At 38.9% G+C, this 72089-nt stretch overlaps 2 protein-coding genes across 3 annotated transcripts in view; one reads left to right on the top strand and one right to left on the bottom strand.

Moving 5' to 3' along the window:
- Nucleotides 1-23145: 23145 nt before the first annotated feature.
- Nucleotides 23146-38941, top strand: TNMD (tenomodulin; the record flags this gene model as incomplete). Its single annotated transcript, XM_082864681.1, has 7 exons — nucleotides 23146-23193; nucleotides 23359-23490; nucleotides 32646-32786; nucleotides 32997-33098; nucleotides 36303-36456; nucleotides 38085-38251; nucleotides 38732-38941. The coding sequence occupies 7 exons, from the start codon at nucleotides 23146-23148 to the stop codon at nucleotides 38939-38941; spliced, it is 954 nt and encodes a 317-aa protein (XP_082720807.1).
- A 31446-nt stretch (nucleotides 38942-70387) lies between these two features.
- Nucleotides 70388-72089, bottom strand: part of TSPAN6 (tetraspanin 6) — a 5683-nt gene continuing 3981 nt past the window's right edge. Inside the window, exons 7-8 of one of the 2 annotated variants that reach the window (XM_082864729.1) lie at nucleotides 71851-71956; nucleotides 70388-71213 (exon numbers count right to left, since the gene is read on the bottom strand). In XM_082864729.1, the coding sequence (XP_082720855.1) occupies nucleotides 71888-71956 (69 nt within the window). In that variant the 3' untranslated portion in view covers nucleotides 70388-71213; nucleotides 71851-71887. The remainder of the gene's footprint in view (nucleotides 71214-71850; nucleotides 71957-72089) is intronic. The other variant, XM_082864728.1, reaches the window with a different exon arrangement.

Here is a 72089-nt window from a genome sequence, read left to right on the forward strand (position 1 = left end):
CAAATCAAAACCACAATGAGATACCACTGCATACCCATTAGGATGGCTATTATTTTAAAAAACCCATAAAGTATCAAATGTTGGGAAGGATGTGAAGAAATTGGAACCTTTGTGCACTATTGGTGAGAATTGTAAAATGGTGCAGCTGCTGCAGAAATCAGTATGGCAGTTACTCAAAAAAATATACATAGAATTACCACATGATCCAGAAATTCCACTATTGGGAATAAACCCAAAAGTATTGAAAACAGGGACTTGAACATACACCAGTGTCTATAGTAGCATAATTCACAATAGCCAAAAGATGGAAACAACCCAAATGTCCATCAGCAGATGAATGGATAAACAAAATGTGCTCTATACATATAATGCAATCTTATTCAGCCTTAAAAAGAGAGGAAATTCTGGCATATGCTATAACATGAATGAAACTTGAAGACATTATTTTAAGTGAAATAAACTAGACACTAAGGGACAAATGTTATATGATTCTACTTATATGAGGTGCCTAGAGCAGTCAAATTCAGAAACAGAAAATAGAATGATGGTTGCCAGAATCTGGGGGAAGGGGAAGATGGTGAGTTATTTTTTAATGGATACAGAGTTTCATTTTGTGGAGATGAAAAAGCTCTGGAGATGAATAGTGATGATGGTTGTGCAACAATGTGAATATACTTAAAATGCCACTGAGTTGTACACCTAAAAATGGTTTAAATGGTAAATTTTCTTATGTATATTTGCCACAAGGAGAAGGAGGAGGAGGAGGAGGAGGAGGAGGATGGAAATTATTCACCCTGAAGAACACTTACAGGACCAGGGCTTACAGCTTTCAAACATCTCAGAAAACTAAGGTGAGGTATGGGGCTAATACAGGGTAATTAGTTGAAAATCTATGTATGAAGTGATTGAATCACCACCTAAGCTTCCAGGCAATTACGCCCACAACCAAAGAATCATTCTATGGAAAAATTAAACCAAAGCAGACCTAGTGGAGGGCAGGAGTGGATGTGGAGCATCCATGTGGATGAAGTGAAAGTCTGCACACTAAATAAGGAACCCCTCAACTCCCTCTCCCCTGACCACAGGATGCCAGTAGCCAAGCATCTAGCTCCCAAGAAGATGAATTTTTCTCTCGAGAAATGAAAAGGCCTATAGAAAATACATTTCAGACTCTGGCATCTCGGGATCATTCAGTGATATAGCAGCATACCAAAAGTCCAAACAAGGAAACAGTAAAAGGAAACAGGAGGAAATTGAGATAATGCATATAAAAGATTATCCATCTTTATTATTTTTCAACTAACAATATATTTACATGATTTAAAGGTCAAAGCAATATAAATAGGGATTCTCTGAGAAGTCTCACTCTCAACCTTGCCTCCATCCACCTCCTTTCCATTCCTAGTCTCCAACAGGAAATCATTTTATTAGCTTCTTGTTTGCCTTTTTAATATTTCTTTAGGTAGATATAAGCAAATATGAATATTTTTATTTTCCCTATTTATTTCACAAAAGATAGTAGACTGTATGCTGGGTTTTGCCTTAAAAATCTTTTTCCACTAAAAATGTATCCTGGAGATCTCTCCATAGGAGTACATGATAATCTTCATTTTTGTTGTAGTATTGTTTTTGGTTTTTTTGCATTTGGGTTTTGCTTGTTTATTTGTGGGTGGGTTTTTTTTTTTTTTTTGCCTGAAAGGGTTTGTTTTGTACGCATTTTATTGTACATATGTATTTTTTACATATGTATCTATAGGATATCTATAAGATAGATTCCCAAAAGTGGGATTGTTAGGTCAAAGGAAAAATAGATCTGTAAGTATGGTATATATTCCCAGATTCTCCTCCAAGGATTTGTGCCCTTTCTCCTCAAAGCCTCATCAATAGACTAAACTGTGGATTGTTGCCGAACTGGTAGGTAAGATTTGGTATTTCAGAAAAGTTTTAATTTAAATTTCTCTGATGATGAATGAAATTGGGTGTATTTTTATATTTTTCAGGAATCTTTGCTTGGTTGACGGTTCTTTTCTTTCAGTATTCTGAATATGTCACCCCATCCTCTCCTGGCCTGAAAAGTTTCTCTTGAGAAATTGCCAATAGTCTATGGGCATTCCCTTGTAGGTAACTTCTCTTTTTTCTCTTGCTGCTCTTAAATTCTTTGTCTTTGACTTTTGACAATTTAATTATAATGTGCTTGGTGTAGTCTTATTCAGGTTCAAACTATTTGGGATACTTCAGGCCTCATGGATCTGGATGTCCATTTCTTTCCCTAGGTTTGGGAAGTTTTCAGCCATTATTGCTTTAAAGGCACTTTTTGTCCCTTTCTCTTTTTCTTCTTCTGAAACTCCCATAATAAAAATATTGTTCCTTTCATTGTGTTCCATAATTCCTGTAAACTTTCTTCACTCTTTTTCATTCTTTTTTCTTTTTGTTCCTCTGACTGGGTAATTTCCAATATCCTATCCTCCAGGTGGCTGATTCTTTCTTCTGCATGATTGAGTTTACTTTTGAAACTCTCTATCAATTTCTTCAGTTTGGTTTTTATATTTTTCAACTCTAGGATTTTTGTTTGTTTGTTTGTTTTTTGATGGTTACTATTTTCTTATTGTACTTCTTATTTTGTTCATGCATTGTTTTCCCAATTTCATTTGTTGTCTGTCTGTTTTCTTATAGTTCACTAAACTTCCTTAAGAGGATTATTTTGAATTCTTCATCTGACAGTACATAGATCTCCATTTCTTTAGGATCAGTTACTGGAGCTTTATTAGTTTCCTTTGGTGGTATTATATTTACCTGATTTTTCATGATTCTTAATTCCTAATATTGATATCATTACATTTGAGTAATCAAGCTCCTCTTCCAGACTTTGCAGGTTTACTTTGACAAAGACTATTCTTCACCAGTCAATTTAATTTAGGTTTCTGGGTGTGTCTGCTGGTAGTGTCCTTAGGCAGGTGGAGCCTGCTATTATGGTCTATATTGGGGTGAGGCAATTGTTCAAGCCCTGAGGATGGGCATTGGGGTGGCTACTGTCTGAGAGCAATTGGCTAGGACTGCTGGCTTGGTTCCTTACCCAATTGAAGGTGTAGGATAGGCTCTGAATTTGCTTAGACTCTCTGGTCAGGATTACTAGATGGTCAGGACTGGGTACTATATTCACTAGCAGATGGGGCTATGAATTAGCTTCCCTGCTTTGGCAGGGCAGCAGAATGTGACCTGGGGCCTGTATAGTACATTGTTTGGGGATACAAATCAGGCTAGAGTGTGCACTAAATTCCCTGTCAGTTGAGGCCACTGGTTTTGCTCTGCAGACAGGGGAAACCATGGGGTCTGCTCCGTGTACAACTGTCATTGTACATAGGGTTATTGAATGGGCTGTGCAGCTTCCCATGTGCTCTGGTCAGGTACCCTGGTCAGACATGCTAAAGGATATATTCAGCAATGAGTGGGGCTATGAATTAGTTTCCCTTCCTGGGCATAGTGAGAGAATCAGCTCTAAAGCCAGTAAAGCTCTTTGTTTGTTGTCTTAACTCAGCTGACCTGCACCCCAAGTTCTCTTACTGAACACGGCCACTGGCTTTGCTCTGAAAACTATTGGCTCTGCCTACCCACATCTAGACTCAAGTGCCAAAGGTTTGCACAACTTTCAAGATTTTTCACCAAGCCTTTCTGGTCAAATGGGGCTGGAAGACACTATCCACAGCAGATGGGGATGTGATTCAGTTCCTTGCCTGGTCATGGGTAAACCAGGCTCTAGAGCCAGCAAAATTCCTTGTTTGATGATTGAATTAGGTAGATCTGCACCCCATCAAGTTCTCTGGTCAGAATGCACCACGAACTTGGTTCTGCAGATGAGCAATGCTGCTGGTTGAGATTACTACTTGGCACTGCAGGTGTGAACTTGGTCTGCCAAGATCTGTGTGCTGGTTGTTGTAAGCCCCCCCACTTCTTCTCCATCACAATTAGATTCCTAGTCCCACAGATTCCCCTGCAATCCCCATGGTGTGAGATCAGAGTAGGAACTCCCACAAAATGACCCACATTGCTGCAGGAGAAGAGCTAGTTATCCCCCAAACTTTTTTTCCCACTGGAGGAACTGGAGGTCAGAAGACACCTCTCCACATGGTGTTGCTCTGGCTTGGGGGAGGGGCAATGCAGTAAATGTGTAGTTGCTTCTCTTATCCTAATGCGGTCTGTCTTGATCTCTGTGGTGCAGGGAGGTGCTTCAGTCTCACCTCAGTGTTCTATGATTCTCTCAATGGTGTTTTGTTCTTCAATAGTTGTTAGTTGTTCTTTTTGTGAGAAGAAATGAAGTCAAAAACAATTTATATTGCCATCTTGGTGACATCACTTTCCCCAGAATTCCACCTTTACCATATTGATTTGAGATGCCTTATACTATATTCCCATATCTATTTGGGTCTGTTTCTGAATTGTTTCTGTTTCATCGGGCTGTCTATCCATTCACCAACACTATACACTTTTAACACTTGAGGCTTTATAATATGTTTCAATATTTGATTTTTCTGTTTCATAGAGTCCCAGTTATTTTTGCTTGTTTATTCTCTTCACGAAAAACTGCCAACACTTTATTGGGATTGCATTAAGTTTATAAATTAACTTACAGAGAATCAGTATCTTTACAATGTGAATCTTCCCTATCCATGAATAGAGCATGTCTTTTCATTTCTTCAGGTATATTGTCTTTCAGTAGTGTTTTTCGCATATGTTTTGCACAATTTTTGCTAAGTGTTTTTTCTTTTTTGTTGCTGTTGTAAAAATGTTCTTCTATTCCATTGCATCTTCTAATGGATTGCTTGTATGTAGTAAAGATATTGATTGATTCCTATAGACTAACTTCATATTCTACCATTTTACTCAATTCTCATTCTCTCTCCCCATATTTTGACAATTTTCAAAGTGATTCCCTTCCATTAAAAAAGTCTTTTTAAAAGCTAATATTAATTTCCCCAGAAAATTAAGAAATTATTGTATCCATAGTACAAGAGCAGAATTCTATATAAAAAAGCATAAAGAACAAGAAGACACTTTTGAATTTAAGAAAACAAATAATAAGTTTAATCAAAATATTAGAAGATAAAGTAGAGGAAATCTTCCATTTATAAAACAAAACAGACACAATTACACAAGAAGAAATAGTCTATTTGAATAGGCATATATCTACTAAAGAAATTGAATCAATAATTAATAACCTTCCAAACCAAAGAGCACTAGGCCCAGAGGTCACTGTTGAATTCTACCAAACATTAAAGGAAGAAATTTTGCCAGTTCTCTATGATCTCTTTCAGAAGATAGAAGCAGAAGGAATACTTCTTAACTTATTCTATGAGACCAGCAACACCGTAATACAAAAATATTACAAGAAAAAAAAAACTACAGGCCAATATCTCTCATGAACATCAATGCAGAAATCCTCAACAAAATAACAGCAAATTGAATCCAACAGTGTATAGAAAGTATTTTACACAATGGCCAAGAGGGATTTATCCCAGGTATGCAAGACTGGTTCAACATTTGAAAATCAATTAATGTAATCCATCAACAGGCTAAAAAAGAAAAATCAAATCATATCAATAGATACAAAAAAAGTATTTGACAAAATCCAACAATCATTCATGATGAAAACTCTCAGCAAACTAGGACAAGAGGGTGACTCAATAAAGAACATCTATAAAAAACCTACAGCTAATATCATATTTAATGGTAAGAAACTAGAACATTTTCTGCTAAGGTGAGGAACAAGGCAAGAATATACCCTCACCACTCCTTTTCAACATTGTATTGGAAGTTCTAGTTAGTACAGTAAGACAAGAAAAGAATATAAAAGGTAAACTGATTGGGAAGAAAGAAGTAAAACTGTCATTGTTTGCAAATGACATGACTGTCTATGTAGAAAATCCAAAAAATTGACAAAAAATCCCTCCTGGAATTAATAAGCAATGATTGGAAGAATATAGGATACAAGATTCATATAGAAAAGTCAATCACTTTCCTATATACCATCAATGAACAAGTGGAATTTGAAATTAAAAACATAATACCATTTACATTACAGCCAAAAAATGAAATACTAAGATATAAATCTAACAGAATATGTACAAGGTATATATGAAGAAAACCACAAATCTTTCCGATGAAAGAAATCAATCAAGGACTAAATAAATGAAGAAATATTCCATGTTTATGGATAGGAAGACTCAAGATATCAGTTCTTCTCAGCTTGATCTATAAATTCACTGCAATCCCAATCAAAATCCCAGGACGTTATTTAGTGGATATTGACAAACTGACTCTAAAGTTTTTACAGAGGGGCAAAAGACTCAGCATGGCCAACACAATATTGAAGGAGAAGAACAAAGTTGGATGACTGACACTATCCAACTTCAAGACTTACTATAAAGCTGCAGTAATCAAGACAGCATGGCACTGGCAAAAGAATAGACAAACAGATCAATGGAACAAAATAGAGAGCCCATAAATAGACCCACACATAGTCAACTACTCTTTGACAAAGGAGGAAAGACAATACAATGGAGCAAAAATAATCTCTTCAAGAAAAGGTGCTAGAATAACTGGACATCCACATGCAAAATAATAATAATAATAAGACTAGGGACTTCCCTGGTGGTCCAGTGGTAAAGAATCCGCCTTACAATTCAGGGGATGCAGGTTCACTCCCTGGTCAGGGAACTAAAATCCCACATGCCATGGGACAACTAAGCCCACGTGCCACAACTACCAAGCTCACACAACTCAGCTAGAGACCGTGTGCTGCAAACTACAGAGCCCATGTGCTCTGGAGCCCATGCCATAACTACAGAGCCCATGTGCCCTGGAGCCTGTGCGCCACAACTAGAGAAGAGAAAACCCACATGCCACAACTAGAGAGAAGCCTGCACACCACAACAAAAGATCTCGCATGCCTCAACAAAGATCCTGCATGCTGCAACTAAGACCCGATGCAGCCAAAAATAAATAAAATAAATAATAAATACATAAATCTTAAATGATAATAACAATAAGTCTAGACAGATCTTACACTCTTCACAAAAAGTACAGCCAAATGTATCATAGACCTAAATGTAAAATACAAAACTGTAAAACTCTTAGAAGATAACACAGGAAGAAACTTAAATGACCTTTGGTATGGTAATGCCCTTTTAGATACAACCCCAAAGGCACAATTCATGACAGAAATAATTGGTAAACTGGACTTCATTAAAATGAAAAACTTCTGCTCTGTGAAAGACACTGTCAAGAGAATGAGAAGACAAACCATAGACTAAGACTAAATATTTGCAAAATGCGTATATGATAAAGTTCTGTTATCCAAAATACACGAAGACTCTTAAAACACAACAATAAGAAAACAACAAGATTTTAAAATGGGCCAAGGGGCTACCCTGGTGGTGCAGTGGTTAAGAATCCACCTGCCAATGCAGGGGACACGAGTTCGAGCCCTGGTCCGGGGTGATCCCACATGCCACGGAGCAACTAAGCCCGTGAACCACAACTACTGAGCCCACGTGCTACAACTACTGAAGCCTGCACACCTAGAGCCCATGCTCCACAACGAGAGAAGCTGCTGCAATGAGAAGCCAGCACACCGCAATGAAGAATAGCCCCTGCTCACCGCAACTAGAGAAAGCCCACACGCAGTAACGAAGATCCAAAGCAGCCAAAATAAATAAATAAAATAAATTAATTTTAAAAAATGGGCCAAGGACCTTAATAGACACCTTACCAAAAAAGATATACAGATGAGAATTAAGCATATGAAAAGATGCTCCACATCATATGTCACCAGGGAAATGCAAATTAAAACAACAATGAAATACCACTACACACCTATTAGAATGGCCAAAATCCAGAGCACTGACAACACCAAATGCTGACCAGGATGTACAGCAACAGGAGCTCTCATCCATCACTGGTAGGAATGCAAAATGGCACAGCCACTTTGGAAGACAGTTTTGTACTTTCTTACAAAAGTGAACATACTCTTACCATACAATCCAGCAATTGCACTCCTAGGTATTTACTCAAAGGAGTTGAAAACTTATGTCCACACAAAAACCTGCACACAGATGTTTATAGCAGCTTTATTCAAAATTGCCAAAACTTGGAAGCAATTAAGATGTCCTTAAGTAGGTGAATGTATAATAAACTGTGGTACATCCAAACAAAGGAATATTATTCAGCTCTAAATAGAAATGAGCCATGAAGCCATGAAACAACATGGAGGAATCTTAAATGCATATTATTAAGTGAAATAAGCCAATCTGAAAATGCTACATATTATATGATTCCAACTATATGACATTCTGGAAAAAGCAAAACTACAGGGACAGTGAAAGGTGGCTGCCAGGAGTTAGTGAAGAGGGAGGAATGAACAGGCACAGCAGAGAGAATTTTTAGGGTAGTGAAACTACTCTGTTCAATACTATAATGGTGGATACATGTCATTTACATTTGTCAAAACCCATAGTATATACAACACAAAGCGTGAAACCTAATGTAAAGTATGGACTTCAGGTGATTATGATGCGCCCATGCAGGTTCATCAATTGTAACAAATGTACCACTGTGGTGGGGGATTTTGAGAGTGGGAGAGTCTATGCATATGTGAAGGCAGGGGATACAAGGGTAATCTCTGTACTTTCCATTCACTTATGCTGTTACCCTAAAACTGCTCTAAAAATAAAGTGTAGTTTTTTAAAAAGCAAAACCAAAAGGTAAAGATATAAAAAAAGAAGAGAAGCGATAATAAAATTTGAGGGCAAATCTGGGGGTATAATAGCTACCTAATTAGAGTTCAGAAAGAGGGAAAATGAAGGAGATGAAATTATCTAATAGAGCAAGAAAATTTTCCAAAATTGAGGGGGTACAAGTCCCTAGAGTACTTGGTAAGTACTTGCTGAGCCCACCAAGTGCCCAGCAACATGCACGAAAAGAGCCTGACCACCCGGAAGTGATTTGCTTATCATCAATTGGAGCTGGTTTATAGTAAGTTTATATTATAAAATATATTGTTCTTTTTCAGTAGCTTTAATTTAAGGCTTGCGAATCCATTACAGCCACTTCAATGGAGTTTTCATTAGAATCAGTTGGCATGGGTCCAAACCCCGGGTGGGCCATTCAATATTTTCTGTTCTGTGGCCAGCCTCTTAGCATTGAATACGAGGGAGGCAGGGTGAGATAGTACGGATGCGTCAATTCTAAAACCACCCCCAGTATGAGAAAAAGCACTCCAAGTACCTGTCCTAGTGGAATTTCTGCATCTTCATGTATAAAAGGCAGACTCCTCATTTTGGATAACCGAAATTTACTAATTATTTTATATAGTCAATTACTATCCACACACTAGGCTGGATCTGGGCCTTGAAATGTTCTCTGGAGAAGGAAATAGTTGGGTTCTCTGTGTTTTTTGGTGGTTTCCCAGTTTTCTTTATTCACGTAAAAATTCAAGCAAGAGCCCAAAAGTAATTTTTCAGGCTAGTATTTCCAGGCACACGAATTTTATATGCCAGTCAGATTTATTGTAATAGGAATAGAATGAATTAAGTCAGCTGTTTCTAGATGATGTTTGTGATTGATTTTCCAGAGCACTTTGGAGACTGCCCGTTTATCTCCTACTGTTCTCAGTTTAAAAAAACATTAGCTCTTTGGTCAGGCACATGCTATTTTCCATCTATCCTCCCTGGCACCTACTACTGCACAGCACCACATGTTCTTTTCACCCAAATTACTTGACTTTACCACGTCTCTCTGAGGTCTTTTGTTCTCCCTACGGTCATTGCTCTTTTGTCATATTCTCTTTGAATGATCTCTTCCTTTTCCTGTCTCTCTACTTCATGCTCACTTTCTAATGACACTATTGGTAATATCCAAAAGGCTTATTTAGAAAGAAAAAAGATCAGTAAGAAGAAAAACATCTTCTATTACTCCAGATTTTTCTCCCATTTTAAAATGTGATATTCTATTTATCTTGGAGATTTTTTTAAGTTTTCAAAAGTGAATATTAATCAAGCTACAGTATGAGGCAGTGAGAAGTCCATTTACCTTTCTATGCCTCAATCTTATCCTTTGTAAAAGACAGTCACTAAGCTGCCCAGAGTTGATACCCCTTGAATATAAGTAACTTCTTTCTTTTTTTGTCACTGCTTTCTCATTGGTCTCTGTCTAAGTACTCTGAGTAGAGTCCGCCCTGTAAAATGAAGAAACTGAGGGACTTAGACTCACTGTGATTTGATGAGGGTCACATGGCTTGCCTGTGGCATTCAGAAATAGCTTGGTAAACCCAGTACCCCAGACAGTCTTCCCACTCAATTGTAAATCATTTAAACTCAGATTTAAGTATAATACCTTGCTTTGCTCTCAGTGCCACAGCAGTCATTTTATTGTTTCTGGCAGAGAAAGGGAGAAAAAATGAAAACTAATATAGTGGTTGAAAGCTAAATCTCTTTAACAGGCTAAGCTTAAAAAGAAATTCACTATTTTCCTTCAGTTCTTCCTTTTGCACCCCAGATTTGGTCCTGCTTGAAGAACATATGAAAAGTTATTCGTTTGTCTTCTGTGGAGATAACTATCCCTGCTACAATGAGAAGAGCCCTGGAAAAGGAATCAGGAGACCCAGGTGCTGGTTCTAGATGGATCACTAACTAGCTGTGTTACTTTGGGCAAGTTGTTTCATGACCGACCTTCAGTTTTCCTATCTTAAAAATAAGGATTGTAGCAGAAAATTGCTAAGGTCATTTTATTTTTTAAACTAATTAATTTTATTTTTGGCTGCATTGGGACTTCCTTGCTGCGCGCGGGCTTTCTCTAGTTGCAGTGAACGGGGGCTACTCTTCATTGTGGTGTGTGGGCTTCTCATTGTGGTAGCTTCTCTTTGTTGCAGACCATGGGCTCTAGGCATGTGCGATTCAGTAGTTGTGGCACATGGGCTCGGTAGTTGTGGCTCGCGGGCTCTAGAGCGCAGGCTCAGTAGTTGTTGCACACAGACTTAGCTGCTCTGTGGCATGTGGGATCTTCCCGGACCAGGGCTCAAACCCGTGTCCCCTGCATTGGCAGGCGGATTCTTAACCACTGCGCCACCAGGGAAGTCCTGCTAAGGTCATTTTAGTCCCAGCTTTCCTTGATGCTATAATCAATAAAAGAACACACTCTGAGTGATCACACGAAGTAAACAGGGAAGAAATAAGAGACTAACTGGTTGGTCAGGACAGAAGACAATGCTCAAAGAAAAATACAAAGAGGTATGAAGCTGAAAAGTATGAGAAGCTGTTAGCAACCTAAAAATTTAGATAACATTTGATATAGGCTCGTCATTTTACAGAGAACATGAAGACTTGGATTAGATGGTCAGTTTCCACCCCTAAGCTGTCCTTTTTGGTTGGTTGATGTAGTTACCAATCAAAGGGGATATAGGTTGGGCTGAAAGCAAGAACCTTAAGAGGTGAAGAGTATAGAAAGACAGAATCTGACCAGTGAAAGATTCAATAATCTGCAGAGAATGGACACCACTCTTTCAGCCAAACATCAATGACATCATTGGTAACATAACAGAATGTTTTAACACTTGGCAAACATTCTATGAGGCTGCACACCCATGTACACAAAGGCAACCAAATAAACTCATGTCTCTATAATCAGTGTCTCTTTTGGGTAGGTGGGTCTCTTCTCTGTTACACTGGAGTAAATGAGTCAGCTTAACTAACTGGAAGAAGCTGATTCTTCCAGAGCCATGCTTCTCCAATTTAGGTATGTATGAGAGTGATCTGAGGAAAGTTGTTAAAATACAGATTCCAGGGTACAACTTCTTGGTTTGTGATTCAGTAGGTCTGTAATTACACCCACCAATCCGTATCTTTAAAAAGTATTGCTGGGGCTTCCCTGGTGGCACAGTGGTTGAGAATCCACCTGCCAATGCAGGGGACACAGGTTCGTGCCCTGGTCTGGGAGGATCCCACATGCCACGAGGCGGCTGGTCCCGTGAGCCATGGCCGCTGAGCCTGCGCGTCTGGAGCCTGTACTCCGCCAACAGGAGAGGCCACAACAGTGAGAGGCCCGCGTACCGAAAAAGAAAAATCAACAACTGGATATCCATGTGCAAAAGAATAAATTTAGATCTCTACCTCACACCACATACACAAACTAACTCAAAATGAATCAAAGACCTAAACGTAAGAGCTAAAACTATAAAACTCCTAGGAAAAAAACATAGGGATAAATCTTCTTGACCTTGGATTTGGCAATGGAGTTTTAGACATGACACCAAAAGCACAAGCAACAAAAGAAAAAATACGTAAGTTGGAATTCATCAAAATTAAAACTTTTGTTCATCAAAGGACATTATCAATAAATAATAAAGTCAACCATAGAATGGGAGAAAACATTTGCAAATTATATGCCTAACGAAGGATTTGTATCTAGAATATATTTTTAAGTCTCTTATAACTCAATAATAAAAAGACAAATAACCCAATTTAAAAATGGGCATAGGATTTGAACAGACATTTAAAAGGATATACAAATGGCTAATAAACACATGAAAAAATGCTCAACATTATTAGTGATTAGGGAAATGCAAATCGAAATCACAATGAAATACCACTTCACACCCAGTAGGATAGCTGTAATTTTTTTTAAAAGACAAAAACAATTCTTGGTAAGGATGTGGAGATATTGGAAGCCTCAAATATTGTTTTTGGGAATGTAAATGGTGTAGCCACTGCCCACAAACGTTAGATAGTTCCTCAAAAAGTTAAACATAGAGTTACCAGATGACCCAGCAATTCTACTCCTAGGGATATACTCAAGAGAATTTAAAAACATATGTTCACACAAAAACTTGTACATGAATGTTCATAGCAACATTATTCATAATAACCAAAAAGTGGAAACAAGCCAAATTTCCATCTACTGATGAATGATTAAATAAAATGTAGTAAGTTTATGCAATGGAATATTGTTAGGCAATAAAGAAGAATGAAATGCTTCTACATGCAACAACATGGATAAACCTTGAAAACATTATGCTAAATGAAAGAAGTCAAACACAAAATGTCAGATACATATAATCCCATTTATATGAAACATCCAGAATAGACAGATCCATAGAGGCAAAAAGTAGATTAGTAGTTGTCAGGAGCTAGGGGAAGGGATAAACAGGAAGTGATTGGTAATGGATACAGGACTTCTTTTGGGGGTGATGAACATGTTCTGGAATTAGATAGTGATAATGGTTGCACAACTCTTGAATATACTAAAAACTACTGAATTGTACAATTTTTTTAACAACTTTATTGGAATATAATTGCTTTACAATGGTGTGTTAGTTTCTGCTTTACAACAAAGTGAAACAGTTATACATATACATATGTCCCCATATCTCTTTCCCTGCATCTCCCTCCCTCCCACCCTCCCTATCCCACCCCTCTAGGTGGCCACAAAGCACCGAGGTGATCTCCCTGTGCTATGCGGCTGCTTCCCACTAGCTATCTATTTTCCGTTTGGTAGTGTATATATGTCCATGCCACTCTCTCACTTTGTCCCAGTTTGCCCTTCCCCCTCCCCGTATCCTCAAGTCCATTCCCTAGTAGGTCTGTGTCTTTATTCCCGTCTTGCCCCTAGGTTCTTCATGACCATTTTTTTTTTTAGATTCCATATATATGTGTTAGCATACGCTATTTGTTTTTCTCTTTCGGACTTACTTCACTCTGTATGACAGTCTCTAGGTCCATCCACCTCACTACAAACAACTCAGTTTCGTTCCTTTTTATGGCTGAGTAATATTCCATTGGATATATGTGCCACATCTTCTTTATCCATTCATCTGTTGATGGACACTTAGTTTGCTTCCATGTCCTGGCTATTGTAAATAGAGCTGCAATGAACATTTTGGTACATGACTCTTTTTGAATTATGGTTTTCTCAGGGTATATGTCCAGTAGTGGGTTTGCTGGGTCGTATGGTAGTTCTATTTTTAGGTTTTTTTTAAGTTTTTTTTTTTTCTCCATAGTGGCTGTATCAATTTACATTCCCACCAGCAGTGCAAGAGGGTTCCCTTTTCTCCACACCCTCTCCAGAATTTATTGTTTGTAGATTTTTTTGATGATGGCCATTCTGACCGGTGTGAGATGATATCTCATTGTAGTTTTGATTTGCATTCCTCTAATGATTAATGATGTTGAGCATTCATTCATGTGTTTGTTGGCAATCTGTATATCTTCTTTGGATAAATGTCTATTTAGGTCTTCTGCCCATTTTTGGATTGGGTTCTTTGTTCCTTTGATGTTGAGCTGCATGAGTTGCTCATATGTTTTGGAGATTAATCCTTTGTCAATTGCTTCATTTGCAAATATTTTCTCCCATTCTGAGGGTTGTCTTTTCGTCTTGTTTATGGTTTCCTTTGCTGTGAAAAAGCTTTTAAGTTTCATTAGGTCCTATTTGTTTATTTTATTTTATTTTTTTTGCGGTACGTGGGCCTCTCACGGCTGTGGCCTCTCCCGCTGTGGAGCACAGGCTCCGGTCGCGCAGGCTCAGAGGCCATGGCCCATGGGCCCAGCCGCTCCATGGCACGTGGGATCCTCCCAGACTGGGGCACAAACCCATGTCCCCTGCAACGGCAGGCGGACTCTCAATCACTTCACCACCAGGGAAGCCCCCCATTTGTTCATTTTTGTTTTAATTTCCATTTCTCTAGGAGGTGGGTCAAAAAGGATCTTGCCGTGATTTATGTCGTAGAGTGTTCTGCCTATGTTTTCCTCTAAGAGTTTGATGGTGTCTGGCTTTACATTTAGGTCTTTAATCCATTTTGAGTTTATTTTTGTGTATGGTGTTAGGGAGTGTTCTAATTTCATTCTTTTACATGTAGCTGTCCAGTTTTCCCAGCACCACTCATTGAAGAGGCTGTCTTTTCTCCACTGTATATTCTTGCCTCCTTTATCAAAGATAAGGTGACCATATGTGCATGGGTTTATCTCTGGGCTTTCTATCCTGTTCCATTGATCTACATTTCTGTTTTTGTGCCAGTACCATACTGTCTTGATTACTGTAGCTTTGGTGAAAAACTGAAACCATTTCCACTAAGATCAGGAAAAAGACAAGGTTGCCCACTCTCACCACTATTGTTCAACATAGTTTTGGAAGTTTTAGCCACAGCAATCAGAGAAGAAAAGGAAATAAAAGGAATCCAAATTGGAAAAGAAGAAGTAAAGCTGTCACTGTTTGCAGATGATATGATACTATACATAGAGAATCCTAAAGATGCTACCAGAAAACTACTAGAGCTAGTCAATGAATTTGGTAAAGTATCAGGATACAAAATTAATGCACAGAACTCTCTTGCATTCCTAGACACTAATGATGAAATATCTGAAAGTGAAATTAAGAAAACGCTCCCATTTACCATTGCAACAAAAAGAATAAAATATCTAGGAATAAACCTACCTAAGGAGACAAAAGACCTGTATGCAGAAAATTATAAGACACTGTTGAAAGAAATTAAAGATGATACAAATAGATGGAGAGATATAACATGTTCTTGGATTGGAAGAATAAACATTGTGAAAATGACTCCACTACCCAATGAACTGTACAATTTTAAATGGTGCATTTTTATGTTATGTGAATTATATCTCAATAAAATGATCCAATTTTAAAAAAATAGAATTGGACAAGAGATATTAACAAGCAATCTACAGAAGAAATACTAACAGGACTACAATTAAAATGAGAGGTAAGGGCTTCCCTAGTGGCGCAGTGGTTGAAAGTCTGCCTGCCAATGCAGGGGACATGGGTTCGTGCCCCGGTCCGGGAAGATCCCACATGTCACGGAGCAGCTGGGCCCATGAGCCATGGCCTCTGAGCCTGCACGTCCAGAGCCTGTGCTCCACAACAGGAGAGGCCACAACAGTGAGAGGCCCGCGAACCACACACAAAAAAAATAAAAATAAAAAGAGTTAATATTTTCAGCCTAAATCCAATGACTGCCATCCTATAAGGAAAAGGAGATTTGGAGATATTCGGATCCACACACAGAAGGAAGAAGGTCATGTGAGGACAGAGGCAGAGATTGTAGTGATGTAGCCGCAAGCCAAGGAATGTCAAGGATTGCCCAGAGCCATGAGAAGCCAGGAAAAGGCAAAACTTGTGACAGAATAAATTTTTGTTGTTTTAATCCACCAAGTTTGTGGTTATTTACGGCAGCCCTAGGAAACTAAAACACCCTACTAAGAATCTATTCCACAGAAGTGCTTGTAGAAGTGGGCAAAGATATTTATAATGTACTAGTGGGCTTACTGCAGCATTCTTAATAATCTCAAAAAGCTAGAAGTAACCTAAATGTCCATCCATAGGTAACCATTAAATGAATTACAGTACATTTCTTTGTATATGGAATATTATTCAGCTATTAATAGAGTTCTTGTATTGACAAGGAAGGATATCTGTGATATATTTCTAAGTGGCAAAATCAAGTAGCAGACAAGCATGAATGTTTTTGTAAGATGATATATTTTTACAATTATTAATACTGTATACATACACACATACATGTATATGTGAGTGTGAATTTTCACTTGAAGAGTAGGGATATAAAATAATGCTTATTAAAGTGTTCATGGTTAATTCTGAGGACTTGCAGAGGTGGAGAAAAACTTTGATTTTTTTACTTCCTACTTTTGATAGATTATTTGCCAGTGAGGATGTACTTCTTTGTAATGGAAAAAATTTTAAACACTCCTTCCACACTACAATTCTTTCAGTTGCTCAAACATTCCACCCTCTTTCACATTTTCAAGGTTTTGTCCATGATTTCCCTCTGCCTGGAACACTGTCTCTGTCGACATCTTCGCCTGACTATTCATCTGGCAAGTCTTGATTTCTTTGTTACTTTCTCCTGGAAGCCTGCCCTGAGTACCCTCCCCCTCCCTGTAACCTTGCAAAGCTGGATTATACACCTATATGACTTTGCTCACGTTATTCTTGCAGCCCAAGATGCTCTTCCACACTCCCCCCACCCACCCAAACCCTATTTTTAACAGCCTTTTGACCTTGCAGAGGCTTTTTACAGAGTTCACCACTGCCATCTTTGTTAAACCTACAGTTCTCTTGGCTTTTCTGATACCTCAGTGTCCTCCTCCATCATTTAACTTCTAATACCGGAATTTCTACAATGAAATCCATCCAGATAAAGGATGAATGGAAGAGACCATGGTGAAAAGATCAGTGTAACCCACAATGCCATAGACAATGGAGCAATATCGACAAACTCCTGAGGGAACAAAAGTGTGCAAGAATTTTCTATCCTATCTGTTTGCCCTTCAACAGACAGATATTCTCAAACATGCCAAAATTCAAGAAATGCAACACTTATGAGGGCTGCTTAAAAAAAAAGAACTAGTAGCTGATAAAATCTAGACAACTAAGAGATATATCAAAACAAAGAACTCAGGAATAAAGTAGCTGTGATAAAAGGAGTAGTGGTAAGCACTGAATTCATTTACACAGAGAAGCAAGACCAAACAACTTAGAGAATTCTAGGTGGAGAACAGAATGTAAATGTTATAAACTATGAGAAGGTAAAACTAATAATATAGCTAACAAAAATCATGAGTTGTGAGGGGAAGTGCATTTCACCATATTTCATAATGATAACTCATTTCCTCATATTTATAATAATAGTTTATTATGTACCAGGCACTGTGCCAAGTATTTTATATATATTAACTCTTTTATTCCTCACAACCCAATGAAGTAGACACTTTTTAATCCCCATTCTAAAAATGAGGCACATAGAGATTAAATAATTTGCCCACCTTATAGCTAGTAAGTGGCAGAACTGATCTTAATCCAAGCAGGCTGTCTTCAGAACCCAGGTTCTTAACCAACTACCCACGGAATCAGTCTAACACTATCAAAAATTGAAACATGGAGATAAAAATATAATAACTATAACCTCTTTATATTTTCCAAATCTTTGATTTTAACTTTAAAATAGCCTTTCAGAGACTACTGTTTCTTGAGGGGGGGAGAAGCATTTATCTGAAGTTTATCAACTTCTTTACTTTCACTTTGATTTATTTTTCTTTTGTTCAATTTCATACTTTTTAAAAGAGCATGGGGCTTCCCTGGTGGCGCAGTGGTTGGGAGTCCGCCTGCCGATGCAGGGGACGCGGGTTCGTGCCCCGGTCTGGGAGGATCCCACGTGCCGCGGAGCGGCTGGGCCCGTGAGCCATGGCCGCTGAGCCTGCGCGTCTGGAGCCTGTGCTCCGCAACGGGAGAGGCCACAACAGTGAGAGGCCCGCGTACCGCAAAAAAAAAAAAAAAAAAAAAAAGAGCATGTATACTATTTCTATTAAAATTTTATATCTATCCATTTCTCAATCCTTTATATTAAAAGTGATGTCCAGAATAATGTTCATTAATCTTAGTAATTAATGTTTACGAACTGTTAATATCTGTAAGATTGCAAGTAAGCACTTTAAATGGATTATCTCAGTAAGTTATCACAGCAATCTTATAGTTAATATTTTTATCCTCCTTTATTCAGATAAGGAAATTAAGGCACAATAATGGTTATTTCTGGTTAGTACAGGTTTGGAGGTATTTTCTCCCTCTTTTTTTCACTTCACTATATTGCTTGCTTATTTTATAATGAGTATGTATTTTTTAATAAAAATGTGAAAACCATTCTAAAAGTATATTTTTAAATAAATAACTCTTGAAGATTCCCCAGTGGTCAGTCTTGAGCTTTTTTCTCCTTCTATTCTGCACTCATTCTCTAGACCATGTCATCAACTCCCATAGCTTTGAATACCATCCACAGGCAAATGGCTCCCAAATCTCTATATCCACTCCAGGGCCTGTCTTCTGAGTTCCAGACACATATGTTCAACTGCCAACAAGACATCTCCTCTTGCATGCTTCATAAACAGCTCAAATTCAACATGTCCATACTCATCACCCCAAACTGGTCTTCCATGTTTCCTAATCTCAGTGAACAGCACCACTCTCCACCCAAATGCACAAACCAGAAATACATGAATCATTTTTTTATTCCCCCCTTTCTCTCACCCTGTGTATCCAATTTATCACCAAGTACATGCTACCTCTAAAGTATACCTCTCAAATCTGTCTACTTCTCTCCATCTCCACTACCACTTCCTTAATCCAAGCCACCATAATCTCTTGCAATTACCTTCTAACTGGTCAACCTTTAAAAATTCTTGCTCCCTTACAATTCACCCTTCTCACAACAGCCAGAGAGATGTTAATAAACATAAAAGGAATTGTGTATCTCCCCTGCTTAAAACCCTTCAATGAATTCCCTCTGTTCTTAGAATAAACTAAGAAACCCCTCACCCGTTGTGGCAGAAACTGCAAACTGCCTACCCAATATGTTTCCCCTTCTATAATAAAACCAGGATTCTTTTAGGAGTAGTAATAGGCTGAGTTGAAAATAAAACCTCCTCATATTACATTATAGCTAGGGGCGGCCATACAACCCAGTTCTAACTAATAGATAAGCGGAAATCTGCAGGACAGGGCTTCCAGGAAAACTGTTACTTTCCTGATGGAAAGAGACAGACTTAGCTGTCACATGTCTTTTGCCCTTTTCATTCTCTCCTTTTGCTGCCTGGAGGTAAAACAGCCATCTTGGAAGCATGAAGATGGAAGCCATGCTCAAAGGATCATAGAACAAAAAGATGGATGCTTGGGTCCTGAAACTTGTATGAGTCCTGAACTGCTGACACTGAGGCTCCTTTATGTCAGAAAAATAAACCTCTTATTTTGTTAAATCACCATAACTTGGTTTCTGTTACATGCAGCCCAAAACAGTCCTAATAGATACAATCTTGTATGATATGGTCCCTGCCTACCTCTTCAGCCTTATCTCAAGCAACTCTCCTCTTCATTCACTGTATTATCGCCACACTGACTTTGCTTTTACTCTCCAAACACAACCTCTTTTCTGCTTCAGGGTATTTGCACGTGCTGGTCCCTCTGCCTGGAATAATCTTTTCCCACTCTACACCAGCTAACTTCTACTCATTATTTAGGTCTGAGCTTAAGGGACATCTCCTTAGCATGGACTGCCCTGACCACTCCCCCCACCAATCCAATTTAGGTGTTTTCATGACACCTTAAACATTTCCTTCTTACGATGTTTCATAATTTATATATTTTTATTTATTTACAGGATTTTTTCCTTTTAGTTTAACTTCTGTCTCCCCAACTAGACTCTGAGCTCTATAATATCAGGGACTGTGCTGGTCTTGTCCACTACTAAATACATATCTAGCCCCTATAAAAGTGCTTGCCACATAGATTGCTAATAAACGAACAATCTACTGAAATTTTGAGTGCTTTCTGCCATTTTCCCTGCTCTCCTGAAACAGATTTAATCACTCCTCCTTCTATGCTTCCATGGCACATTGATTTGACCTCTATTTTAATTCAATCTTTTTAACAAGTGAGGCATGTTTTAAAGGATCTCAAAGTCTTCTCAGAAGAAAAACACAGCAGAGATGAGATCAGGGAAGTCTTTCAGGAGCTGGTAATATCTAGGCAGTATTTTGAAGGCTAAATGAGAATTTTCAGGTAGACAAGGGGAGGAAGGGAAACAAAAGCAAAGAATATAGCATGTGAAAATGCCCTGTAGAGTAAAATAGCAGAGGGTGCTCAGAATCACTAAAGCATAAGGTGTAAGGAAGGCATTGGAAGTATAGTATGAGTAACATTGTTGAGGAGGTACCATCTAACACAATAAACATGGGTTTCTTCATAAGACTGCTCTCATAGCTTTCTTTTTCTTTTTTTAAGGTTGGCCAAAGAATTATAGAACAAATAGAATGATGATTTATATTTCATAACTTCCATAATCAACTTCATGCATGAACATGTCAGCAACAGTTAGAAAATTATGTTTCTTCAAGATATTAGGATGTGGATGAAGTCCCACATACATGCTCCATGACTCTGCCCAGCTAAGATACCCTGTTGGCTCCATCTATGGAGGAAATTTTCCAAAATCAAGGCTTGGAGGGATTAGGCAGAGTCAAGACCATGAAGTGCCTATGAAGTCACCATAAGTAGCTTTGATTTAATAGACAATGAATAGACACAGAGGATTTTAATCAGGGGAGAGATTATCCTCAGATTTGAGCCCTAGAAAAGATCATCTTGAAGGAAGTGGATTGGAGGCAAGAAAACCTGTTAGGACTCTATTGCAACACTAAAAGTAACTATGAGAACCTCAACTAAGACAGTGGAACTTGAGGATAGAGAGAATAAGATTGGGAAGATAATTCAGAGGCAAAATTGACTGGATTTAATAATTGATTAGGCATGGAGGCCTAAATAGGCAAGACAGGAAGAAATCAAAGATCATTTGGAGGTTTCTATTCTAGAAACTGATCATCATGCCATTTAGTGAGAGAGATAATGTAGAAAGAAGAGTATATTTGGAAGGAGAGATAATTAATTCCATTTGGAACATGTGGTATTTGAGGTACCTCTAGGATATCCAAACGGGGATGTCTAGCAGGTTAGATAGACCCATGGGTCTGGAGCCCTAAGAGCAGCCTGGGTTAGAGATATGGACTTGAGACTCATCAGAGAAGATGACGACCTAAACTAAGGCTTTAAAAGTCAATATAGGGAGAAAAGAATGGCTTTGATAGATGTAATAATTTAGAATCAAAAATACCTGGTCACTGATTGGATAAGGGAATGTGACAAAGAGAGGAGAGTCTAGGACAAACCACAGGTTTCTGGTTTTGGAGGCTGGGTGAGTAATGGTTCCACTGTTACGGACTGAATTGTGCCCTTCCCACCCACCCAAATTCATATGTTGAAGTCCTAATGCCCATTATTTTTTAATGTGACCGTATTTGGAGATAGGGCCATTGGAGGGGTAATTAAGGAAAAATAAAGTCGTACAGATAGGTCCTAATCCAATATGACTGGTGCCCTTATAAGAAGAGGAGATTAGGGCATATACCTGCATAGAAAGGGACATGAGGAACATGTGAACATGAGGAAAGCCATCTACAAGGCAAGGAGAGAGGCCTCAGAAGAAACCAACCCTGATCTTGGACTTCTAGCCTCCAGAGCTGTGAGAATATAAATTTCTGTTGTGTTATGGCAGCCCTAGCAAACTAATTCAGCCACCAAGCAAGATTAAGAACATGGGAAAGAAAGTAGGTTGGAGGCAGGGGTTGTGAAAAGAAGAAGGGTTTGATGTGGAACATGTTGAGTTTTGAGATTCCTGAGGTCCATCGAGGCAGAGATATTCAAATGGCTTTGAAATTCAAAAGACAGTGGAATTATAGATACAGATTTGGAAATCATTGATATATAGGTGATATTTTAAATTGTGAGAGTGGATGAGATCATCCAAGAAGTGTATATATAGAATGAGAAGATCATCAAAGATAGAACCATAAGGAATATCAACATTAAGGAACAGATTGAAGAAGAGAGCCTAGGAAAGGAAAATAATCAGAGAGAGAGAATGAAGAGAGAAAGAAAACGTATAATTAACCTTTTAAATCTTGTTTCTGATTATAATTAGTTGACTACCTATTGATCTCGGTCCTCAAAGAGCTTTAACATAGTGAAGAAGGCACTACCTTATTCATTCCTGAATCTCCTACACCAAGCACAGTGCCTGCAATAAATATTTGTTAGAGCAAATGGAATTGAAATTAGAACTTCATTCCTCTTTTTTTGTTTTGTTTGCTTATTTCTGGAGTGTGCAGTGTGTGTTGCCACTGATATTTTAAGTTCATAGTGAAAAATAATTTCAATGTGTCCTAGGCTTGGTCCCCTTCCAAACCAACCCCCAGGACAATAGTTTTCATTATAACCTTCTGTCTTTGCCATTCTGGATGGAATTCTGTGCACAGAAGTTATATACATATATGGGTATATCTATGTAACAAATTGCAGCACAGGAGCCCCCTGGGCTCCCTCAGGCTCTGGTATGACATATTTGAGCCATATAAATTCAGCTTCTCCTCTGGCATCTGTTAGCCGACTCACTTGCAACTCCACCTCAGCAGTGGTCTCTTAGTCCTCTCAAAGCAGGGAAAGAGTGCTGTGTGCTGAGAGACCATGGCAAAGAATCCTCCAGAGAACTGTGAGGACTGTCACATTCTAAATGTAAGTTGATTCATATTTTTATTCCCTTTTGAGCAGAAGCATGGCTTCACAGATTTATCATATTGCAATATGAACATTAAAAAGTGGAATCAAGTGACTTTGAATTATGGCTTGCAATTTTAAGGGCTATTGTGTATTGTTTTATTCTCTCTGTTCTTTGCTTAGGCAGAAGCTTCTAAATCCAAGAAGATATGTAAATCACTTAAGATTTGTGGACTGGTGTTTGGTATCCTCGCCCTAACTCTAATTGTCCTGTTTTGGGGGGGCAAGCACTTCTGGCCTGAGACACCCAAAAAAGTGAGTAAATGCACATTATTATCCAGTGTTTCTGTTTTGAGTTTGATTGAATTTAATTAGTGATTGACATGTATATTACTCTGAAAATGAAAGTCATTAAGTTCTTTTTGTGTATATTTTTTGGTGGTATGAAAAACTCAGTCAAGGTTTGCTCTCTCTTTTTTGCCTAATTATTTTGGTAAAGGAAAAATATGTTTTCTGCATTTTGGTTAGTAATGATAAGATGTAGAATTACCCATTCTTTTATTATGTTTTATAAGGAGTTAAGATTCCTCACAGAAGCAAAATTTTTACTGTAAGAAAAAATACTTTCCATCTTTCTTTCAATTATCTGGGCAGAAACTGATGGAAAAGTAATTATACTACCACATAAGAAGAAACCATGAGAAATGGGAGCAAAGGATTTTCAGGCATTATGTTTCTGACTTAATGAATCTGCTGTGAGGACAGGCAGCAAACTCCTTTTCAGAAGGAGCAATTCTCATACCTGAATTCATGTTTATTTGTGACTCAAAAAAGAAAACCAAAAAATCTAGAGCTTTTCAGCTTCTCACGAGCCACAGTCGTTGGTGTCCCACTGAAATAGTAATGCTACAAAGTAGAAAAGTGACACCAAGTCATTAATCACAGATATCACGCTTCTGATACTATGGTTATTTGGTGAAGCTTGGCTGCATTGTAGTTGATATTAGTGTACCTTAGTGTTATTGTTACTCCTGGGCTCACACACAGTGGCTAAGTTTAGATGTGACCCAAAGAAAATCATAGTCCCTTCATGCCAACAATTTCCATTTGAAAGAGAATTAATAAATGTACAAGCTATAAACGGTGAAGATGGTTTTCTGGCTTTGCTACATTTTTCTCTCTGCATGTGGGATGTTGTTGTTGCTACCATTATTATTAATTTGTTGTCATGGGATGCTCATTTCTATTTGATAACAGACGTAGGAAGGGAAAGGCAAAAATCCAGGAGGGAGGATAAAATACAAGAAGATAATTGGTATGAACCATTAGGAGTCAAAGGAGTGATAGGAGCAGAGAGGAAAGAATATGGATCAATGAGGAAGGAGAGGCAGGGGGTGAGGAAGTGTAGAAAATAGAAAATCAAGTGGACAAGTGTCCAAAAGAAAACGGAGAAGTAAGGCATAGCCACCTTTGGATTCTTCACCTCTGCTACCATACCCACTTTCATTTAGTACTAGAGGCTACCTTATCAAGTTTAAGTCAGAGGGAGAATGAATAGCAAACTTTGTTTACTTGCTTTTTTATTTATACCTTGTTCCAGAAAGGATTTCACGCATCATCCATTGCCTATAGTTAGCCCTTTCTCTTATCTCTCCCACTGCTCTCTGCTTCTGAACTGCTTACTGTTCACATGTCTTTCTAGAGAAGCCACCTATATTCAGACTAGCAAGGTGGGCAAAGTAATTGAGATCAGGAAAGAAACAGCAAATGACTAAGAGTGCCAAGATGCATACCAATCCAATTCTGCTATTACTTAGCTAATTCCCAAGGTAACATGCTGTCCCACAAATTGAATCTTGGATCCTCTTGACAATTACAGATGGGTTAGAGGAGAATAAACCCTTTCATGGCCATAATGTTCTTAGCTGGGTGTACTAGGTAGCTAGCCCTTCTAACCACCCATACGTGTTTGCCTGAACAAGGGGCCAGATGGTTTTTCTAGTTTTATTTTAGCCATTGGAATTGCAAATTCTATTTTGAAAAAGTTTATGTGTTTTTCTAAACTTACAATGCTATTTGTCTCCGTGCAACTATAAATGACTAGGTGGGGACCTTGCTTTTATCTAGTAAGGTGCCAAGCTCACTAACAGAGCCCGTGGTCACCTCTGCTTCTGTATTATATCGTCTTTGATTCTCACTCCAGTTCACTTTTTAATGCATTATAAGGAGCAATCCTGTGACTCCTCAAACCAAATGTAAAAATGAGTCACTGCATGCACAGAAGAGGTGAGGTATGCTACCAAATAAAGTTTATCAAGAACCAAATCTCTCAAGAAGTAATCCGTCTTAGGATGTGATTTTTAGCAAAGGGATTCTCAGAAATGAACAAAATCATTACAAAGTAATCTGGTAAAAGACGATAAATAGGTGTCTCCTGGGGCAAGTTTTTCCACCATAAACAAAGGTTTTTGTTCTCTGTTCCAATGGGGAGTTACAATTTACTGCCTTTGATATTTAAGTCCCCGGCCTTCCCCACAAGACCAGGCTGGGTCCATTGCAAACTGAGGAACCAGCTGGAGATGTGGATGCTCCACTAAGCCCACTACCTTTAGTTCCCAGACAAAAAGCCCCAGGGAACATCTGTTGTTTCCAATGGCTAGGGCTGCCAATAAGCCTGCCTCAGAGCTGACTTATGATTGCTGGGAAGTGAAGAGTAGTCAGATTGGTCTTGGAAGAAGATTTGCAGAGGAAAAGGATCCAGGCATCTTGCACAAATTAAAGAGGCTCCCCTAAAGAGTATGGCCTGGCAAGAAACAGCAGTTAGCAGATTAAAAACCAGGCTCTTCTGGACTTTCCTTTACAAGCCTGTGGGACCTGTGGGGACTCTTGGGGCCCTTGGTGGAGAGAACCAGTGATACTGCTGTGCTTATGGATGACAGTGATGTGTTTGGCATCCCGGGACTTTCTCCAAGTTCTTAGCATTTGCTCCTCTAGCCTCCGCCACACATCCTTTTTACTTTGCTTTTGACATCTGTTTATAATTAAGTGTTTATTTAACATTCCACATCTGGTGTTGACATTTCCATGCCAGTAATTTCCCCCCTCCTCCTTCTATTACCTCCCACCTTGGTGGGGACAAAATATCCAGATTCTTTTTTTTTTTTTTTTTTTTTGCGGTACGCAGGCCCCTCACTGTTGTGGCCTCCCCCATTGTGGAGCACAGTCTCCGGACGTGCAGGCTCAGCGGCCATGGCTCACTAGCCCAGCCGCTCTGCGGCATGTGGGATCTTCCCCGACCGGGTCACGAACCCATGTCCCCTGCATCGGCAGGCAGACTCTCAACCACTGCGCCACCAGGGAAGCCCTAAAATATCCATATTCTTGATCTAAAACGGGGAGAGAGATAGAGAGAGAGAGAGAGAGAGAGAGAGAGAGAGAGAGAGAGAGAGAGAGAGAGAGATGAAAATAAAATGAAACAAGGAAGACTAACTTTGGGAGAGCTGTTGCACTCCCTTACAGGCTACAGATCCCCAACCCACAGCCACATACAGAAGCCACTTGAGCTGAATGAAAGCCAGTCCATCGAGTTCTGTATTCAGCTTTCTCAACCAAGCAGAGGACCTATTCAGTCCCAGAGATTTTGAGAGAGCATCACAAGACTTCACTTTCAGGCAGTGACTGCCCAGACATCTTTGAAGCAGATTCCCAAGAGAAACATTCTTGCTTAAAGCTCCCTGTATTACACATTAAACCTGAAACAATCAGAAATCAACTCCCCAGCTAATCCATCCAACATAGAGAAAACAATTCAGAAAAATTCCAGCCTTTAAACCAATAGTTGATAGATGTAACACAGACCTTGTAGCCTATCCCTTCCAATCCTTTGTAGAATGAGGCAGAAGAATAATAAACTAAATTAATGAAATGCTGCCCTTCCTGCCATATATAGGAACCGCCTGGTGACTTTAGGGCTATTTTGAAAGGCTAAGTCCTAAAGCCCACACAGCAATCCACAGTTTCCTGGGGATGTCTCCTCAACTTCTGCATACTACCAGGATGAGATGAGAAGGGGTAGGATATGTGGGCATCCATCTGGCCTCCCCCTCACCTCAACTGCAGATGACCATTAAAAGAGTTTTATTCAAGACTGCAGGCCCAACAGCACTCTAGGCTGAAAATCTTTTGCTCAGAAAAAGCACTTTCCTGCTAAGTCTGGATCGGGCTTTCCTGTGCCTATTTCTTTAAGTTGGCCAGAGACCAACTTTCTTCACTTATCTTCACTTATCTTTTCACTTATCTTCACTTATCTTTCTTCACAAAGATACAACTTTCTTCCCCGAGTTCCCTGGGCTTTCCTACACAGCAGTTTGATAGGTAAAATGTGGGTCTGGAGAAGCATTTCATCCCCTCAAGGGAAGAGACGGAGATGGAGCTGAAACCTCTTTAGCAGGGGGACTGAGCTTCACCAGATGGTGCCACGTCAGCGTTTTTAAAAGACTTCATTTTATTTTCCTCTCAAACCATTTCAAGAGCAAAGTCCACCCTTGTCCAGCCACTGTCACGGGTTAGCTCTTGGTCTCGGCTGCCAAGGGGCAGCATCGATTATGTAGAGTAGGACTCCGGCTACTAGGGGCACATTCGTATTCCGTCTCTTCATTCTCCTAAGGCATTTGCTGGGCAACTTACTTGGTACCAGCCAGAAAAAACCTAGGTCTTCAAAGGGAGCTGTCCTTCAGTGGCTGAGAGTGGGATTGGGGCTACTGTAGGGAAAGCGGCCCAGGAAATCAACAGGTAGTAGCAGTCCAACGGTTCAACCTGACAGGTGTTAGCCAAATCGGAACAGAATTGATTTGGTCAAACTACTACATATAAAATAAATAAATAACAAGGACCTACCGTATAGCACAGGGAACTATATTCAATATCTTATAATAACTTATAAGGGAAAATAATCTGAAAAAGAATATATATATTATTATATATTTTATATATATGGATAACTGAATCACTTTGCTGTACACCAGAAACTAATACAACATTGTAAATCAACTACATTTCAATTTTTTAAAAAATTGATTTTCTCAACTATTCAACATTGCATTTGGCAATGGGTGAGAGATAAAGATGGGAACTGAGCCTCCAGAGACACTTGGTGACTTGTCCAAAGTCACACAGCTTGTAAGTGGCAGAGTTGAGGCTAAGACTAGAACCTGGTCTAGAGAGTCTTTTCACTATTCTTCAGCTGCATTTAAGAATAAGGAGTGGTGAGGGTAGTGGGTAGGGAGAAACTTCCAAGCCAGCTTGAGGATCTAGATCAGGGCTCCCCAATCCCCAGCAGGTACTGGTCTGCGGCACTGGGTGGCACAGCAGGAGTTGAATTACCGCCTGGACCATCCTCCCCCCACCCCCGGTCTGTGGAAAAATTGTCTTCCACGAAACCGGTCCCTGGTGCCAAAAAGGTTGGGGACCGCTGTTCGACATGAAAGAAATGGGTTTTTTTCTTTTTGAAAAAGAGGAATGTCTGTGCTGCCTATGCCAATTTTTTTTCAGGACTGAGAACTGGTGACTGAAGATGCAGGAGTCCAACTTTGCATAAGAAACAATGTGTCTGCTCTGTGTTGGTTAAAGAAATACCCAGAGGCCCTTTAATTCCCACAGGCTAGGTTGGTAATAATATAATACAATGCATTCCCTTCCTTTCCTTCCAGTCTAACACCTGCTAGCCAGCTCTTCTGAGCATGTATTTCACCTTTGGAGAGTGTACCTCATAAACAGACAGTAAGAAATGAAGGTGGAGAGAAGAACATCTAGATTAATCATAGGCTTCAAAAAACAAACCTAAGCCAAATGTCCTCAAATCCCTTTCAGGACAAGCTAAAGCTACCTGCCCCGAAACAGATCCATCACACTGAGGTCTGAGGCAGCTTTACTTTTTATAAAAATCTTTCTTTTCTGATCTCAGAGATGGTCACAAATTGAGGCCAGAAAACACAGCAAACTGTGAAAGGAGGATGTTAGGGCTCATTTGCTGCCTGAGTGGAGAATTTAACTGGACTGAGGAAAGAATTCCTGAGCAGGGAAGAGAAATGAGTTTGTGTTCTCTCCACGTTTTGTCAGTGTGGTCTTCTTACATCCCTAACTCCTTGGGGTTCACCACGTATCTATCTCGTTTTACTTCTGAGTCATATTCCACCCATTGGTTTACCTGTCCAACGCCAGTGTTCTGGACCTTCATAGTTGAGACCAGCCTTATGTGTGGATGGAGTGGGAACCCATTTGAGCGCTGCTGCAAAGATGCCCTTGCCCTTAATATATCTCTTATTCCTGGTGCTATTGTGCTTAAAAACCACCATTAGTAATTCATTCCTTTGAGTTAAGTAGTGCACTCATTTTTCTTAAGACAAACACCCATCACTAATACCTTAGTGTGTTTTTTTTTAACAGACAAACACCCATCACTAATACCTTAGTGTGAGATCAGTTGTCAGATTGATTTCTTCTTTGATATAAGGTACCTGAAGCACCATCAGATTCCTAGATGTCTAGATAGGAGACAGAGGAATAGAGGGAGATGGAAAGAGGAGGAAGGGCTACGAAGGTACAAAGAGGGCAGGATATAAAAAGAACAGAAAAGGGAAGCTAGAAGCACCAAAGATTAACTTGCCCTAATGTGCCGGTTTGGTGGAAGTGTACTTCTCATCATACTCTGTCCTTCCTGGAATAAAGCTGAGCTGGAGGCAGTCTGAGATGAACTACTGGGAGCCCACTCACACTTCTCACAGACCGGTCATTCTTCTCTGCTTTAGTTTGCACCTGGAGGGGACAAAACCATTTATCCCCTCATCTCCAGAAAGACCCTCAGCCCCTGAGCCAATGAGCTTAGTAGACAGAAAGGTACTTCTGAAGCCAAAGGCATGAGTTCAGTCTTCATATGGGCCAGTGAAGCTTGCATAGCCATTACCCAGGCAATGTGCTCCACAGGGACCCGGATGAGACAGTATGTCTGGATTTGCTCAAACCCATCCCTAAGCAGTCCAAAGTGGGCCACCAGCATCATCTTCCTAGACAAAGGACAGTCTGTTCCAAAAGGGCACCTTTGATAGTGAATTCCATCTGAGTGAATATATAGCTCCCTACCCCCCACCCAGATTTTACATATAAATGAAGTCATTCTGAGCCCACTACCATTACAAACAGAAAGGCAACATGCTAGTGAATGAATACAATCAGAATGGACCCCTCCTCCCCTACCAAAAAAAAAAAAGCGCCTCTTTGAAAGAATGCTGAAAATAATCAAGATCTGCTGAGCTTGGCAGTTTCCAATAGTTTTCATCTAGCAAGATGTCCAAGTGAAGTGCATTGCCAACAGTGCAGGAAAACTCATTCCACAGAAGTACACTGAAATCCTAAATGTCACCAGTATGGTTCCATAGTCTTCTACCAATGATTGAAAATACAGCCTGTATTTTCCCTTTTGCCCAGGTAGGCAGTGTTCCAACTTCCCCTAGTCTCCAACCTCATTTTTCCGTGCAATAATCCATCAGTTGTGCTACTGATGAAACAAACACCCCACCCCACCCCCAATGACTAGTGGTGTCGACATTTGTCTCAACAATGGATAGTATTTCTAAAGAAATTCCCCCCTGTTGGGAGATCTGACAAGGCTGGATCTGAAGTAGATGCCTCTCTCCTCTACTTAGGTCAGGCCCACTGAGAGCTCAATTTGTTGCCATAGGTAGAAGTTTCTCAAGCTGGCTGCAGAGCTGGAACTGAGGACAAATTTATAACTAGAAGCAAATAGCAAGTCTAAAGGAATTTTCTACCTGTCACAAAGCAGGCCAGACTAGCTGTGTTAACTCTGCAGTTGCTGGAAAGTTCTAAATACTGTTTTCCTTCCCCTTTTAAAATATGGTCTCTTAAAAGACCTTGCCAATGCTCAAAACCTCTCTTTAGGAAGATGAGAATTTGCCATTGGTGGGGAAAAGGTGTTCAATATATACTTCAGCTCTAACCATGTCCAAGGCACTGTAGGGCAGCAAAAAGGTAAATGACATTGTCTCTTGTTTTCCTATTCAGCGACTACATCAACTTTTCACACTTGAAGTAATATTGCTTCTACAAACCCTTCCAATTTGTTTTTCTACTTGAGGTGGGGAAAATTTGACCAGGTTATACTAACATTCAGTCACAGATACCGGCAGACATTAAAAAACAACCCAACCCAGCACAAGCAATACAAGACTGCCACTGGGAACAGTATCATTAGAAAGCAACAATGGCCCTGTAGATGACTTGCTTTTTCAGGTTTTTACTTTACCAAATGTTTTTCATAAGGAAAAATGAGAATGAAAAAACTCGATAGCCAAAGGCCTCCTAACAACAGGGATAAGATAGACTTCCACATGGCACCATCAAGTCTGGCCTGGTTTGTGACAGGTAACAAATTCCTTTAGGTTACTTATTTGCTTCTAGCTATAAACATGTCCTCAGTTATAAGTAATGGGCTTATTAATAGACTGGGATACTCTATGGGACTGGTCCTTTTGGCCCTTAGAAAAATTGTCTCTTTTAGAGGGTAGGAGAGAGTCTGGGGTTTTGTTTCAACCACTCAAGAGCAACCTGATATGCAGCTTTGCCAAGGCGATCTTCTTGGGAGACTCCATATTACATAGTGCATATTACAATTCACAGCTGTTGAATTCTATATGCAGGAGAATCTGGAGAACTTGAAGTCAGCTGAATCGGGTTTGGAAAAGAAAAATCAGGAATCAACTGAATGAATTTGGTTAGCCCATAACAGAAAAGGTTAGGGGAAGGCAGTAAACGTTTCCTGGAGCTTAAAGGACAAAAGGAAGCCATTGAGGTTAGGGTAAGACGATTATCTAATGTTCACCAAGGAGAATGGTCTTCAGAGTTTTCAGAGTCTAAAAAGTACAGATCTGAGACTGTTGAGACAATATTAAATGCCTGGATGGATAAGATAAAGAGTAATGCCTAAGCATTCTAAATCTGTTCAAATCTCTTTCTCAGCCCTAGTGAATTTCACAGCGAGTAAGTGGGTGACTACTGAGTACTTAGAAAGGGAAGTGGTAGCTTAAAGAAGCAGTATAGGTTTTTGGTGATTCCTCTGCTTACCACAAGTGGAAAACACCTTACAGGCTGCTTGCAAAATATCATTTGCTATTTAGTCAAGGCTGCCAAGAAAACTGTTGGAATTGTTAGTAATTAGTTCAGCAACTTGGCTTGAATACAAAATACTGGCTCTGAAGGGATCCCCATATCAGCTCCAGTGCCAAGAAACACCTCACTTTAATCTTGAGTCTCAGAGAATTCCCAACAGCAAGCTGCTGAGATGGCACCTCTCTGCAAAGGCTCTGGAAAAAGAAGGTGCCCCAGATATTACCCAATTAAAGTGTCTTATGAAGGGACATACTGAGTATCTTAGAGCTTGTTTTCCTCTGTTCTCCCAGACATATGACATGGAGCACACTTTCTACAGCAACGGAGAGAAGAAGAAGATTTACATGGAAATTGATCCCGTGACCAGAACTGAAATATTCAGAAGTGGAAATGGCACTGATGAAACATTGGAAGTACATGACTTTAAAAATGTAAGTTGGATATTTTCCCCCTAAAGCTTCCCACTTAAAATATTAGAACATTTGAGTCAAGTTAAAAATAGCCTGTAGCCTCCATTTAATTTATAAGACAAAGCTTTCCTTTTGAATTCAAATTTTGCCAGCCTGGGGCCCTGACAAACCATGAAACTCATTAATTGTGGCTATTTCAGGAAGTTTTGTTATTTTTTGTCTGTTTTATAGGGATACACTGGCATTTACTTTGTAGGTCTTCAAAAATGCTTCATCAAAACTCAGATTAAAGTGATTCCTGAATTTTCTGAACCAGAGGAAGAAATAGATGAGGTATGTAAGAAAAATAATAGTAATAGTAAAAGCCATAATTTATGGGGGCTAACTCTGTGTCAGACATTGTACTAAATGCTTTACCCTCATTTGATTCTCACAACAACCCTATAGATAGGTACTATTATCATCCCCATTTTCAGATGCAGACCAAAAAGTGACTTGTCCAAGGTTACACAGCTAGTGCAGAGCAGATTGGGATCTTGAACTCAGGCCTTTCAACAAACCTGAAGTTCATGCTTTTAAGTCCAACGCTGTACTTTTATACCCAGGTAACCATTATGTACATTTGCTTCCAAACCAAAGATTTCTGATAAGAGGAGTGAGCCGGAGGAACAAAACCAATCCTGCCAAAGATAAAGTCCTGAAAAAAAGTCCCAAGGCCACCTGGATCCTTGCCACTTTTGTCACACTGTGACATTCACCTATTCTAAAGATTTAAATTCAACACTACTATATATAAAATAGATGACCAACAAGGACCTACTGTATAGCACAGGGAACTCTACTCAATATCTTGTAATAACCTATAGGGAAAAAGAATCTGAAAAAGAAAAAATATATATGCATATATATATTTATATATAAAATATAACTGAATCACTTTGCTGTATACCTGAAGCGAACACAACATTGTAAATCAACTATACTTCAATAAAAAATTAAATTAAAAAAGATTTCAGTTCATTCACCTTACCATTTTATGCTGGGCTGCTAATAGAATAATCCACCTTTAACATATCACTAGGAAAGACAAAAGTAAAGAAGGTGAGAACTACAGTATAATACAAATTCTCTGAAAGCACACTCCCAGGCCATGGTGAGGTAACCTAGGGCAGCGGTCTGCAACATTTTTGGCACCAGGGACCGGTTTCATGGAAGACAATTTTTCCACGGACTGGGGACAGGGCATGGTTCAGGCGGTAATGCGAGCGATGGGGAGCCATGGGGAGCAGCAGATGAAGCTTCACTCGCTTGCCCGCTGCTCACCTCCTGCTGTGCAGCCAGGTTCCTAACAGGCCCAGGGGTTGGGGACCCCTGACCTAGGGCACCAATGCAATTGCTGAATGGCCGCTATAGGCCTTGTGGGAGATGGTGGATTATTGCCTAAAATACAGCCATCGGTAAGGCCTAGGAGACTTAATTTTTCCCTGAATATCCTGACTGTAATTATGGTATGCTACTATCTATGACAGCCTACCTCCACTGTAGCCAGAAGAAACAAATATTGGGTTGGGTTGATTTGTTTTAGTGTTTAACTGGCAAATCTAAACTGAGATTATGCCAATGGCACAGTGGCCACTCTATATACTGTAAATACCTCTTTCATTTTCTTCTGTCTCTCCCAGGTTCTTTTTCACTTTTCTCCTGCCCAACTCTCTCCATGTTAATTTTCATCTACCCATTTATCTTTTTCTTTTACTTTTCTTATTTTGGGGGGTGAGGTGGTGTGGGGATCACTTTTTTCTTTCCATTACCCAAGTCTCAGGGTTGTCACTGGCTCCCACAGACATGATATTAGTCTCCTCATGTCCAGAGAAGTTACAGACCCTGGTTCCTAGAATTTCTAAGAAAAAGAAGATTTCCCCCAAAGACGATGCTCTGCTCCCAAGGTCTATGGCAAGTGAAAAGTTTTGGAGATTTTCTTTTTAATAAGTCTAATTTGGATGCATCTGAGGAACAGAATAACTTCCAGGATATTAGGGGCAAAAGTAAGATGAAAGGAGAATCAAGAAGATAAAAAGCTATTATACCCAATATCATATGCTGCTTTTTACAGAAAATAATGTAAGCATTTGAGTAGGGCCAGCCAGCAATGACTTCCCAAACTGATACAACAAGATTTATTTTTCTGAAAAAGTTAAAGGCTGGGACTTCCGTGGTAGTCCAGTGGTTAAGACTCCGTGCTTCCACTGCAGGGGGACTAAGATCCCACATGCGGCATGGCAAAAAAAAAAACGTTAAACGCAAAGGCCCATAATGTCTCATTTTGGCCCAATTTATTCTTCAGTTAATATTGTCAGATTGTCTAAATACCACAAGTATTCATCTCATGATAGTGAAATTGCTTTATCTTCAAGAAAATCCTATTTTTTTTTATTCAGCTACAGATTTTTTTTATGAGACAAATTTGTGGTCCTGAATGACAAAAACCCTCTTATTCTGCACTTCCCTCACCACTGTATCCATACTTTGTACATGTTAAAGATGCAGAGCAGGTATATAAATATCCTTGATTTTGCTAACAAAGCTAGTCAACGTACCAACCTCATTTTATACAGTCCCTTTCAATGCATCCCAAGTCTTTACAGACTCAAGGGCAAAGGAGCTAAGATGAGACTTTTAAGTGACTAGGAGAAAAATTATACAAAGCCACATTTCAAAGAATAAAAACACTGAAATCATAAAGCTAGAAAGAAACAAAAGAGAAAAGGAAAAACCTTATTAAGAGTAGGGGAAAAAAATGTCAAAGCCCAGGAGACAAATGATTAAGAGCTAGGTACACAAGACAACTACTTCCAACACTAGAAACAGAAGAGAAGGGGGCATTCTTGACAATATAAGAGAGGCTGCCTAAACAAAAAACATCCTGTGAGACAAATTCTAAGCATCTAGAATGAAAGGAGTAAAATAGTAGTAAGGCCAGTGAAGTCACAAGTTAGACCTGACTTTGAAACAAAGTATCTTTGGTACTACAACTATACCATTAACACACAGTCTTGTAAAACCAAAATATTAGGTTCTGTTGCTACTTAAGTGATTTCACCAATTTGGATTATAGGAGTGTTTTTCAGCTTGAGATCAAATTCAGCTTGCAATCCTAGTCGTAAACCTAAAACAAGGCGGGCACTCACAACATCCATTTAAAAGAAAGAAAACAAATGTAAATCACTCAGGGTTCCAGAAGCCCAAATTAAAACATACATGGCCCAGTGGGAGGCCCAGAAAATGATGGAAAGCCTTCCTGACTTTAAGGGAAATGGTAGCCGTGAAGGCTTCTGTTTCAGTGAGCAGCCCTACTGTTAGATGGGAGAGGGAGGGACCAGTTGTTAACTCTCCCAAGGGCATCTACTTCACTGGGAGCTCTGGGACTGGAATTATTATTCAGACTCGAAATATGGTATTTTCTAGGATCCCATAATGTCTCACTCATTTTATTAATTTCTCTGCCTATCCCCACCCTGAACTACTTTCTTCTCTCAGAATGAAGAAATTACCACAACTTTCTTTGAACAGTCAGTGATTTGGGTCCCAGCAGAAAAGCCTATTGAAAACCGAGACTTTCTCAAAAATTCCAAAATTCTGGAGATTTGTGATAACGTGACCATGTATTGGATCAATCCCACTCTAATAGCAGGTATGGCCTCCTTCTCCTCCTCCTCCTCTGTTTTCCAAAGTCAGTAACATTTCCAGCATTCAGAGACTACACTTCTAGGAAAACAAATGATCTTCTTACATGAAATTGTATATGCTGACTGCCAGTGAGGAGGGAATTTTTCACAGCCAAGTTATAAATCAGATAAATTAATGCTGACAGGCTTTTAAATATCCCAGCAAAGGTAACGCCACCTTAATGTGAGTAGTGATAATGAAAAGCTAATCTGTCTCTCTTTGCACATCTATATTCATTGCAGTCGGGCTACCAGACTATGTCTCAAACCACTGTGTACCCAACCCAAGAACAGAGGAGAGAAGAGCCAAAACAATGCTCTGTTGTCTCAAGAAGGATTTTCTATGTCAAATGGTGGCATCCTCCCCGGATGATAGGACAGTCACTGCAATACAAATTTCTTTGTGGCTATTTTAGGAACCAGTATAAAAGTAATTGGGTGCTAAAGGTCCAGAGTAAAAGACTCCAGCTCTCAACTTCCAGTCAGCCCATAGAGAGGGCAAAGTCCCTGGACATCTTATTCTGCCCACCTAGTATAGAATTTGGCCTCCCTCATTCTGGACAGCATAGATTACTACATTTCCCAAGAGAGAATGCTCTAACCAATGCGGGCATCTATTTGTACTCTTTGGCCTTAAAAAAAGGCAACTAGGGACTTCACTGGTGGTGCAGTGGTTAAGAATCCTCCTGACAATGCAGGGGACACGGGTTCGATCCCTGGTCCGGGAAGATCCCACATGCCACGGAGCAACTAAGCCCGCGAGCCACAGCTACTGAGCCCTAGTGCTGCAACTACTGAATCTCATGCGCCTAGAGCCCGTGCTCCTCAACAAGAGAAGCCACCGCAATAAGAAGCCCACGCACTGCAAGGAAGAGTAGCCCCCGCTCCCCACAACTAGAGAAAGCCCACTCGCAGCAACAAAGACACAACCAGCAAAAATAAAGCAACTAAGTGCAATTACTACAACTTCTGCTTCAACATTCTTCTCCTAAAGGACGTTAGTGGAAATCATGATGAAATCTGAATAAAGTCTGTAGTTTAGTTAATTGTATTGTACCAATGCTAATTTCTTAGTTTTGATCATTGTACTGTGGTTATGTAAGATGCTAACATTAGGGGAAATTGGGTGAAAGGTATACAGAAACTCTGTACTATCTTTGCAACTCTTCTGTAAATCTAAGATAATTTCTAAATACCAAGTTTAAAAATTTTTAAGACAGGAAAGAGAAGGGATGAGGAAGGAGGACAGAGGGCACTGAATCAAACCAGGCAACCAAAAAAATATTTACTGAGCACCTGCCGTGGGTAAAATCATTGTAGGAGACACCAAAGTCCCCTGCCCTCAGTTTTTAATTTAATATGCTAATAAGGCAAAGCAGTAAGTGATGCCAAATGAGCAAAGAAGTCTATGTACATGGGAATGGTCAAATTTCTTTTGGAAGATCTCCATAAGATATCAGCTGCAGGAGCTTGGAAAAGTGGTTCATTCATGCCTAAATGATGGCAGTGAGAAGACACAATGAAAATCTCTATCCCCAAATGCTAGTTCCCCAAGCAAAGCAGTTGTGTCACAACTTTGTGTTTATTACCTTAGTTTCAGAGTTACAAGACTTTGAGGAGGATGGTGAAGACCTTCACTTTCCTACCAATGAAAAAAAAGGCATTGAACAAAATGAGCAGTGGGTGGTCCCTCAAGTGAAGGTGAAGACCCGTCACACCAGACAAGCAGCAAGCGAGGAAGAACTCCCAATCAATGACTATGTGAGTTCTGTTCACGTTTTTCTTGTTAGGGGAAAAACAAAGAGCCTTCACAAAACTCACTACCCCTCAGATCAAAGTCACTGAAAGGATAATGGTCATTGTTTTAAGAAAAAAATATTTAAGAAGCTTGGAATCCCTAGAAGACTCATTCAAAATCAATCTTGTCAATCTCCTGTAATATACAATAATGGAAACGAATATGAAAAAGAATATATGTATAACTGAATCACTTTGCTGTACAGCAAAACTTAACACAACATTGTAAATCAACTATACCTCAATAAAGTTGTTCTAAAATTTTGTTAATTAAAAAAAATAAAATCAATCTTGATCTAATCCATTGATGTATCTCCAAGATCAGGCTCAGGAACTTAATTGCTCACCAGTCCCCAACTCCTATAGTCTTATACTCCTCCCCTGCTTGTCAGACCTCTTCCTAGTGAACCTGCCCCCTCCAACACTGGCTTCTTCTTCTTTCAGACTGAAAATGGAATAGAATTCGACCCCATGCTGGATGAGAGAGGTTATTGTTGTATTTACTGCCGTCGAGGCAACCGCTACTGCCGCCGCGTCTGTGAACCTTTACTAGGTTACTACCCGTATCCATACTGCTACCAAGGAGGGCGGGTTATCTGTCGTGTCATCATGCCTTGCAACTGGTGGGTGGCCCGCATGCTGGGGAGGGTTTAATAGCAAGTCTGAGCTCAAGTGCTTAAACTTCTGGCAGCCAACATATAATAAATGCATGCTATTCAATGAATTTCTGCCTATGAGGCTTTTGGCTCCTGGTAGCCAGCACTCCGGAATTACTTGTAGGTAATTCTTCTCTTCATGTTCTAATAAACTTCTACATCATCATTAATGGCCTGATTGCTGCTGAACACACTGGGTGAGTGTTTGTTAAGAATATTCCCTACAACTGAAATGGAGCAGATCCGTCTCACATGGAAGACAACAATAAAAACTTGCATTTCATCAGGTTTGGGGAGTAGGAAAGGGCAAAGCATAAGGATTCTCAAATACTGTATTTTACTAGGCTGTATTGAGAAAGTGGAAATAGGGGCTGATGACAAAATGACCCCATAACTGATGCATAAAAAAAATGTGTCCTTTTGTGCATACCCCAGTGTCTAATTATGTGAGAGACATATTGTGGACTTGCTTAAGCATCTCTTAAGCCACTGGACAGGCAGTGAGTCACAGCAGGCCAACACTAAAATATTCCAAGTGCTCAGACTCAGCAAAGGAGAAAGCTAACCTAACAAAAAGTGTCCCAGGCTCTCCTCCTGTGAACAAGAACTCAACTTTGGACAAATTCAATACTTTATAAACTTCAGGTATGACTTCTCTTTTAGATCAGTGTCTGGTTACATAACTTTCCAAGGCAATAACCTGGAAAATGGGGACCCATAAATATCATTCACAGAAACAGGCATTATAGGACATTACTGAAGTGAGGAGTCAACGGGATTTTGTTTTTCCTCCAAAACCACAAGAAACTAGCAGTATGGCACTTTCTTAAAAGAAGGGTAAGGCCTAGCTTTTGATCACCTGGTACTTTGCTTGGGAATAGGAAAAGGGGCAAAGCAGAGAGGAGAAGAAGTGGTTAGAGGGTAATGTTAAACTTGGAGTCCCAGCCAGTTTTAGTTTCAAAATTCTTGTTATACCCATCTGTCACCCCTTCTAGTTTCATTGGAAGGTAGCCCCTTCATTGCTCAACTTCAAAGTCATTGTGTCATGAAAATATCTTTCTGGCACTTTCCATTTTCAAAGAGTAAAATCTTCAAGATGCCTGTGGTGCAGGAGTCATTTTCCTCCACTGAACAGTTGAGGAAGCAAATAGAAGCAGATTTGCCCAAGGCTGAGTTAAGATTAGCCAGTCATTAACTCATAATTAACATACATGCCATAGTTAGATTACCAATTTTCACAGGATGAGAGCACAATAAAATATATCTAACAATGCAACGTCACTGAAAATATTTTCTTTCTTTATTCATGATTTAGAAGACATGAAAATTTTGGAATACTTCATTTATCATAATGGGCATTAATTTGTAGTTGAGATAGAAAAATGTAAAAGATAGGAGATTAATTTGACGTTGTATGACTTTACAGTGTTCTCTATCATTTTTAAATAAATTTTTCATTTTTAACATTGGTTTTTAAGATTGACCAATAATTTTAAGTTCCTGAGACACTCAATTTGATGCAGTCTACATTGTACTATATATACTACGCTCTGTAGGGGATACAAATGAAGTAGAAGGCATACTCCTTATTGCCCAAGAAAAATAAGATGCCCAAGTATACAAGCCCATATACAGAAACTTATACACAACTAACTGCAGTTGTATATGGCATGCTATATACATGTGTGTGTGCACAAACACACACAAGAATTATAGAAGTTTTCATATCACATGTTAGGGCTAAAGGTTCCTACTCACAATAATTGAGGAAGCATTTCTTGTTCAAATGCGATACCTTGACCTCCACATAATCTCACACTGGGAAAATGTGGATCCCCTTAATGAAGCAGACCATGAATTTCAAAAGAAAATACAAGGACATGCTAAAAAAAAAATCACATCATCTCACACTTAGGGAAAAAGAAAACAAAACAGCAAACAAACCAACCCAAACACATGAGTCTGTCACTTCATATAGGCCTAGGCCAGGTTGGACAAGAAGTATGGTATCGCTCTCCCATCATAGACTTTTGCCCCTTATTCAAGGCATGCGCAGATAGACTCCTTATATCATGCCTTATACTTCCCTCAGACCAACCCCACTGAAGCTAGAGTTTCCTCTGTTCCTTCCACCACCCTTCCCTAAGGCCAGCCTCTCATCACAAGGAATGATGCCAAAGGAGCTCCAACTTCCCAGGCCAGAGACCTTGCAGTAGTTTTTTTTTTTTCCTCTGATCTTTTTTTTTTTTAACATCTTTATTGGAGTATAATTGCTTTACAATGGTGTGTTAGTTTCTGCTTTACAACAAAGTGAATCAGTTATACATATACATATGTTCCCATATCTCTTCCCTCTTGCGTCTCCCTCCCTCCCAGTTTTAATGTATCCCTGTCTTCCACTCCAGTCGCTCACCAAATACTGCCAGCTTGTCCTCTTAAACCACCCCTCAATTTATGCTCTGGTCCAGGCCACAGGTTATTTCTTTGCACAGCTGTTACAACCTCCTCCCTGCTGAAGTTCCCAGGCTACAGACTGAAACGAGAATAAATGCTTTTACACAAAGTTGATTTTTCACTTATAGATTTTATGAATGCCATTTCCTTCTCTGAAAGTCCATAATAGGTACTTACTACATTAAAGATCGGGCCTCACCTGCAATCAAATAGTCCTTCCTCAAACCACCCTTAACCACCATCCCACATCCCTTTTAACTTCCTACTACCCTCCCCTCCCCCTTTGTTATCTCAGGTACATTAACTTCATGCTCTATTTGTGCAGTCATCCCACCTTTACAGAGTTTTCTCTCACTAATTGGAAGAGATTTAAAAATCCCATTTTCCTTTTACCTAAACATGAAACCTCAGTCTTCTCTACTTTATTCTATGCCTATATAAGTTAATATATCACAATGCACATACCATTTACATATGAGTTTAACCTGCAAGTTCTTTTCTAAAAAGGGCCCATACTCTCTCCCATTTTGCTCTGTCCAGAACCCAGCACAGTATCAAAAGCATGTAAGTGGTCTTTAATTTTTTAGTTGAAAGCAAGAAATGATAAAGAAGAGAGGGAAGAAGGTAGAAGAAAAAGAGAGCACAGCTATAAGACTCTTCAGAATGTCATTACAAAAACTTGGCCTTAAGTTCTGTTGAAATTTAGGATGAAAGTTCTTATCTTACTTAAATCCATTTTTGTACTTCTTATCTTTTGACACAGTCTGTTTCTACAAGTATGAAGAATTCCTCTAATCCCAGAATGATCAAAAGCATCGATGATGGCCCACAGCTCAATTATCTATTTCCTTTATACAAATGCAGGCTTTTTGCATTTTCTTCTCAATTTTCAATGACTCCATGTATAAAAAAGAAAAAAAAACACATCTGCTGTGAAATCACAGGAACTATCACATCACCTTTTAGATTCTTTGGGAATCTAAATTCCAATCAAGATGAGTCAGGTGAGGTGAAGTTATCCATTGCTCCCACTCAGCAGAAGGGCACTATGCATTAGTGTGCTCAGTGCCTTCCTGCACACCTAAAATGGCTCTTTGGCAGGATGAGGGGCAAAGAAAATCTATTTTGAGTCTTTATATATAAGGCTCACTGTCTGGCTGAGCCCAAAACTGTCACTTTGGCTCCTAAAGTCTAACGCTGAAAGCTTACTGAGATAAATATGGACCTTCTCATCCAGGCTGTCAGGAAATGCGTGGATCTATTTTATTTATACCCTTAAAAAACGATTTCATTTTGGCTTTCCTTTTTTGAAGAAGTTTCATTCCATGGCTTAATTTTGCTGAAAACATGCTGTTCCCTAACAAGAAAGAAAAGTGGTTCCATATTAAAAACCAGGTATGAATGTACACACAAAAATTATTGTCCGTGGCTCATTCAAAAATCCTGCTTCTAAGTCTCTTCTGGTATCTTTAATTCATTTGCCTGAAAGCTACTTACCCAAGTACTGTAATTCAGATCAATAATCAACTCTGATATTTGTAGCCTAATGAGTAAATAGTCATTTGAATACTTACTGCTTTGATATTTGGGTCCCATTTGCCTATTTTTTCTTCCATGCACTTATTTGACACTTGAACCTATTGTCCTTGCTAAAGAGGTTCAGAAAGATAGAGGCGCATTGAACCACGGGAAACCAACCAAGCCACAATAAATCCCTCAACAAAAACAAACAAATAAACACCAGTGAGTCCATAGTGCTGAGATGAACTCTAACAGTTATATGAATATATTGTTTATATTTATCCTTCCCTGCTGGTGCTATCATTTGCCATTCTGAACTTTCCACTGACAGCAGTGTTTCTGCTGGTCTTACAGAGATGTTGGCTACTAAAACACAATTCAAGCTCATACCCATATCAATCATCAGTGAGCCAAGAACAAGACATTTGCCAAAGGTAGGGGATTTAGAGTCCAGGCCCTAGTTATGGTTGAGTTGCTGAAGCAGAGAGTAAAAAGCAGCAATGTGACTAGCTACAAATAGAACACAGGGACTTGAGCTTGTTTATTTTGCAAAGGGGCCCAAGTGGCATGTTGGCCCACAAATTCACTGTGTCCACTGAAATCCATCCCTTGGGGTAGGGGTTGCCTCTTCACAGCAATGTTGCTCTAGCCCTGTGTATCTGTCTGGTGTACCACCGTGATGTAAATCCCCCATGTTGCCAATAATAGCTTTTGATGTTTGGGTTATACTAAATCATATCCTGTTCAAATCAGAATGGTTTGTGGTTGACCTTTCACATTTTCTGTTCCTCCAGACTACTTCCCTGTGTGAGAGTGTCTTTCTATCAGGGCCATGTCAATCTAGAGTAACTGTTACACTAATATTATCAACAAGATAAGAAGAACCCAACATTTCACTCTGCTAGATACTGTGCCATGGCAGATAGGTTATCCTCTTTCTTGTCTATTCATTCACAATATATTTGGAATGAAAAAAATCTGTGCCCTCTAAACAATTAAGAAAGTATAAGACAGTTTTTTTTTTTTCGGAAGGATTCAGGAGAGCAAGAATTCTCCATATTCTCTCAGAGACCGAGAACTTATCTCTTTCAAAAGCCAACAGTGAGGTTTTTCTCAGAATTAACCTACCGATTTTGTTAAGAGATACCACAAAGCCCTGATTTCCAAAAGATGTTTGTCCCTTAAAATCAAGTTCAGCTGCATATAACAGAAAATCCCCAAATGACATAACTGAAACAAGGTAGAAGTAGGTAGTCCACGTACTATCCTCAGTGTATGGTTTCCATCCTCAAGGACAACTCATGATCTGAGCTAACTCCAGTTCTAGTCATCATGTTTACATTCCAGATTGTCATCACAAAGAAGCTGGTCAGGACAAAAAGCCACCCTCTATCTTTTTAAGGAGATTTCAGCTTACATGTTGTCAGCCTGAACTTAGCCACATGGCCAAATGTAGCTTCAAAGGAGACGTAATAGTCTTTGTTCTGGGAGCATTATCACACCAAATGAAATCATGATTCTGTTACTGAGAAAGAAGTGAGAAGTCATGCTGGGGGAGGCAGTTGCCAATATTGGCCACACAAAGTAATTTGTTACAGGATCTAGAATCCCTATTATTAAAGTCATCCTTTTTGCATTAAGTTGCTGTCTCTCAAAATCTCTGTTAAATGAAAATATTACTTAGAAAGTGGTAAAACATTAACAAATGAAGACCCATTCCCATATGATCACAAACAAGTCTATGAGACTTGTTTCTCTGAAGAATGTGGTCATACGTAAAGGGAACCAAAAATATTAATGGGGAAACAAAAGAACATGTTAAGAAAAAGCATCCACAGGACACCACAGGTCAAAAGGCTGAGGGTAGGGAGAGAGCCAAAACCAGTTTTGCTTACTTCACAATTTTGCTGAGGACTAACCCCACATATCTAAGTTGATACAATGGAATGCACTTGCTGTAGCCTGTAGATTATAAACAAAGATAGTATGTCACAAAGCCAATAATTCTATTTACCATTATCTCTTGCAAGATTTTTATTTGTTTTTCATTTTTACCAGAAAAAGTGTGGAGGAGATGTACAAGGAGATTTAGAACTGGTTGGAAAGAGGAGAGAAGAAAAATACTTTCAAACCACTATAGCTCTTATTTTGGAATCAAAATAGAGCACTGTTTTGAAGAAAAGCATGGGGACAGGTTTTTCTTTTCAAAATTCCTCATCAGTTTTTGGAGGAAGGACTTTATATAATGAATATTTTTCATCAAAGAAGTTTTGTTTTGACAGATAAACTGACTAGAGAAAGTTCATCTTCTACATTCTGGGGAATTAAAATGTATCTAGTAGAGCAGAGTAAATTTCATGCCACATCATATACAGAGCAGATGTGAGAGTCTAAAGCCAGAAAAAACAAGTTCTATTTTACTGTCACCCAGGGAAATTTCCCTTTGCTTTCAAGTAGCCGATAATCCACACTTATTTTTCTGAATCTTCATTTTTTACCCCATCAGTGGATCCCATCCATCATCCCAATGAATATGGCTTTGGAGATATAAAAGGCTGTAACCAATTTATAGACCAATCCCAGGAGCATAAGCCTTTATATTCAGAGAAACTACGATGACTATTTAGGCCACCAGAGAAAAAATAAAGAAAAAAATTTATTAGTTTGAAACTTATTCACAGTCTTCAGGCCAACCAACACAAACTGCTTCCCTACAGCACATTCATTGTGGGCATTCAATAAATATTAACCAACATTCCCCAGTGTTTTGACGCACTGTTATGTTTAGCTACCTCAAGAATGAAGCCCACTTCAAGTCTTGAGAGATTTTTTTTCACAGAAATTCTACTTGTCTTAATTTTCAGTCCAATTTTTTTCTAAAACTTGTTTTCCTAGTGTCTACGTTTTATTAATGAATAAATCCTTCCCTTTGAGTTTATGAGAAGTTGTACAGAAAACAGTGAGAAAGGTTTTCATTTGAGGGTTTTGCTATCATGGTCTCAGATATTTTGACTTTGGGGGATTGGGAGGAGAGGAGGGAAAGCTGATCTGTGTTTTAGCTTTTTCCCAAAGCCCCCAAACCCTTGTTATTACAGTTTCTTTTTAGGTGATAATTAAATGGTCTGTAGGAGCTGAGAAAAAACACCTCGAAACACAGAAAATTGAAATTTATCTTTCATCAAGCTTTCAAGTATTTCCCTCCAGGTGTCTAATTCTACATGCCAAAGCACGGTGTTTTCAAAAATAGAAGAATTCAACATCTCATAATTTTTCTTACACATTTCTCTACGTTTCACACCTATTCCAAAGTGCTCAATTGGAAAGCATGTTTCTCATGAAAGAAGGGCTCTATTTCGTTTTATAGAGTGGCATGTCTAGGAGACCACATTTTTCAGATATAAAACTTTTCATTTTAAAAGTTTCATTCTGTGTCATCTTTGAAAAATGAACAATTGCACCCAGAGGGTCACATTCCTACCCCACACAGAAATGGCCCTTTTCTCTTATTATCCAACCCCCAGGAAAAGATTTCCATACTAAAATAGAGAAGAGGCCATCTCAGACTTCTTTTTTACACCAAGCCTAAAATCAATAGACTGACTGTGCTCCCTACTGGTAAAATGGAGAGCTACAGCCAGCAGCCAAACTTATTTGACAAAAGCCTTATAGAACTAGGAATTAAAAATTTGTTTATCATGCCCAGAAACAGGATATCTTGCCACCTGAGTTCCAAAAATACATAAAAGATTAGGCTGAGAGCAGAAGCAAATGAAGTCAGAGCAGCTCCTGGGTCAAGCTCAATATGAATTCAAATATTACTACCATTTGACATTATTGTCAGTGTTACTAGCTGCTTACTGTGTTCTGACCAAACCATATCTAAATATAGCCTGATCCAGTGGTTCTCAAACTTTAGCCTGCATCAGAAGTTTCTGGGGTACCTGTTTAAAATGTGTAGTCTTGGTTCTAAGGACAAGAAATTCTGATTCTGTAGGCTTGGGATGAAGCTCTGGAATCTGCATTTTATCAGTTCTTCCCTCCCTTAGTGATTCTGATGCAAGTGGTTCAAGGAACACATTTTGAATAACATTGACATATCCCTGATAGTATGAGTAATTCCTGACTTGTATGTCAGCAACACCATCATCAGAACCGTGACCTCCCTAGTGTGATTGTAGGAATGCCTCTGATTTCGTTGCTCCCATACATACCAGCTCTCTGCCTCTACTTGCCTTCCTGGCTCTTGTTAGATGCCTGGGCAAATGAGAGAATTTTATTGTTATAATAACAATAATAGCTAATATTTACTGAGTGTTTTCTATCTGCCCATTACTAAGTGCTTTTCTTATATTAAGTAATTTAATCCTCACATTAAGCGTGTGTATGAAGTAGGAACTATTATTATTTTTCTTTTACAAATGAAGAAACTGAGACACTGCCCAAGGTCACAGACTCTGTAAGTGACAGAGCCAGGATATGAAGGCAGGCAGTCTGGCTCCAAAGCCCATGTACCAAACCACTATGTTATATTAACTATCTACATTTAAAAGGGAAAGTACTAGCTTTTTTTTTTCTTTGTGATTATATGATTTTTATTTTACTCACTAAGGCACAAAATTACAGAATTATTGTGAGGAGAAAAAAAGATTTAAAGTATAGCCCTTTATCAGAGGCTTAATTGATCAAGTTCAATTTCCCTGAAGAGTATGTGATCATAGTAAAACCCACCATAATGCTTTTATAATGCTTCCATATTCCCTGCTAATTCCTTGCCTCACTCAAGAGATTTGAAAACTGAGACATTAAGCAAATTTTCCAAGGTCACCACAGAGTTAATGGTGGTAGCATAATGAGGGCTGCTCATCTTCCCCTCCACCCCTAATTCCTGCATGCTCCCAACTCAGTTCCTCTACATACTGGCCTGACTTCGTAGCACAATATCCATAGTCTGGGAATGGCCATATATGGAAAATGTAAAAGAATAAGCTATGTATTAACCAAACTTGGCATGGCTTTTGGAAACCATGCTAATGCCCAAAAGACAATAAATGTAATTGAAGACATCAGCCTAGACAAGGGAGATGTTTTCTTTACAGTTGTCATAATAAATCTCTCTGAACTTTACCTGGCATTTAGGTATATCAGGCCCTCCATTGTAGACCTTTCATTTTTTTCCCCTGTCTTTGTAACCTCACTTTAAACATCACTCTTTCCTTCTCTACACTTTTCTCATACAATACTTTTAAAGCAACCAGGACATAATAATATTATTTTCATATCCTCTACAAAACATTTGTGAGCCCAAAGCACATGCAATTCTTTCTAGTTGCAGCTGTGGAAGAAAAAGGTCACCAGTAGCTAGCCTAAATGTACACAAGCAGCTATAAGTTCTAGTCAGAGCTTACCAGTGCCTCATAGCAATTTACAAGAGGGAGCTGCGTTCACCATCCTGCGTCATTCTGCCAAATTCCAGGGTGTAGAACTTCAGTTTTTCCAACAATCACAATGCGTTTTAATGGTGTAAAGTTATCCAAATCCATGAAACAATGGCAAAAGCAGGTTTTGATTCATGGCTTTATCCCCAGACAGCTTCTGAAAACCACTGGAAAAGCCACCTTGGTAACAAGGCATATTCTGTGATGCTCCCACATCTACAACATTTTTTTCCTCTCCTCTTGCTCATTATAACAAAGCTTCAATCCAAAGGACCTTTCAAACCATGTGTATGAGGTAAGCAGAGAGTCGGCCTTATACTAAGCTGCTTAATCATATATATAGCATTAAAACCAATTTAAAAATAAATAAGTGAATTAATGAAATGAGGCACCATTTTCTGAACTATTGAATTAGCAAAAATTAGGAATCTCAGTGTTGGCACATATATGTGAAAAAGGCACTTTGATATAGTAGTAGAGATAGTGTAATTAGTGTAGCTATTTTGAGGGCAATTTGGCAATATCAGTTGGGAATTTAACCTAAAGACATATACTTGCAATATATATAAAAGATAATTCAAAAGAGTATTTGTGGCATTGATTGTACTGGGGAAAAAAAGTAAATGGTCCAGTGATAGGGCCTCGTTAAATAAATATGTCTCATCCCTACTCTTGAACAATACAGAAGGTCTGTATGACCTGATATAGAAAAATCAAGAGGCATCATTAAATGGGAAAAAAGCTCAGGAGAAGCTTGAATAATAAAGTAATAGCTAACCATGTGGGAATTCTAGAACGTCCAAGTGAGGACTTCTAGAATGTCCAAGTGAGGGCTTCTATAAATCCACTCTAGCATAAAAGCAACAAAAATACTGGCAAAATTATAAAATCAACTTTTTCAGAAATCTGGAAATTACCCAAAGGCCTGAAGCAATCTGAGGGGCATTTAATCAAGAAAAACTGTTTAACCTCTATAAGAACACTTTATGGCATTTCTAACTTGACCTACTCCCATTTCCCTCTTCCCAGTTCCACAGTAGCCTTGAAAAACAGCAAACTCACAAGCATAGTAGCTGTAAAGAAAACAACAACAGCATTACAGCCACCAGAGAGAGCAAACTGGGTTTGATGCTCTTCAGAAGTTCCCATTCCCGGAATATTGTCATTATTTAACCTGTCTCACAGCTCCCTAGAAAGTCCCATTCATGGAGTGTTTTCATTATTTGACCTGACTCAGAGCTTGCTCCACAGGACAAGCCCTATCTGCAGAGCATTTGTTGAATGCAGTCAGCAGCAATTGGTTAATCACAGCTGCCTGAGATAACTATAAGAGTTTGGGCAACCAAGAGCCTAGCCAGAAACATAAAAATAAAAATAAAAATGATCTAGGTAAAAGTCAGTCCTCAACACAAGAGTTTGTAAAAAAAAAATACTTTTTTAATTAAAAAAAAAAGATCTAGAGAAGGATATGACCAATAGTGACCTTTAAAGAGCTCTGACATAATCCTGGGGATCTAGAAGTCTGTGTGTATGTACAGCACAGTGTATATGCCTAGGAAAGACCTGAAAGGACACCAAACTCTCATCTCTGGTTGACCTTAAGGCTCTATGCAAGCCAGAAGTACAGACTAAGGCAGAGTTGTAAACTGCCTGCCTGAGCGTTGAAGGCATGCCCCAGTCAGTACAGATCCCCACCCCCAACATGCCCTGCTAGGAAAAGGATGGACGAATTATTGATTCAAGACACTTAAGGAAATATTTGATGAATCATCATCTAATCGCTAAACTGAGTAGAGAATTGCATGGCCACGCACTAGAGGCAATACAATAGGAGTAGTCAAGAAAAGTCACTAAACAAAAGAACAGCAAAAACAAACTGACTAACGAAACAGCGACAACCAAAAAAATCCTGGGGTGGGAGAGAATGTGATCTAGAGTTGCCAAATTATATTATCTAAAATGTCCAGGTTTTAACAAAAATTATGACTCACAAAGAAACAGGAAAATATGGCCCATATACGGGGGGGGGGGGGAAGCAGTCAATAGAAACTCTCCCTAAGGAATCTCAGACATTGGACTTACTAGACAAAGTCTTCAAATAAGCTGTTATAAATACGTTCAAAGAACTAAGGGAAACCATGTCTAAAGAATTAAAGACAAGTAAGACAGTGATGCCTCATCAAATATAGAATATCAATGAAAAGAGAGATTTTTTTTAAGCCCAAATAGAAATTCTGGAGTTGAAAAGTACAATAACTGAATGAAAAATTCACTAGAAGTGTTCATCAGCAGATTTGAGCTGACAGGAGAAAGAATCAGAGAACCCAAGATAGGTCAATTAAGATTATCCAGTCTGAGTAAGAGAAAATAAAAGGAATGAAGAAAAATGAACAGAGCCTCACCGACCTGTGAGACACTATCAAGCACACAACATACACATAATGGGAGTTCCAGGAGAAGAGGGGTCAGAGAAGGAGGTAGAAAGAATATTTAAAGAAATAATGGTCACAAACTCCCCAAATTTCATGAAAATCTTTAATCTACACATCCAGTAATCTCAACAAACTCTAAGTAAGATAAACCCAAGAAGATATACACCCAGATACATCATAGTCAAACTGTTGAAAGACAAAGAGAAAGATTTTTGAAAGCAGCAAGAGGGAAGTGACTTGTCATGTACAAGGGATCCTCAGTAAGATTAACAATGGACTTCTTATCAGAAACCATGGAAGCCAGAATGCAGAGAGATGACATAGCCAAAGAACTGAAAGGAAAATACTGTCAACCAAAAACTCTATATTTGACAAAGCTATTCTTCAAAAATGAAGGAAAAATTAAGACATTTCCAGATGAACAAAAACTGAAAGAATTTTTACCAGCAGACATGACATGCAGTAAATAATAAAGGGAATCCTTCAGTCTGAAATGAAAGGACTAGGCAGTGACTCAAATCCACACAAATAAATAAAGACCACAAAAAAAGGTAACTATATAGGTAAATATAAAAGATAGTATAAATGTACTTTTTGGTAAATTTTGTCCTCTCCTACCCTATTTAAAGTACAATTGCATAAAGAAGTAATTATAAAACTGTGTTGGTAGACTAAAAATGTGTAAAGAGGTAATTTCTATGACAATAATAGCTCAAAAGGAAAGGAACTATATTGGACAAAGTTCCTGAATAGTTTTGAAATTAGGTTAGTATTAATCTAAACTACATTGTTTTAAGATATTAATTGTAATCCTTAGAGCTACCACTAAGAAAATAACTTGAAAGACATATAGTAAAAGAAACAACAAAGTAATTTAAATGGTACACTAGAAAATATCCTTTTATTACAAAAGAAGGAGTAACAGAAGAGCAGAGGTACAAAAAGATATGACATACAGAAAACAAATAGCAAAATGGCAGAAGTTAGCCCCTCCTTATCAGCAATTAAATTAAACATAAATGAAGTAAACTTTCCAGTTAAAAGACAGAGATTGACAGGATGGATAAAAACAAACATAATTCAACTATATACTGTCTACAAGTATATTTAAAGACCCAAATAGTTTAAATGTAAAAGGATGGAAAAAATATATACAAATAGTAATGCAAAAAGATATGCAAACAGTAAACAAAAGAAGACTGGAATAGCTATATTAATAGCAGAAAAAAGAGCTTTTAAGACAAAAATTGTAATTAGCATCAAAGAGAAACATTTTATAATGGTAAAAGGGTCTATTCATCAGGAAGAGACAACATGCACTTAACAAAAGAGCCTCAAAATACATGACACTAAAACTGATATAACTGAAGGGAGAAGTAGGTAATGCAACAATAATAGTTGTATATTTTAATATTCCACATTCGATAATGGGTAGAAAAACTAGTCAGAAGATCAACAAGGATATAGAAGACATTAACAACACTATCAACCAAATCAGCCTAACAGAAATCTAGAGAACGCTGTACTTAACAGCAGTGGAATACATATTTTTTCAAGTGCACATGGAACATTGTTCAGGATAGACTTATGCTAGGCCACAAAACAAGTATTAACAAACTTAAAAAGAGTTAAATCATACAAAGGCTGTTCTGTGACCAAAATGGAGTTAAATTAGAAATCAACAAAAGAAGGAAATTAGGGAAATCAACACTATTTGGTAATTAAACAACACATTTCTAAAAACCTCATGGGTCAAAGAAGAAATTCCAAGGGAACTAGAAAGTACTTTGATCTAAGTTAAAATAAAAACACAAGTATCAAAATTTAGGGGATGCAGCTAAAGTAGTGCTTACAGGGAAATTTATACCTTTAAATGCCTATAATTTAAAAAGAAGAAAGATCTCACATCAATAACCTAAACTTTCACCTTAACAAGCTAGAAAATGAAGAGCAAACTAAACCCAAAGCAAGCCAAGGAATGATATAACACTGCAAAGATTAAAATGACTATACTACCCAAAGCAATCTACAGACTCAATGCAATCCCTATCAAATTACCAATGGCATTTTTCACAGAATAAGAACAAAAAATTTTACAATTTGTATGGAAACACAAAAGACCCCGAATAGCCAAAGCAATCTTGAGAAAGAAAAATGGAGCTGGAGGCATCAGGTTCCCTGCCTTCAGACTATACTACAAAGCTACAATCATCAAAACAGTATGGTACTGACACAAAAAGAGACACATAGATCAATGAAACAAGATAGAAAGTCCAGAGATAAACCCATGCACCTATAGTCAACTAATCTATGATAAAGGAGGGAGGAATATACAATGGAGAAAAGACAGCTTGTTCAATAAGTGGTGCTGGGAAAACTGGACAGCTACATGTAAAAGAATGAAATTAGAACACTCCCTAGCACCATACACAAAAATAAGCTCAAAATGGATTAAAGACCTAAATGTATGGCCAGACACCATCAAACTCTTAGAGGAAAACATAGGCAGAACACTCTATGACATAAATCACAGCAAGATCTTTTTAGACCCACCTCCTAGAGTAATGAAAATGATAAACAAAAATAAACAAATGGGACTGAATTAAACTTAAAAGCTTTTGTGCAGCAAAGGAAACCATAGACAAAATGAAAAGACAACCCACAGAATGGGAGAAAATATTTGCAAATGAAGTGACCGACAAGGAATTAATCTCCAAAATATACAAACAGCTCACGCAGCTCAATTTTAAAAAAAATCAAAAAATGGGCAGAAGGACTTCCCTGGTGGCACAGTGGTTAAGAATCCTCCTGACAATGCAGGGGACACGGGTTTGATCCCAGTCTGGGAAGATCCAACATGCTTCAGAGTAACTAAGCCTGTGTGCCACAACTACTGAGCCTGAGCTCTAGAGCCCATGAACTACAACTACTGAGCCCGTGTGCCACAACTACTGAAGCCCATGTGCCTGCAGCCCATGCTACACGAAAAGAGAAGCCACCACAATGAGAAGCCCATGCAACGCAAACAAAGAGTAGCTCCTGCTCGACGCAAATAGAGAAAGCCCGCACACAGCAATGAAGACCCAACACAGCCAAAAATAAATTTAAAAATTTTTAAATGGGTGGAAATTGAAATAGACATTTCTCCAAAGAAGACATACAGATAGCCAAAAAGCACATGAAAAGATGCTCAATATCACTAATTATTAGAGAGATGCAAATCAAAACTACAATGAGTTATCACCTCACACTGGTCAGAATGGCCATCCTCAAAAAGTCTACAAATAAATGCTGGAGACAGTGTGGATCAAAGAGAACCTTCCTACACTGTTGGTGGGAATGTAAATTGGTGCAGCCACTATGCAAAACAATATGGAGTTTCCTCAGAAAATTAAAAATAGAGTTACCATATGATCCAGCAATCCCGCTCCTGGGCATATATCTGGAGAAAAACATGATCCAAAAGGATACATGCACCACAATGTTCATTGCAGCACTACTCACAATAGCCAGGACATGGAAGCAACCTAAATGTCCATCGACAGAGGAATGGATAAAGAAGATGTGGTGCATATATACAATGAATATTACTTAGCCATAAAAAAGAACGAAATAATGCCATTTGCATCAGCATGGACGGACCTAGAGATTGTCATACTGAGTGAAGTAAGTCAGAGAGAGAAAGACAAATATCATATGATATCACTTATATGTGGAATCTAAAAAAATGGTACAAGTGAACTTATTTACAAAACAGAAATTGAGTTACAGGTGTAGAAAACAATCTTATGGTTACCAGGGGGAAAAGTGGGGAGGGATAATTTGGGAGATTAGGGTTGACATATGCACGCTACTATATATAAAATAGATAACTAATAAGGACTTACTGTATAGCGCAGGGAACTCTACTCAATACTCTGTAATGACCCATATGGGAAAAGAATCTAAGAAAGAGTGGATATATGTATATGTATAACTGATTCACTTTGCTGTACACCTGAAACTAACACAACATTGTAAACAATTATATGCCAATAAAATTTTGTTTAAAAGAAAAAAAGATTAGTGTGGAACTAATTGCCTTAGATAATAGAAAAACAATAGAGAAAATCAGTAAAACCAAAGTTGGGTTTTTGGAGAGATCAACAAATTAACAAACATTTAGCTAGACTGACCAAGGAAAAAAGAGAGAAGACTCAAATGACTAAAATCAGGAATGAAAGACCACACATACTATCAACTTTAGAGGAAAAAAAGTATGATAAATAAGGGAATACCATAAACAATTATATGACATCAAATTAAATAACCTACATGAAATAGACAAATTCCTGGAAAGACACAAACTACCAAAACTGACTTTAAAAGAAATAGAAAATCTAAAGAGATTTATAAAAAGTAGAGTCTGAAGTAGTAATCAATAAACTTTCCACAAAGAAAAACCCAGGTTCAGATGTCTTCACTGGTTAATTCTATCAAACTTTTGAAGAAGAATTAATACCAACCTTTCACAAACTTATAGGAGAAAACACCTAAAAACTAATTCTGAGATGAGTATTACCCAAATCAGACAAAGACTTCACAAGAAAACCACAGATCAATATCACTTATGAATATAGCACAAAAATCCTCAACAAAATACCAGCAAACTGAATCCAGCAATATATAGAAAGGTTTATACACCATGACTAAGTGGGATTTAACTTAGGAATGTAATGTTGGTTCAACACATGAAAATCAATCAATGTAAGATATCACCTCAGTTGAAAAAAAAGACAAAAACCACATGATCATCTGAGTAGATGCAGAAAAGACATTTGACAGCATACAACACCCTTTCATGATAAAAACATTCAACAAACTAGGAATAGACGGGAATTTTCTTAACCTGATAAAGGGCATTACATCATACTTAACTGTAAAAGCCTGAAAGTTCTCCCTAAGATTAGGAAAGAGATAAGAACACCTGTTCTCATCACTTTTGTTCAACATTGTATTGGATGTTCTAGGAAATAAGGCAAGAAAGAAGTACAACTATCTCTATTTCATATGACATAATCTTGTATATAGAATATCCTAAGGAATACACAAAACAAAGCAGAAGTACAGTAAGGCCACAGAATACAAGATCAGTAAAGAAAATTAACTGCATTTCTGTGCACAGGCAGCAAACAATCCAAAACTCAAATTAAGAATGTAATTTTATTTACAGTAGCATCAAATGAATAAAATTCTTAGAAATACCTTTACCAAACAAAGTACAAGACTTGTATACTAGTAATTACAAACATTACTGAGGGAAGTTAAAGAAGATTTAAATAAATGGACAGGCATTCCATGTTCTTGAATTGGAAGACTCAGTATTGTTAAGACAATAATTCTCCCCAAATTGATTTATATATTCAATATAGTCCCTGACAAAATTACAGCAGAATTTTGCAGAAATTAAGCAAGGAGAGCTCAAAGTTCATATGGAAATGTAAGGAATCCAGAATATCTAAAATAATCTTGAGAAAAAGAAAAAAGTTGGAGGACCCTCACTTTCCAATTTCAAAAGCTAACATAAAGCTATAGTTATCAAGAAAGATAGTGTGGTACTGGCATAAGGATAAACATAATGATCAATGGAATATTATTAAGGGTTCAGAAACAAATCCTAATACTTAAAGTAAACTGACTTTTGACAGAGGTATCAAGGCAATTCACTGGGGGAAAGAATGTTCAACAAATGGTTCTGGGATAACTGGACATGCACATGTAAAAAGATTATCTTAGTGCCTTATCTCAGGCCATACACAAAAATTTACTCTAAACTTGTCAGACTTAAATGTAAGAGCTAAAAACATATGACGGTTTTAGAAGAAAATATAAAAGGATCTATGGGACCTCAGGTTAAGCAAAGATTTCTCAGACGTGACACCAAAACTATGGTCCATAAAAGAAAAAAATATGATAAATTGGACCTCATCAAAATTCAAATATTTTGTACTTCAAAAGACACCATTAAGAAAATGAAAAAGCAAACAAATCTTGGAGAAAATATTTATGAAACACATATCTGATAAAGAACTTGTATCCAGAATACACAAAGAACTCTTACAAGTTAATAAGAAGACAACCCAGTTTTTTAAATGGACAAAAGAAATGAACAGACTTTTCACCAAAGAAGATTTATGAATGGTTAATAAGCACATGAAAAGATACTTAACATCAACAATCATTAGGAAAATGCAAATTAAAACCACAGTGAAATGCCATTTTGTGCTCACTAGAATGATTGTAAAACAGACGATACCAAATGTTGGCGAGAATATGGAGAAGTGGGAACCATCCGTCGCTGGATGTTGATGGGGATGTAAAATGGCACAGCCACTTCGGATACAGTTTGGCAGTTTGTCAAATGTTAGACATAAAACAACCATACAACCCCACAATTCCACTCCTAGGTATCTATTCAAGAGAAATGGAAACGTATGTCCACACAGAGGCTTGTATGGAAATGTTTCCTGCAGCATTTTTCATAATAGTCAAAAATTGGAAGCAATCTAAATGTCCACCAACTGGCAAATGGATAGACAAATATGGTATATCCATACAATGGAATATAATTCAGTCATAAAAAGGAATATACTACATCCATGTTAAATCATGGGTGAACCTCAAAAACATTTTGTGAAGTGAAACAAGTCAGAAACAATAGACCATATATTGTATGATTCCACTTACATGAAATGTCTAGGAAAGGCAAATCTATGGAGACAAAGTAGATTCACAGTTGCCTAGGGTTAGGCGTGGGAACAGGGATTAACTATAAATGAACATGAAGGATCTCATTGTGGGGATGAAAATGTTCTATGATTGATTAAGTCACTAGATACACTTGAAATGGATGAATTTTATGATTCATAAAATATATCTCAATGAAATTTTTAAAAATTGAAACTAACATTTATATAGCATTTACTATGTACCATACACTGTGTTAAGTGCTTAGCATCTAGCAACTCATTTAATTCTCATAACAGCCCTACGCAGTAACTAATATTATTTATCCCTCTTTCATAAATTAGGAAACTGAGGCATGAGAGATTAGGTGACTTGCTGAAGAGCACACAGCCAGTAATTAGTAGAGTTGGGGATCCAAACCGTCAGTCTGACTCCACAGTCTGTGGTCTTAACCATGGCTTCCATTTGTGGGAGGGAAAAAAAAAAGAATATACAGATACACTTGTATACGGCAGGCAATATGGGGAAGGAATCACCGGAAATTTCTTTTTTTTTTTTTAACATTTTCATTGGAGTATAATTGCTTTACAATGGTGTGTGAGTTTCTGCTTTATAAAAAAGTGAGTCAGGGCTTCCCTGGTGGCACAGTGGTTGGGAGTCCGCCTGCAGATGCAGGGGACGCGGGTTCGTGCCCCGGTCCGGGAGGATCCCACGTGCTGCGGAGCGGCTGGGCCCGTGACCCATGGCCACTGAGCCTGCGCGTCTGGAGCCTGTGCTCCGCAACGGGAGAGGCCGCAGCGGTGAGACGCCCGCGTACCGCAAAAAAAAAAAAAAAAAAAAAAAAAGTGAGTCAGCTATACATATACATATATCCCCATATCTCCTCCCTCTTGCGTCTCCCTCCCACCCTCCCTTTCCCACCCCTCTAGGTGGTCACAAAGCATCCAGCTGATCTCCCTGTGCTATGTGGCTGCTTCCCACTAGCTATCGATTTTATATTTGGTAGTGTATATATGTCCATACCACTCTCTCACTTTGTCACAGCTTACCCTTCCCCCTCCCCATATCTTCAACTCCATTCTCTAGTAGGTATGTGTCTTTATTCTCGTCTTACCCCTAGGTTCTTCATGACATTTTTTTTCTTAAATTCCATATATATGTGTTAGCATATGGTATTTGTCTTTCTCTTTCTGACTTACTTCACTCTGTATGACAGACTCTAGGTCCATCCACCTCACTACAAATAACTCAATTTCCTTTCTTTTTATGGCTGAGTAATATTCCATTGTATATATGTGCCACATCTTCTTTATCCATTCATCTGTCGATGGACACATGGTTGCTTCCATCTCCTGGCTATTGTAAATAGAGCCTCAGTGAACATTGTGGTACATGACGCTGTTTGAATTATGGTTTCCTCAGGGTATATGCCCAGTAGTGAGATTCCTGGGTCCGTATGGTAGTTCTATTTGTAGTTTTTTAAGGAACCTCCATACTGTTCTCCATAGTGGCTGTATCAATATACATTCCACCAACAGTGAAAGAGGGTTCCCTTTCCTCCACACTGTCTCCAGCATTTATTGTTTGTAGATATTTTTTTTTAAAGAAGATGTTTGGGTTAGGAGTTTATTAACTTATTTATTTATTTTTGCTGTGTTGGGTCTTTGTTTCCATGCGAGGGCTTTCTCTAGTTTTGGCAAGCAGGGGCCACTCTTCATCGCAGTGCACAGGCCTCTCACTATCGTGGCCTCTCTTGTTGCAGAGCACAGGCTCCAGACACGCAGGCTCAGTAGTTGTGGCTCACGGGCCTAGTTGCTCCGCGGCATGTGGGATCCTCCCAGACCAGGGCTCGAACCCGTGTCCCCTGCATTAGCAGGCAGATTCTCAACACTGCGCCACCAGGGAAGCCCTTGTTTGTAGATTTTTGATGATGGCCATTCTGACTGGTAACAGGTGATACCTCATTGGAGTTTTGATTTGCATTTCTCTAATGATTAGTGATGTTGAGCATTCTTTCATGTGTTTGTTGGCTATCTGTAGATCTTCTTTGGAGAAATGTCTATTTAGGTCTTCTGCCCATTTCTGGCTTGGGTTGTTTGTCTTCTGGATATTGAGCTGCATGACCTACTTGTAAATTTTGGAGATTAATCCTTTGTCAGTTGTTTCATGTGCAAATATTTTCTCCCATTCTGAGGGTTGTCTTTCCACCTTGTTTATGGTTTCCTTTGCTGTGAAAAAGCTTTTAAGTTTCATTAGGTCCCATTTGTGTATTTTTCTTTTTATTTCCATTTCTCTAGGAGGTGGGTCACAAAGGATCTTGCTGTGATTTATGTCATAGAGTGTTCTGCCTCAGTTTCCTCTAAGAGTTTGATAGTGTCTGGCCTTACATTTAGGTCTTTAATGCACTTTGAATTTATTTTTGTGTGTGGTGTTACGGAGTGTTCTAATTTCATTCTTTTAAATGTAGCTGTCTAGTTTTCCCAGAACCATTTACTGAAGAGGCTGTCTTTTCTCCATTGTATATTCTTGCCTCCTTTATCAAAAATAAGGTAACCATATATGTGAGGGTTTATCTCTGTGCTTTCCATCCTGTTCCATTGATCTGGATTTCTGTTTTTGTGCCAGTACCATATTGTCTTGATTACTGTAGCTTTGTAGTATAGTCTGAAGTCAGGGAGTCTGATTCCTCCAGCTCCATTTTTTTCCCTCAAGACTGCTTTGGCTATTCGGGGTCTTGGGTGTCTCTGTACAAATTTTAAGATTTTTTGTTCTAGTTCAATAAAATTGCCATTGGTAATTTGATAGGGATTGCAATGAATCTGTAGATTGCTTTGGGTAGTATAGTCATTTTCACAGTACTGATTCTTCCAATCCAAGAACATGGTATACCTCTCCATCTGTTGGTATCATCTTCAATTTCTTTCATCAGTGTCTTATAGTTTTCTGCATACAGGTCTTTTGTCTCCCTAGGTAGGTTTATTCCTAGGTATTTTATTGTTTTTGTTGCAATGGTAAACGGGGGTGTTTCCTTAATTTCTTTTTCAGATTATTCATCACTAGTGTATAGGAATGTAAGAGATTTATGTGCATTAATTTTGTATCCTGCTATTTTACCAAATTCATTGATTAGCTCTAGTAGTTTTCTGGTAGAGTCTTTAGGATTTTCTATGTATAGTATCATGTCATCTGCAAACAGTGACAGTTTTACTTCTTCTTTTCCAATTTGGGTTCCTTTTATTTCTTTTTCTTCTCCGATTGCTGTGGCTAAAACTTCCAAAACTATGTTGAATAAGAGTGGTGAGAGTAGGCAACCTTGTCTTGTTCCTGATCTTAGAGGAAATGGTTTCAGTTTTTCACCATTGAGAATGATGTTGGCTGTGGGTTTCTCATATATGGCCTTTATTATGTTGAGGCAAGTTCCCTCTATGCCTACTTTGCAGGGTTTTTATGATAAATAAGTGTTGAATTTTCTCAAAAGCTCTCTCTGCGTCTATTGAGATGATCAAATGGTTTTTCTCCTTCAATTTGTTAATATGGTGTATCACAATGATTGATTTGCGTATATTGAGGAATCCTTGCATTCCTGGGATAAACCCCTCTTGATCATGGTGTATGATCCTTTTAATGTGCTGTTGGATTCTGTTTGCTAGCATTTGAGGATTTTTGCATCTATGTTCATCAGTGATATTGGCCTGTAGTTTTCTTTCCTTGTGACACCTTTGTCTGGTTTTTGTATCAGGGTGATGGTGGCCTCGAAGAATGAGTTTGGAAGTTTTCCTCCTGCTATATTTTGGAAGAGCTTGAGAAGGATAGGTGGTAGCTGTTCTCTAAATGTTTGATAGAACTCGCCTGTGAAGCCATCTGGTCCTGGGCTTTTGTCTGTTGGAAGATTTTCAATCACAGTCTCAATTTCAGTGCTTGTGTTCGGTCTGTTTAAATTTTCTATTTCTTCCTGGTTCAGTCTTGGAAGGTTGTGCTTTTGTAAGAATGTGCCCATTTTTTCCAGGTTATCCATTTTATTGGCATATAGTTGCCTGTAGTAATCTCTCATGATCCTTTGTATTTCTGCAGTGTCAGTTGTTACTGCTCCCTTTTCATTTCTAATTCTATTGATTTGAGTCTTCTCCCTTTTTGTCTGGATGAGTCTGGCCAATGATTTATCAATTTTCTTTATCTTCTCAAAGAATAAGCTTTTAGTTTCATTGATCTTTGCTATCATTTCCTTCATTTCTTTTTCATTTATTTCTGATCTGATCTTTACGATTTCCTTCCTTCTGCTAACTTTGGGGCTTTTTGGTTCTTCTTTCTCCAATTGCTTTAGGTGTAAGGTTAGGTTGTTTATTTGAGATGCTTCCTGTTTCTTAAGGTAGGATTGTATTGCTATAAACTTCCCTCTTAGAACTGCTTTTGCTGCAGCCCATAGGTTTTGGGTCTTCGTGTTTTCATTGTCATTTGTTTCTAGGTATTTCTTGATTTCCTCTTTGATTTCTTCAGTGATCTCTTGGTTATTAAGGAGTGTATTGTTTAGCCTCCGTGTGTTTGTATTCTTTACAGATTTTTTTCCTGCAATTGATATCTAATCTCATAGCGCTGTTGTCAGAAAAGGTACTTGACATGACTTCAATTTTCTTAAATTTACCAAGGCTTGATTTGTGACCCAAGATATGACCTATCCTGGAGATTGATCCATGACCACTTGAGAACAAAGTGCATTCTGTTGTTTTTGGATGCAATGTCCTATAAATATCAATTAACTCCATCTTGTTTAATGTATAATTTAAAGCTTGTGTTCCCTTATTTATTTTAATTTTGGATGATCTGTCCACTGGTGAAAGTGGGGTGTTAAAGTCCCCCACCATGATTGTGAACATTTGCCCTATGTATTGAGGTGCTCCTATGTTGGGTACATAAATATTTACAATTGTTATATCTTCTTCTTGGATTGATCCCTTGATGATTATGTAGTGTCCTTCTTTGTCTCTTGTAATAGTCTTTATTTTAAAGTCTATTTTGTCTGATATGAGAATTGCTACTCCAGCTTTCTTTTGATTTCTATTTGTATGGAATATCTCTTTCCATCCCCTCATTTTCAGTCTGTATGTGTCCCTAGGTCTGAAGTGGGTCTCTTCTAGACAGCATATATATGGGTCTTGTTTTTGTATCCATTCGGCCAGTCTATGTCTTTTGGTTGGAGCATTTAATCCATTTACATTTAAGGTACTTATTGATACATATGTTCCTATTACAATTTTCTTAATTGTTTTGGGTCTGTTATTGTAGGTCTTTTCCTTCTCTTGTGTGCCCTGCCTAGAGAAGTTCCTTTCGCATTTGTTGTAAAGTTGGTTTGGTGGTGCTGAATTCTCTTAGCTTTTGCTTGTCTCTAAAGGTTTAAATTTCTCCATCAAATCTGAATGAGATCCTTGCTGGGTAGAGTAATCTTGGCTGTAGGTCTTTCCCTTTCATCACTTTAAATGTGTCCTGCCAGTCCCTTCTGGCTTGCAGCATTTCTGCTGAAAGATCAGCTGTTAACCTTATGGGGATTCCCTTGCATGTTATTTGTTGTTTTTCCCTTACTGCTTTTAATATATTTTCTTTGTATTGAATTTTTGGTAGTTTAATTAATATGTGTCTTGGCGTGTTTCTCCTTGGATTTATCTTGTATGGGACTCTCTGCATTTCCTGGACTTGATTAACTATTTCCTTTCCCACATTAGGGAAGTTTTCAGCTATAATGTGTTCAGATATTTTCTCAGTCCCTTTCTTTTTCTCTTCTTCTTCTGGGACCCCTATAATTCAAATGTTGGTGCATTTAATGTTGTCCCAGAGGTCTCTGAGACTGTCCTCAATTCTTTTCATTCTTTTTTCTTTATTCTGCTCTGCAGTAGTTATTTCCACTATTTTGTCTTCCAGGTCACTTATCCGTTCTTCTGCCTCAGTTATTCTGCTATTGATTCCTTCTCGAAAAGTTTTAATTTCATTTATTGTGTTGTGTTGTTCATCGTTGTTTGTTTGCTCTTTAGTTCTTCTAGGTCCTTGTTAAATGTTTCTTGTATTTTCTACATTCTATTTCCAAGATTTTGGATCATCTTTACTATCATTACTCTGAATTCTTTTTCAGGTAGCCTGCCTATTTCCTCTTCATTAGTTTGGTCTGGTGGGTTTTAACCTTGCTCCTTCATCTGCTGTGTGTTTCTCTGTCTTTTCATTTTGCTTAACTTACTGTGTTTGGGGTCTCCTTTTCTCAGGCTGCAGGTTTGTAGTTCCCCTTGTTTTTGGTGGCTGCCCCCAGTGGCTAAGTTTGGTTCAGTGGGTTGTGTAGGCTTCCTGGTGGAGGGGACTAGTGCCTGTGTTTTGGTGGATGAGGCTGGATCTTGTCTTTCTGGTGGGCAGGACCGTGTTTGCTGGTGTGTTTTGGGGTGTCTGTGGCCTTATTATGAATTTAGGCAGCCTCCCTGTTAATGGATGGGGTTGTGTTCCTGTCTTGCTGGTTGTTTGACATAGGGTGTCCGGCACTGTAGCTTGCTGGTCATTGAGTGGAGGTGGGTGTTAGCTTTGAGACAGAGATCTCTGGGAGAGCTTTCGCCATTTGATATTACTTGGACCTGGGAGGTCTCTGGTGGACCAATGTCCTGAACTCGGCTCTCCCACCTCAGAGGCACAGGCCTGACACCCAGTCAGAGCACCAAGACCCTGTCAGCCACATGGCTCAGAACAAAGGGAGAAAAAAAGAAAGAAAGAAAAAATAAAATAAAGTTATTAAAATACAAAATAATTATTTAAAATTAAAAAAATTTAAAAGTAATAAAAAAGAAAAAAAAAAAGAAAGAAGAGAGCAACCAAGCCAAAAAAAATCCACCAATGATAACAAGTGCTAAACAGTATACTAAAAAAATAATAATAACAAGCAAATGGACAGACAGAACCCTAGTACGAATGGTAAAAGCAAAGCTATACAGACAAAATCACACAAAGAAGCATACACATACACACACAAAAAGAGCAGAAGGAAAAAAACTTATATATCGTTGCTCCCAAAGTCCACCGCCTCAATTTGGGATGATTCCTTGTCTATTCAGGTATTCCACAGATGCAGGGTACATCAAGTTGATTGTGGAGATTTAATCCGCTGCTCCTGAGGCTGTTCGGAGAGATTTCCCTTTCTCTTCTTTGTTCTCACAGCTCCCGGGGTTCAGCTTTGGATTTGGCATTGCCTCTGTGTGTAGGTCGCCAGAAGGCGTCTGTTCTTCGCTGAGACAGGACGGGGTTAAAGGAGCAGCTGATTAGGAGGCTCTGGCTCACTCAGGCCAGGGGGAGGGAGGGGTACAGAATGTGAGGCGAGCCTGTGTCGGCAGAGGCCAACGTGCCATTGCACCAGCCTGAGGCTCACCGTATGTTCTCCCAGGGAAGTTGGCCCTGGGTCACGGGACCCTGGCAGTGGCGGGCTGCACCGGTTCCCAGGAGGGGAGGTGTGGATAGTGACCTGTGCTCGCACACAGGCTTCTTGGTGGCGGCAGCAGCAGCCTTAGCATCTCATGCCCATCTCTGGGGTCTGTGCTATAGCCGCGGCTCACACCCCTCTCTGGAGCTCCTTTAAGCGGCGCTCTTAATCCCCTCTCCTCACGCACCAGGAAACAAAGAGGGAAGAAAAAGTCTCTTGCCTCTTCGCCAGGTCCAGACTTTTTCCCGGACTCCCTCCCGGCTAGCTGTGGCGCACTAGCCCCCTTCAGGCTGTGTTCACGCCACCAACCCCAGTCCTCTCCCTGGGATTTGACCTCCAAAGCCCGAGCCTCAGCTCCCAGCCCCCGCCCGTCCCGGCGGGTGAGCAGACAAGCCTCCAGGCTTGTGAGTGCTGTTCGGCACCGATCCCCCGTGCGGGAATCTCTCCGCTTTGCCCTCTGCACCCTTATTGCTGCGCTCTCCTCCGTGGCTCCGAAGCTCCCCGCCGCCCACCAACCGCCCCCCATCTCTCCCATGAAGGGGCTTCCTAGTGTGTGGAAACCTTTCCTCCTTCACATCTCCCTCCCACTGGTGCAGGTCCTGTCCCTATCCTTTTGTCTCTGTTTCCTTTTTTCTTTTGCCCTACCCAGGTACATGGGGAGTTTCTTGCCTTTTGGGAAGTCTGAGGTCTTCTGGCAGCGTTCAGGTGTTCTGTAGGAGTTGTCCCACGTGTAGATGTATTTCTGATGTATTTGTGAGGAGGAAGGTGACCTCCACGTCTTACTCCTCCGCCATCTTGATGGTCTCCTTCCCACAAGGAAATTTTATCAGTAATTCCCACTCTGGGAAGTGGGAATGAGGGTGGGCAGGAAAGGGAGACAAATTTATTACTTTATTACTTTATACCACTTGAACTCTGAAGTTTTTATACATTTTATAATTCATGCATTCGGTTGGTAGATAATAAACATCTATTTTTAAGTCAAAACATTGGTTATCTTTGATCTGTCAAATTTTTACATTTTTAATTTTCCCTAAACTTTTTGATATTTTCTGAATTCTTCTGGGTATGTCTTCAGGTCTTTAGGCCAAGCTCTCAAATAATTACCATGGCATGCTTTCTGTTAGTTTTCCTTCTGCCAGTGTCAGAGGCCCAGCATGGGCTCAAGGCCAAGAAGGGTCGGGGTGGGGGCTGAGGAAGACGATGAAAGAAGGGCCTGTGTTGCTTGTTCCCCTGCTTGGGTCAGACTGAGATTGGGCTGAATTCAAGGCTGCAGTGAGCTGTGGTGTGCAGCTCTGAACTCCCTAGACGCCCTGGGGCGTACCATGAGGCCTGTCGGTCTTGGAAATTGCTGCTGTCCAGTAGGGGGATAGATTATCCGCGTGCATGTGCGCATGTGCAAACAAACCTATTTGCCAAAAGCAAGGTTCGGATTTCTGCCTGCAGAGTTGAGAGTGAGTCTGCCTCCAGCATGTGTGTGTCTGTGTGGCGGAGGTTTGGGGGAGGGGTTCCATTTAATGTTTAAAGATAGTTGCAAGAGAATATGTTATGAAAGCAGCTGAGTGTTGTGGAGTATCTTTACTAAAGTGGGAAATACTAGCTTATGAACTTTAGGAAGCCTCTGGCGGTATGAAAAGATGCTTAAAAGACAATGGGAGGGGTTAATGTTTAGACTGTGATTAACTCTTTGTAGTCATTTCTTTGATTTAATAACGTTGTGGAGACGGAGTAACTACAGATGTGTTTGTTTTTAATATGTACTTATTGTATGCTAACACCCTACAAGAGCATGTTGTGAGAAAATAGGATACTCTTTTTCATGAAGTTTTCCTTTTTAAAGATTTCATATTCAGTAAAGACTGATTAAATGATACTTGGAGGAGAATTGCTTTTCTTACTCCTGTTCTCTGGCCATGGACCAGCATCACATAATCCCTAGAGCCTTTTCGTTATTAAGGTGCAGCATAATTCAATGAAAGAAGCATGGGCTTCAGAGTCAGATCCTAGATCTGCCACTTACCAGCTGTGTGACCTTGGACAAGCTATTTAACCTAATCTTCAGGTTTTTGGTGGTTTTTCTGAAAAATGGGGATAGGTCTACCTCCCTGCACAGGGTAGTTTACTGAAGCACCTTACAAAGTGTTGGGCAATTAGTAAGTACTCAGTAAACATTAGTTATCTTACCTTCCAGTGGCTGGGGATGGGGGGAGTAAGAAACTGAGTAGGAAAAATAACTCTTTGGAAAGGGTCTACCTCCTCTTAGATGCCATTTTCCTTCTAAGGAAGGTCAAGACATGCACTTAGAGAGAAAATCTCTCAAGTCCCTCACCTCTCAAAATCTTAATCTGTACCCCAGGTGTGTTGCCCTGTGTCCATACCTTTCCAACGATGATTCTGAGTATTTGTATTACCTACTTACATACTGTGTGCACCCATTCATGAATTGATTGTCTATATCCAGGCAAGCACATGCCAGTTTGATTTGCTTTGAGGATGTTGCTACTGAGATTGTCTTTTCGCAGCAAAGGTGGTGAAAAACTTGTTGGAAGAGAGAAATATTTACAAGTCACTACTTCAGTTTTTTTTTAATAAAAACTTTGAGGACGTGGTAATGAGAGCACCACCAGATCAAATATAACAGTCTTACCCAAAGAACTCATGTTCATCTGATGAATGCATGTAGCAGAGCCAATGATAAACTCTCAGAGCAACTGGCCCATTTTCCTCGATTGCCATAAACTGTGTTATTCCTCGTGAAGGAACCAGTTCAGTCAGCATCAAATGTGCCTACTATCCATGCACTACATGTTATAGGAGGGGTTTTTGAATTTTTAAATGTTCAGAATGCTAAGCTTTGGGGTGTTGGAGGGAGAGAGGGATACAAGCAAGTCACAATTACCAACACACAACTGAAGTGTTATCTACATTCAGTTCCTCCAAGGTCAGCATAACCTAAGAGCAGAAAGCCAAATGCAAGACTTTGGGGGGCAGCCACACTTGAAAAGTAGGAGGAAATTAAAACAGCAAAGTAAACTAGAAACAGCAGTAAAAGGGAAGAAAAGCAGGATATTACACGGTCAAAACAAAAACCAAGAATCTTCGGTGGCCTCGCATGTAGCAAAGACTTCAAAAAAGAAAAGCAGCAAAAAGTGATTTGACAGGGAGGAAGTTAGCAGTGGTTTCCGAGGTTAAGTGGTTTCTGACTGGGCAGGTGGTTTCTATTATATAAACAGTGGCTTATACAGAATGAGATATTTAGATCAACAACTTACTTCACACAGAACATTAAGAAGCCATTGTAATTAGATTCACTCCCTCATTCATTTCATTAGCATTTGCTGTGCTCTCATAAGTGCCGAAGTCTACTAAGCTCCACAGGGTAGGGGGTACCTAATAGAAAAGCCATAATTAAATCATAATGGCTTTTCTCTCATGAGGAATCTGGGCAAAGCTTTAGACCCATGGCTTAAAAATGAAAGTCTCATTTCCCTGAAAGTGTTTCAGTTTATGTATTCTTTTCTGATATATTCGCCTTTTGTTTTCCTTTTTGAATTAAAAAAGATTGGTTTGCCACATCACAGGCAAGGTGTCAACCTTGAAGGGCAGCAAATTTTAAAAATATCAAATCTCAATGTATCTTATGTATGCATGAGGAATGGTAGTTACAGCTTGTGTTAGATTTTTTCCTACAAATACAAACAAAAGCCATACAGAATAGTCCAAAGGAACCAAAGTTTCCTCAGTTTCACACACACAAAAGTGCATACACTGCTTTGCTTCTCATAATTTAATCAGTTTGGCTGGCTGGCATCACTGTCAAAGTACCAACTTGGATTCTGACAGGAGGTTAAAAACATCATCTCAAAGAATCCTGTGTGAACTCTGAGGAAAAACAGAAATGGCATTTATACCTTGTATTAGGGATTTATTTTCCATAAAAGTTTGATGCCTACAACGTAAACCCAACACCTCACAGGAATAGGCCAAAGCTGACAAGCTTTCCACATTTTCAGAAAATATACCCTGTGGAGCTCTGCTTCTCAAAGTGGAGCTGAGAGCCGCCTTGCAGTGGGCAACCTGGTGCCTGGAAGTGAGACAACCCACAGGATAGCTTTGGCACACTGCAAAGGTGGAGGTGGATTTTACAGCCCAGTGTGCACATGCACACCTTAACTAGAAGGGACTTTTGTAATTGGCCATCCAAAATAAACCCACCTTAAAAATAAATACACCAACCCACCTTAAGGGCAAGGCAGTGTGTTTTTTCTCTTCCTACTTTCCATATGTCCTGGGGTTTTTTTTCTTTTTAATAATGAGGAAAAATATTTAACTTTTAAAAAAACTGAAGAAAACTTTAAAAGGTTCTTCTAGGCCACCCTAGTGAAAAACAGCTATTTGAAAATTGCTGATTATCCTTAAAATAAATCTGATTTTCCTTTAAATCCTTCTTTAGCTTCACTTATTTCAATAACTCTGATTCACTGCATTTGGAAAGCCACTAGTTTTCAATTGTTTTATCCCTATACCTTATGTCAAAAGTCACCCATCAGGGTTTCCATGGTGGCACAGTGGTTAAGAATCCGCCTGCCAATGCAGGGGACACGGGTTCGAGCCCTGGTCCGGGAAGATCCCACATGTTGCGGAGCAACTAAGCCCGTGCACTGCAACTACTGATCCCGCATGCCTAGAGCCCGTGCTCTGCAAGAGAAGCCACCGCAGTGAGAAGCCCGCGCACCACAATGAAGAGTAGCCCCCGCTCTCCACAACTAGAGAAAGCCCGTGCACAGCAACGAAGACCCAACGCAGCCAAAAATAAATAAAACATTAAAAAAGTCACCCATCAAATGTTTTAATGGAGAATATCCTTTCTCTGTAGTAACTCCAAGTACTTTAAAACATGTACCCCCAAATTCATTATTAATCTTTTTCAACTAGTTTTTATCCACTTTCCTTATAACTGTGATTGATTCCCCTTTACCATCAAATTCAAGGACTGTGTGAATGTGTGGCAATCAGATGAGCTAGGTCCTACTAATGGATATATAAAGAAACTCAAAACCAAAGAAAGAATTCCCCCATTCCAACTCCAATTTTAATTATTAATTTCCTTACTAGCCTGAAGGTACAAGTTATACCTCTCCCTATCCAACTTCTTAATGTAAACTATACAACAAAGAGTCTGATCTCTAGGAGAATGCTAAGCATATGCTATTTCATAGCAAGGAATGTAATCCTTTCACAGGGAATAGTTTATGTAAACAGGGACTTTTTTAAAATGAGAGTCAAGACCTCAGTTTTATATTTCATATCTAAAACTGTACTCCAAGTAGAAATATGGGGCTTAGCTTTCTCAGTGGAAAACAACCACCCCAGATTTTCCAGAAGTTAAACACAATGACTTTAGAGGAAAACACTATTTATTGTGTAAAAGATTTATATTTATTAATCAAAGGCACAAAACAAAACTAAGACTATTAAAAGTTAACCTTAATGTTGACAATTCTTATCAACCTGGTAAGGAAATACCCGCTAAAGCTAATGAAGATGAGTTGCTTTAAATTCCTAAGGAGAATACAATAACTCTTGGCACCATTAAGTAATAATTAGAACTTTTCAAACAATAGGGGAAATATAAATGTTAGTATAAATACCTAAATTTCGAGGCAAAGAAATGTAAAGTGTTAACTGTGTTGCAACCTGGTGTATCACAGAGGACTGGTAGTGCCTTTTATAGTCTTGGGTGCCTTAGAGGTCAGAGACTGTCATTACTACCGTTTGGCAACTCTGATGATGGGTGTTATTCAACTACTGGCTGGAATTAAATTACACAATGTGACTCTCTGCCTATCAGCAGAACAGAGACTAATGAAAACATTTTAACTTCTTGATGCAAATTATACAATCACACCAGATAACCCTGGCTGGGAAAAGGTCCAGTTTGGAGGGATCAATTTTCGATCACACTACATTGACAGCAAACTCACAGTGACTTTCAAAAGCCACACACTGAGAAAAAAAAAAGTCAAGAGGAACACAGTATTGCTTCATTTACAATTTACTAAGCTCTTCCAGTGTTTCAGAGTGACATGGGGATTTCAACTATCTAACATGAATGGGACAAAAGGTGGACTTCGAACATATCAAGCAAATGTCTTGATCGAATCAGACTACTGGTATAGTTTTTCAATCTATCTGTAATAAATGTCGGTCTTCCATCCAGGCGATCTTGTAATTCACAGGGTTGGGGGTGGGGATGTTAATATCCTAAAATTAAAGAAAAAAAGTTAATTTACTTATAACCCAAATTTCAATATCTGTATTCCTTTCCACACATTTTAATCTAGTCTGCTAATGAAGACCTTCACGTGTTCCCAGTCAGTGGCTCAATTCAAATGTGAAGGGCGCCCCAGGGATTAATTCAGCCAGCTACAGTTCTCACATTTTACCATTCAAATACTGAAGTTATTGAAGCACATGTTTCTCCAAAATCTAGTTAAGCTAGATGAGTTTATGGCTCTAGTAACAGTCCACCAGAGGACTGCAATAAATGAGAATTAGGTAAAAGACCAGGGGAAAATGCCGATATTGACCAAGAGCAGAGTGTACTTGCCAGGTCACTATTGGGATTCTTCACTTCTCTACACTAGGTCCAAATCTGTTAGAAAGGGGACCACTTAGGATCTTTAGGCTGACATGTGCAGGTAAACCCAGAGAGGCCCTTCTGTCCTTTTTGGCCATGACTTGTATTGAGACACAAGTGCCTATGCAGGGTTACACAGTAACAATAACATTTGAATGCACTGCTGGACATGACCTTCTTGGCAAACTCAGTCCCTCCATCACATGTATAGGCTGGAGTAAACACTAATACTGAGAGAGCTGAGGATCAAAATGAACATACCTTAAAGTTGGAGAGGAAGAGGCCCGTGTTATGCTGGTTACACTATCTCATACTGGTTATTTGTTATGGCACGAGAGAGGCAGTAGGCTAGAAAGATTCCAATCAGCTGGAAACAAAATACAAGCAAAATTAAACACACATATACATACAAAGCTTAAAGACCTCAGGATACAGGTATATTCTCCTTTCACTTCTAATTCACTACCAATTTTCTTAAGTTTTTTTCTAGAGTAAGCATA

The sequence above is a fragment of the Leucopleurus acutus genome (assembly GCF_964270905.1).
Source record: "Leucopleurus acutus genome assembly, chromosome: X".
In the NCBI taxonomy this organism is placed as follows: domain Eukaryota; kingdom Metazoa; phylum Chordata; class Mammalia; order Artiodactyla; family Delphinidae; genus Leucopleurus; species Leucopleurus acutus.